This window comes from Chenopodium album, chromosome 8 (assembly GCF_948465745.1).
Source record: "Chenopodium album chromosome 8, dcCheAlbu1.1, whole genome shotgun sequence".
Classification (NCBI taxonomy): domain Eukaryota; kingdom Viridiplantae; phylum Streptophyta; class Magnoliopsida; order Caryophyllales; family Amaranthaceae; genus Chenopodium; species Chenopodium album.
Genome location: NC_137841.1, coordinates 5,247,765 through 5,319,853, shown reverse-complemented (window position 1 = coordinate 5,319,853; position 72,089 = coordinate 5,247,765). Strand labels below are relative to the sequence as shown.

At 35.1% G+C, this 72,089-nt stretch overlaps 3 protein-coding genes, 1 non-coding gene and 1 pseudogene across 7 annotated transcripts; 4 read left to right on the top strand and 1 right to left on the bottom strand.

The window, feature by feature from the left end:
- Positions 1–8,895: 8,895 nt before the first annotated feature.
- Positions 8,896–9,002, bottom strand: LOC145556937 (small nucleolar RNA R71). The gene has a single exon (XR_014092028.1). It is a non-coding gene; the product is annotated as a small nucleolar RNA R71 (small nucleolar RNA).
- Positions 9,003–31,069: 22,067 nt separating this feature from the next.
- Positions 31,070–35,797, top strand: LOC145555718 (uncharacterized). Its single transcript, XM_081617443.1, has 6 exons — positions 31,070–31,211; positions 31,361–31,436; positions 31,555–31,586; positions 33,788–34,029; positions 35,182–35,418; positions 35,517–35,797. Exons 2-6 carry the CDS (start codon positions 31,384–31,386, stop codon positions 35,523–35,525), a joined length of 573 nt encoding a protein of 190 aa, XP_081473569.1. The 5' UTR covers positions 31,070–31,211; positions 31,361–31,383; the 3' UTR covers positions 35,526–35,797.
- A 4,384-nt stretch (positions 35,798–40,181) lies between these two features.
- Positions 40,182–45,523, top strand: LOC145641644 (protein LNK4-like). 3 transcript variants are annotated; one of them, XM_081692506.1, is made up of 7 exons: positions 40,199–40,398; positions 42,548–42,704; positions 42,885–42,912; positions 43,431–43,680; positions 43,951–44,079; positions 44,193–44,323; positions 45,026–45,523. In XM_081692506.1, the coding sequence occupies exons 2-7, from the start codon at positions 42,554–42,556 to the stop codon at positions 45,258–45,260; spliced, it is 924 nt and encodes a 307-aa protein (XP_081548632.1). In that variant the 5' UTR covers positions 40,199–40,398; positions 42,548–42,553; the 3' UTR covers positions 45,261–45,523. The 3 variants fall into 3 exon arrangements, with proteins under 3 accessions (XP_081548633.1, XP_081548631.1, XP_081548632.1); XM_081692507.1 differs by having other exon boundaries at positions 40,182–40,398; positions 42,548–42,912; positions 44,998–45,196; XM_081692505.1 differs by having other exon boundaries at positions 40,197–40,398; positions 42,548–42,912.
- A 3,411-nt stretch (positions 45,524–48,934) lies between these two features.
- LOC145555716 (phenylcoumaran benzylic ether reductase Pyrc5-like) lies at positions 48,935–54,097 on the top strand. Its single transcript, XM_081617442.1, has 5 exons — positions 48,935–49,196; positions 50,258–50,410; positions 51,984–52,224; positions 52,719–52,922; positions 53,804–54,097. Exons 1-5 carry the CDS (start codon positions 49,023–49,025, stop codon positions 53,971–53,973), a joined length of 942 nt encoding a protein of 313 aa, XP_081473568.1. The 5' UTR covers positions 48,935–49,022; the 3' UTR covers positions 53,974–54,097.
- A 5,184-nt stretch (positions 54,098–59,281) lies between these two features.
- On the top strand, positions 59,282–64,960 carry LOC145555715 (isoflavone reductase-like protein; annotated as a pseudogene). Its single transcript, XR_014091541.1, has 5 exons — positions 59,282–59,612; positions 60,093–60,242; positions 60,689–60,926; positions 61,532–61,735; positions 64,425–64,960. The product of XR_014091541.1 is annotated as an isoflavone reductase-like protein (transcript).
- Positions 64,961–72,089: the final 7,129 nt, after the last annotated feature.

Here is a 72,089-nt window from a genome sequence, read left to right as displayed (position 1 = left end):
AAATGCTTTGTTAGTATTAATACGATTCTTTGTTGGTATTAAGATAATACGAGTATCATTTAAATATGAGTACAATTTTATACCAATATATATCATTAGACTGATTAATGACATAAGGTTATTGGAGGTTGAAAAATGCTCAAACTTCGAAGTATGGTCTTTTCTGTTAGGTGCATACTTTTAGTTGTATTATATATGAAAATTTGGTGTTGATATTCCGCTCAAAACAAATCGAACACTTTTAATTTTTTATTTGACTCAAAGGTCTCAAACTAAGACTTTCTTTGTAAAGACAAACTTTAATTAAATTTGCAAATATAAACTCAAAACAAATGAAACAACAATGTTAATTTTATTAATTTGATAATTTATGGGTGTAATCTCTAATTTGCTCCTCTAATTCGATTTCCACTTAAACTTTGATTTGTATCCACGAGTTGACTTGATTCTTTTGATTGTGATGTAGAACTTTGACTTGAGTTTCTAATTGAGGGACGCTTGATGAGGATGAGGCTTGATCTCGATCAAAGATTGTTGATGTAGATATTTGACGTGAATTTTTGATTGGGGACCAACGAGACTTGATCTCTATAGAGGCATGAACTTTATGGTGTGCTTGATGATTGTTGTTTTTCTTCTAGGTTTTGAGAGGTTTTCTTTGGAGATGTTTAGGATTATGAGAGGTTTTCTTTATTTTCTGATGTAGTTTCTTTGCTTCCTCTTCCTCCCAAATGAAATAAAGAGAACTCCTAGGGTTGGGGTTTAATAATGTGTATTGGGTTTTTGAGTTAGTAATCGCGAAGCATTTATTATAGTTTAATCCATATATTGAATTTAAATCCTCTAAATGAACCTATCAAATTAATAAAATAAAATAAAATAAATTAGGTTAATTTAATATTATTAACCCAAATTAATTAATTTAAATTATTAGTCAAATAACCCCTGAGTCCATAAATTGACTATTGACCCAAGTCCCATTTAAACTTTGACACACTTTATATGCACCACTTTGATTAATGTTTTTAGGGTTAATAGTTGATTGAAAATTAGTGAATGTGACTATGTGAGAGGAAGTATAAATATAAAATAAATAAAGTAGTAGTGGGTTTGGGTGGGATCCATGAGAGAAGAGAGATATAATATTGAGAAGAGAAATATAATATTTAAAGGTAGCTTTTTGTACAAAAAAAAAAAAAAAAAAAAAAAAAAAAAAAAAAAAAAAAAAAAAAAGAAGAAGAAGAAGAAGAAGAAAAAAAAGAAGAAGAAAAAAAAAAGTGTAACACTACGAAGTACATATTCACGTGAGAGAACTTGGTGGAAAATCCAAGGGTGGAAAGAGAAGCTCCTATCTAAACCCGGAAAGTAAATTTTGATTAAGGCGGTAGCCCAGGCGATACCAACTTATATGATGAGTATTTTCAGAATTTTGGAGACATTGAATGATGAGATTCATGCATTACTTGCTCGATTTTGGTGGGGGGTCTACAGAGACTATGAGGAAAATGCATTGGCACAGTTGGGACTCTTTGTGTAAAACCAAAATCGATGGGGGTTTGGGATTTAGACACCTCAAAGTGTTTAATTAAGCTCTCCTAGCTAAACAAATGTCGAGACTCTACAACAACCCAAATCCGTTACTCCATGCAATACTCAAGGCCCGATACTTCAAAAATAGCTCAATTTTGGAGGCTTACCGTGGTCATGACCCATCATACTCATGGAGGAGCTTATGGGGAAGCAAGGCTCTGCTTTTGGATGGTCTTAGTTGGAGGGTAGGGAATGGAAGGGATATTAGGGTGTGGCTTGACTCTTGGATCCCTGGAAATGTGACTCCTACTCATGACACCAATTTCGACCCAGAGCTACGAGTTGTTGATTTAATTGATCAACAATGTGGTGAATGGAAGATGGAGGTGTTGCAACAATTGTTCCCAGAAGAGGTATGTAACCACATTATGCAAATCCCTTTAGCTCTGAATCTGCCAAATGATTCTAAGTTCTGGTGGCCTACCAAACATGGTGCTTTTTCTATGAGAACAGCCTACTGGCTGGGAAAATTAGGGGCTTCCCAGATGAGGAATGATACATGAAGCTCAAATGATATTGTTTGGCGTCTTATATGGGTATTGACGGTCCTCCAAAGTTGTGCCACTTTACTTGGTCTGCTTGGCTATAAAACATGAACTCCACATAAGACACATTGCCTCAGATGCGATTTGTGGTGGGTGTGGGTTATGAAGGAGTTATGTTTTCGTCGTGTGCAATTACTAGATATATAATTGGATCAAATTATGGAGATAATTAAGTTCGTACTTTTGGGTCATCGTTTTGCCATAGCAAGAGGTACTAACGATCTTTGGACTAGTAAAATAGCCCAAAGCCCAATTAGACGGATCCTATAAGGTCACACAAAGGGGCTAGATCGAGCATTAGAGGACGAGGCTCGTGATGGGCCTCATCACTTTAGGTGGCCGGCCATGTAGAGGATTAGAAGGAGTTTTGGGCTTCGTGCCCTAGTCTAATTATAATGAAATTATAAATAGACTAGGTGCCTAGGTTTGCAAGTAGAAGATGCAATTAACTGATCAGTGTGATCAAACCCTAATTAGCAAACACGAATCCCAACCCGTCACATAGTCCTCTCTCACACATTTCTCTCCTCCTCCTCGGTGCACGGTGGTGGCTCGTGGTGGTGGTGGTTCGTGCGGTAGTGGGTTGTCCGTAAAGGTGGTGATCGCGGTTTTCCTCAATCACTCAACCAATCTAGTATTGGTGGACGGCTCGTTCGAATCTCGTGGACTAAGTAGAGGAGCAACGCTTGGGGGCTCTATTCTCTCCCTGATTTGTCTGTCGAATAGCTTCGTGGATTCATGCGTCAAAGGTATGATTATGTGTCTTGCGTGTTATGCATGTGAATCTTGGGATAGGTACTTGATTGAATATGATTCATGTTTTTCCGTTGCGTAGTACCTATAAACTCCTACAGTGGTATCAGTTAGCCTCTTGCATGAACGCACTAGATCATAATAATACGATTATTTGATGTCCATGTTAATTTTATAATCAATTAAGAGGGAGAAATTAATTTAATTATGGTTCAATTATTATATTTAATGTGATTAAACTTTTGGAATCTATTAAATGTGATTTAATTATGCTCAAAATAGCCATGAAGAGACCGAATTTTAGCCCTAAATTGTTCGAAATTTCGAACCCCCCTAACCCTAAATTCCGAATTTTTCGAAAATCCTAGCCCTAAAATATGATTTTTGTGCTTGATTTTGATTTAATTGGATGTCTCATAATTTTAATTGGATTGATTTATGCATAAAAGAGTTTTGTGTATGATCATCAATTTAATTTTAAAAGTTAGAATTAAATTGGGATTAATTTTATGATAAACCCTAATTTTAAGATTGAATGTTGATTTAATTTTAATCTTATGGACTGATTTAATTTAATTATGATAAGCGTTATTTTAATTAAATTAAAACACACAAAAAAAACTTATTTTGGTCGGCAACTGCGGTTGGGTGGCGCAGCCACGGCGGCTGCCGACCAGGTGGCAGTCCGAGAGGGAGGGAGGGAGGGCAGGCGGTCGGGGGTGGCTGTGGGCAGCAGCGTGCAAGTGTTGCACGGCTGCCAGAGCTGCTGCCCGCTGCTGCCTTGCGGAAGTGGCTGCTGTTGTGGCAGCCAGCCACCGTGGCTAGCTTCGGCTAGCCAACCACGGTGGCCGGCGGTGGTGGTTGGCAATTTTTCAAAAAAAAAATTAATTATCTTATTTTTAAAAAAAATTATTTCAAGATAATTATGAATTATTTTGGGATAAAATCAGTTTTATTTTGGATAAGTTAAAATATTTGAAAATATGATCTTTTATTTTAAAAGATAAAATTGGTTTTATTTGGATAAAATCTTTTATTTTAGGATAAAATCAAATATTCAAAAGTTGTTATATTTGATATTATCCATATTTAAAGTTGTTAAATTGGTAATTATCCTAATTAAAGTGGATAATTTTTGATAAGTTTGATTATGATATTCTGAGCATATTCCAAAAGGATAATAACTGATTTAAATAATGTGATTATCTCATAATTAGATTAGGATATAATTGATTTTAAAATTATTTGCTTGGCTAGTAATTATGACAGAATCTCCTAAATTTGTTAGGATAATCATGGAAGATTAAATATGATTTATCTTTCTAGATTAAAATATGATTTGATTCTATCTCATGACTAAATTAAATATATGATATTTTATAAACGGTCATGAATAATATATGATATTATCTAATTATGATAAAATATGAGATATTTTAGGAAATGCGTTGACTTTATTATGAACATTCGATGTTGTAGTTTAGACAAGCATGTTGAGTGATTTATTATATGACACTTTTATAATATATGATATGATGTTGCTATATATAGACTAGTATGGCCCATAGATTCTTAAATACGATATGCGCATCGTGAAGTATTTTTGTAATCTAAATACGGTATGCGTACCGTTAAGTATTTTTGTAACTTTTATTTAAAGCAAATAGAATAGTTATTCAAATAGTGTTAGTCCAAAGAAGCCCATGAAGTGAAGGCCCAAAGGAGCAAGGTGGATGGAGATCCATGATGATTCAAGTGGGAGCATTTTCATTTCTAGTTTTCTTAGGACTAAGGGGCCATACTATGTCATGCTTTATATTATTGCATTAGTAGATTATGCATGTTAGATATTATTTATGTTGATTGATGATGTGCTAGAGTTCACTAAATAATCACAACATAATGAATCTAGGTCCCGGTAATATTGAGATTACTTTTCCAATTAAAACCCGATGAAACCTTTGATATTTATGATGGGTCATGCCAAAGCTGGGTGTCATATTATATCTTAGGGGAGTGGGGGTAAAACAAATTTTACACTTATAATTGGTTATGCTCAACAAGGTTACCTAAAGAGTTTAGAACCTTGAAGCAAAGGGAAATAACTAAACATGTGATGATTAATTATTCAACCAAGAATTACAAGAGTTGTAATCAGTAAAGAGTTTACTCACCTTGAAAATGTAATGGTTGATGGTAGGGCCAAAGTCCGGTCAATTATTGCACAAATAAAGGATCTTGGAATCACTTAAAATTCAATTGGGATCAATTAATTATTGAATAAAGTGTTTTAAAGTTACCAAATGAATGCGTTTATGGTACTTTAATTTAAATTAAACATAATTATTAAACTTTGCCTTATTTTGACTTAGATGGGTAACCGTAATCACAATGACAACAACGTTTACAACCTTCGACCATTCCTTGAGAAGGATAGGTTGACAGGGGATAACTTTTCCAACTGGGAAAGGAGGCTAAGGCTTGTTCTGAAATCTGAAGGTAGAGAGGATGTCATTGTCACCCCATTGCCAGGACCTCTGTCAGAAAATCCAACTGTGGCAGAGATCAAGAAGCACAAGGAAGTTCATGACAGAGCTATACCTATCACTTGCTTAATGATTGCTACCATGGAGCCTAGTCTTCAAAAGCGTTTTGAGGACCAGGATGCCTACTCAATCATGCAAGAACTCAAAGCTTTGTTTAAGAAACAAGCTAGAGTTGAAAGGTATGAGCTCCATCGTGAGATTCTGGATTGTAGGATGGAGAAGGGTGCCACAGTTCATGATCAAGTTTTCAAAATGATCGACCTAATTCAAAGTATGGAGAAACTGGGGCACCCATATAGTGATGATTTGGCAACAGACATCATTCTCCATTCACTACCAGAAAGTTTCAACCAGTTTATCATGAATTTTAACATGACTGCCACTCCAAAGACTATGAATCAATTGCATGCAATGCTGGTTAGTGCTGAGAAACAAATCCATAAGGAACCTAAGAAGGAAGTTCTTATGATTCAAAAGGGAAAGGGGTTCAAGAAGAAGGGGAAAAAGGCTAGTGCTAAGAGCAAGGGAAAGCAAGTTGCCAAGGCTCCTGAAAAGCCTAAGGCGAATCCAAAACCCAAGGCTGCAAGTGAGAGTGAATGCTTTTACTGCAAGAAGAAGGGGCATTGGAAGCGCAGTTGCCAGAAATACCTTGACTTCCTCAAGAAGAATGGAGCATCAACCTCAGGTATAATGTTATAAACATTTTAACTTTCACTTAGGTATGAGATACCAAGTTGCAGTGCTTAACATAGAGATGTTGCGCAGGAACTGCAAACAAGTGAAGCTAGCAAGGAAATGGAGCTTGAAGGTGCACTAGAAGTGTTTGAGTGGCCAGGGATAGCTTTATAGTTTTAAATTTTGATTAGTTATCATGAGTTTAGAACAATTTCCAGTTTTGATGAGACAATATTTCGTTTTCTTGTTTTGAATACTGAATTTGGTTTACTTGGCTTGGACAAGTGTTGATCCATGACCAAGGTAATAAATTGTTTTCATTTATTTTGCTAGATATGAGTAAATTTTGTTTTATGGCATTGATATTGTAGGAGTTTATAGGTACTACGCAGCGGAAATAACATGAATCATATTCAAACAAGTACCAATCCCAAGATCACATGCATAACACACAAGACACATAATTGATATGTCCATTTTATATAGTGTTTTACCCCCGTCCCTTGGTCGTTATTAGTAGTGTTTTTGGCTCTTTCGGGCCACTTTTATTACTAATTTGTGTGTTATAGTGTTTTCGTAGTTTTAGTTGTATTTTATAGGAAATTGCACTCTTGGAGCCTTTTCCCGGGCTTTATGGATCAACTACGAAAGCTAGAAGGACGCGACCACTTTTGGAGCCCAGGATCGGTGAGAGCCGGTGATTAAGGGATCGGTAATTGGGATCCCGAGGCATTTGGACCAAGTATTCGAGACCCGAGAGGAAATCCGGATTGGGCCGAGAAATCTAGCCCAATCGAAGTCCAAGCCTCAAGGGGAGCAAAGACCCGATCGGGCAACCTCTAGCCCGATCGGGCGCGGCAAACCATAGTGCTGTGCATGCTAAGGCGCGCCCGATCGTGCGAACATCTAGCACGATTGGGTGATGCTGCTTGGGAAGAACGCGAAGAAAAAGGCGCGCCCGATCGGGCGGCGCGTTTTTAGAAGACCTGATTAAGTTAGTTTTAATTCTTGTTTTAGAAAACGTTTAAATACGATTTTGTACGGAATTTTTAGACCATCTTCTTTCTTAGACTTTCTCTCTCTACTTAGGATCTTTTCTCTCTCTTAACTCTTCTCTCAACTCTTGTTCTTGATTATTTTCCATTAATACAGATTAGTTTGGTAACGATTTCTCTTCTCTTAATCTTATTTCCTTTCATCATGACTTATTTTATTGCTTTGATTAGTTTAGATTTAATTATGTGTGAGTAGTTTTATTTCTAGGGTTTATGGGGATCCATAAATAATATGAAGGGGTAATTTATTGTTGTTGATTATCAATGCTAGATTAATTTCCTATTGATTGATTTAATGCTCTGTGACTAGATTTGCGCAGATCTTTTATGCATGAGTTTTACAATATTGATTCGAGATTCGACAGATGAGAATTGATGTTTAGGTCTAGTTTCAATAGGCAGGTTAATTTATAAATGGTTAAGTCGAGATTCGAGAGATGAGATTTAATACCGGTAGATTAATTCTGTGATTGTAATACGTAGCGAAAGCCCTTTACAATCTGGTTAATTGATGCATTGATGATTGACTATTATTGATTATTGGTATTGCATGATAATTACTTATTGAATTGTTTTAACGTTTTACAATTGCGGCTTGTAAAAGACTAGCAATATTAAATTGATGAATCGAGCAGATGTTAATTTGATATTAAAGGCTATTTTCAATAAGAACTTAGATCTAGTAAATTGCGAGAGCCTGTTAGATCTATGTTGATTAATAAATTGCAAGAGCCTGTTAATCGTGTTATTTATGCAATGTCAATGATTGATTACTATGTTTTACCCTGGAGTATTATTTATTGGTGAACCTCTATGCCCTAGATCCTTTTATTCATTGTTTTCTCCCTACTCTTAATCTTCGTAGTTTAGTTTCCTTTGATTACAATATATTGGTTACTTTATAATCTGGATTATATTAATTAATTAGGAATAGAAAGACTCGTTTCTCTGTGGATTCGACCCTACTTCCCTATCTACGTTAGTTAGAGGATTTAGGAATTACTTTTGATTAGGGGATACGACTTTAACCTGTCAAAATTTGGTGCCGTTTCCGAGGAAACAGTTTTATTTTTATTTCTGATTGTTTTTGTAGTCTAGATTATTTCCCTTTTGTCTCAGAGAGCGTTAGTTCTCCGAGACAAATCTCATATTTTCTTCTAGTTTTTGTTTATGCCCAGGTGTTCCAGATCAGGTTACATCCCATTCGATCCTGAGATCGAACGTTCCTTCCATAGACAGATTAATTTCTACAAGCAAATCCTGGCGGATTCTGGTGATAATAACAATAATCACCGAAATCCACCAACTGGTTCTAGCGATTCAGAGACATCATCAGACGCAGAATCAGAGATGACGGCTCCAAAGAAGCTTAGTGATTATTCACAACCAAAGCTTACAGATTTTCCACATCTCACCCCTACACCGACTCTTGATGGGGTTCAATCTGAAATCAAACCTCAATTTATAACGATGATAGAGAGGAAGCAATTTAGTGGAGCCAAGGGTGAGGACCTGAATCTTCACATTGCTGACTATTTTCAATATTGCAACACCATCAGGTAAGCCGGGGTCACTCAAGACCAAATCAGGGAGATTCTCTTTCCCTTCTCTTTAACTGGAAAAGCTAAATTGGGGTTTAATGGCTTAAATAGAACTACACTTGGTATAACTGACTGGGAAACTCTTGTTTTGAATTTCTATAACAAGTATTATCCTGCAGAGAGAACAGCAGTACTACGAAGTGCGATTCAGAACTTTGCCCAAGAAGCCGATGAGTCTTTATATGAGGCTTGGGAGAGGTTCAAGGACTTACAAAGAGAATGCCCCCACCATAATTTAGCGCAATGGCAGTTAATCCAAGCCTTTTATAATGACATTGGAAATTCCTCTAGAATAATTTTAGACTCTGCAGCTAGCGGGAGATTTATGAATCTTAATGTTGATGATGCAGGTCAGGTTATTGAAGATATGGCGATACACAATTCCCAATATGGGAATCCTAGAGGATTTGCTAACAAGGGGAAGCATAGTGTCGACTCTGTATCCTTTTTGCAAGCTCAACTAACCTCTATTTGCCAAAAATTAGATAATCTGGGCACTGCTAATGTAGTTAATGTTTCTGCAATTAATAATAATTCTAATGAGGCTTTCTGTGAAAATTGTGGTATTGTAGGTCATTGGGAGCAAGATTGCAGGAGTTCCGTGGAGCAAGTTAATGCCTTCCAAGCTTATAGGCAGAATAACCCATACTCCAACACCTACAATCCTGGGTATCAGAATCATCCATACCTTTCCTACCGGAGCACTAATATTCAAAATCCACCACCACAAGAACCACAGGCGCCACAGCAGCAGAAATATTATCATCCCAATGCTAGCCAGAAGAACCAACCACAACAAACCCCCTCATCTTCCGACCCTTCTCTGGCGGAAATTAGAGCAATGTTGGTTAATATGCAAAAGCACATGGAGAGTAGAGATGCGACAATTGATCAAATTCTAGCGCATAATAAAATTGTAGATAATCAAATTGCGCAACTCTCCGCTACTCTACAAGCCTGCCAACAGGGAGCTCTGCCGGCGCAGCCAACCCGACCTACGGATCAAGCATTTGCAATTACTCTAAGGAGTGGTTCAAACTATGAAGGGCCCTCTATGCCCAGAGTTGATGAACCTGTTTTATTAAATAATGCTAATCTTGATTCCGTTAAACCAAACAATGTAGTTGATAGCCCTGTAGGGCTAAAGGATAATACTAACATATCTAATTCTACATTGCAGGGTACAACTCCAGAGAAGGTGGCTACTCCAGACAAGAGTAATAATGCTCCAAAGCCAATTATCAAACTTCCATTCCCCAATCGTCAATTGAAGACAAACTTGGATAAGCAGTTTGGTAAGTTCCTGGAGGTAGTAAAAGATTTGAAGGTAACAGTTCCCTTTACTGAATTGATCACACAAATCCCCTCGTATGCAAAATTTATGAAAGAAATATTGACGAGAAAAAGGTCTATTAGTGAGGTAGAGACGGTAGCTTTCACTGCAGAATGCAGTGCCGTACTTCAAAATAAGTCTCCACCTAAGTTAAAAGATCCGGGTAGTTTTTCTATCCCTTGTCATATTGGCAATCTCTTGATTGATAATGCATTATGTGATTTGGGTGCTAGTGTTAGCGTCATGCCATTATCTGTGTGTTCTAAGTTGAATATGGGTAAATTAAAAGCTACCAAAATAACTCTACAAATGGCCGACCGTTCTTTCAAATACCCCTTAGGTGTTTTAGAGGATGTCCCCGTTAGAGTAGGTAAATTTTATATACCTGTAGATTTTGTTGTTCTTGATATGGCTGAGGATATGCAAACCCCAATTATTTTGGGTAGACCATTCCTTAACACCGCAGGAGCAGTCATAGATTGAAGAAGTGGTAAGTTAACACTATCAGTAGGGGATGATAAAGTTGTTTTTAATCTGAACGATGCCCCTAAAAGCTCCATGACTGAGGAGAAATGTTTCAGTGTTAATGTGGTTGAAAATTATTCTAACAAGCCTCAAGCTCATGAAAAAGATCCCTTGGAGGCGGTATCTTGTGTTGCATCCTTTTCAGATGAGATAGAAAAATGGCAGAAGGAAGTCGATGCAATAGAAAGAGCGCTTTACACTGTTGGTCTTGGTTTCGAGGATGAACAGGTGGAACCGATCGAGCAAGTTGTGCGAATCGAGCCCACGGTAAGTGTTCCGCCAGATCGAGTTGCAAGTGTTGAACGCAATGACAATTTGAAGCAACACTCGATCGAAGAAGGATTTTTAGTGCGTAGCATTGAAGATCCCCCAATCCAAGTCAAGGAGGATCCACCTGATAAGGTGATTTGGCGTCCCACAGGGTATGTCAGAAAGCCGCATCGCAGCCTGAACACCGCTAGACCGGGTGAGAAACCACCCGATCAAGCGTTAGGCCAAGGGTCCTAGATATTGTATTTGGTAAGAAGGTCGTGCGGGACCTAGATAAACCAGCGCTTTGCGGGAGGCAACCCGTATTTCTTGCTTTCTATACTATTTCTCCTTTTCATTTAATTTTATTTTGAGAGGCGAGGAGAGTGAAATTTTACCGTTTATAAGTGTTTTTGAACAGGTATAGGTTTAAGAGGTCGAAAGACTTAGAAAAATTTGAATACGAAGAAAATCTACTGAAATCTGACCGGGCACGGGCCCGATCGGGCGGAGCTCGCCCGATCGGGCGCGCAAGCAAGGCAAATTCCAGCCTTAATTCCGCCCGATTGGGCGTGGCTGCCCGATCGGGCGCGCAAGGAGAGCTGGATAGTCGAGCAAACTTCGCCCGATCGGGCGAGTTTGCCCGATCGGGCGCGTAAAGAGAGTCAGAAACTTGAGGAAATTTCGCCCGATCGGGCGCAAATAGAGTGGAGGAAAAGATATGTCGGGCGAGCCATAGGGCGAATTTTTCGTTCGTGTTCGCGCCCGATCGGGCGCGCAACTTCAATTCTGGAAATTCAAATGATCCGCCCGATCGGGCGAGCCTATTTTTGGTCGTCCCCTTATATTTTTCTTCTTCTTTCTTTCCTCACTTTCTTCTTATTTCGTCTTCTTCTCCATTACTTTCTCTCTCTAAAACCTCCATTTTTACACCTTCAAACTCACTTCTTTTTCAAGATCTCCTCAAATTCATCCATCAAAACCTCAAAATTTTTACATATTATTAATCCTCACATCTTCCTCCACATTTCCCACCTATTTTCTCCCACTTTCTCTCATACTTCCTTCAAACCCCTAGAGAGAGAAAGCTCCAAGCATCAAATTTTTCCTCATATAATGGCCTCAAAACGTTCAAGGACACAAAGGGGTGAGAGTTCGAGGGCACCACAACCAACGGTCAACCCGGATCTTCAAATTCCGGGATGGGAGGAGGTTGTCATTACCTCGGAGGAGCAACGGGCTAGGATGCTAAACCTCATCGATCGCCAGGTAATCTCTACCCGTTTTATTCATCATCCCACACTAGTTAGGTTAGGCTTAGATAAATATTTGGAAAAATTGTTCAAAGGTATAGGCATGAGTGGTTTCTTTCAAATGTGCCATGATACGTATGACTACTTAACATTAGAATTTATTTCAAGTTTTAATGTTATTAAAATGAATGCACTAATTACTCATGTACAATTCCGATTATTAAACAACGATGTGAGACTAACTCTTAAAGAATTCGGAAAGTTGTTTGATTTAAAATCGGATAAACCGATTGAACCCTCTCAAGACCACACCGTCGTGGTCTATAAGAGGCTAACTGGGGAGGATTTAGTTAACCTCCAGCATGCCAAAGGGAGGTGGATTCAACATCCTGTCCCAAAACTTTGGCAAAGATTTGCCGGCCTCACTAATTTTGGGAGGCATGAACCGGCAAATGTTAGGAAAGATGAATTGGAACTTTTGGCATCCTATGTAATTCCTACCGCCAAAAAATTGAACATACCCCATAGGATAGCCAATCACTTCCAAAGGGCGGCCAATGCGGCCGAGGCTAGTAGGTCTAGGGCACCTATTTATTTTGGGGGGTTAGTGACCCACATTGCTAGGAAACACCTAGGTTGGAACCTGGATGGGCATAGGAAAGTTGTAGGATCAAACCTCATGGACCTACCCTATTTAGGGAGTTTGAACTGGGTGCAACCCGTGGGGAGTGATACTTGGTGGATAGTCCACCGACAATCGGGTAGGAGGGACCAAGCCTTTACCTTACCCAACCCCGCCTTGACCAAATTTGAGAAGGGGAAGCCTTCTTATACTTTCGAGATTAATGGTCAAGGTGAGGTTCAACCACCTCACCCTTCACCACAACCCAACCAATCCCCCCTAGACCATTCACCACACTACCAACCACCTCCACCCTTCACCTATGGCATACCCACTTCCTCGGTCGACTATAACGTCGACCCCAATACCCCTTATGACTTTTCGGCTTTTAGGAGCCAATTAGACCGTATCGAGACGGGGCAAGGGAGAGTTGAGGGTATGATGCAAACCCTAGATTCTAGGTTAAGCACCTTAGATGGGCGGGTTGGTTACATAGAGAGGAACCTCGGGAGGGGTCTATACCCCATGTATGACGATTATGCCAGTCGGGGGGCTATTCCTCCCGATTCACTTACTCCCGATTGGTTCCAATACCCCCAAGGAGGGTATTCTCACCCCGGTGCGTATGGTACTTATGTGGACTACTCTTCCGTCCACGGATATGGGGGTGATGCTCCTTTTGGGGGTATGGGGGGGAATGTGGACCCTAACTACTTTGCAGGTGGTTCGGGTTACGGTGGTGCTGGACCGAGCCAGGGTGGTGCCGGCTCGAGTCATGGAGGAGGATATGAGAGGATGGATAACGATGAGGAGTAGCTCTTCCTAGCTACCCTCCCACGTCAATGAGGGCATTGCTTGATTTGGCTTGGGGGGAGATTTCTTGTATATATGGTAATCCTCTTTCTCTTTATTGCGTTCCTAGTGTAGTCTTTATTGCTTTCTTATATATGAAAAGTACAAAAAAATTGAAAAATAAAAAAATTCAAAAATACGTTCCAATGAATTATGAATCATACTTCCCTGTGCCCCATACTTGAGAAAAAATTTGTTTTGATTCTTGGTTATTGATAATGAGCATTGTGGATTTGTTGGTCATGATTTGAAGTTTAATTGCTTGGATTCCTAAACATGAGTCAATCTTGCCCAACTACTTGTGAATATAGTGCTTGACTAGTTGATTTGGTTAGGAAATGTGTGATAGTTGCATAATTCCTGGTATGTCAATGAATTTGAGTATTGATTTGCAACTATGAGTAGTGTTTCATGACTTATTATTATGCACATGAGGAGGACGAAGGCGTTCATTCTTTTAGGTAGCCTTCAGAGTATTAGATACATTTGTTCCCTTCTTGTTACCCATGTTGTTGCTTGTGCCCTTTTATTGTTTATTTAGCCACATTACAAGCCTATTTGAGCCCCGTTGGTTACTAGTCCCAAGCTTGGCTTGGGGGAGCTATTAGTTGGTGAGGTGAGGGAGTTGTGGTGTGCATATTATTTGCACAATGTGGGAATAAAAGAAGAGTTATTGTTCTTTGATTTTTGATTGGAAAATATTGATGTTGTGTTTCAAAGTTGAAATTTCCAATATGAGTTAAAAAGAAGAAAAAAAAAAAGCAAAAGAAATTTTTTTTATTAATGCTCAAATGTTCTATTTGAAGGTTGTTGAAAAAAAAGAATGAGTTAGTTCAAAGTTTGTTTTTCACTCAAAGTTCTACATTATCATATTTTTATGAGTGATTATAGTGAGTGTTGGGATTGTTTATGATGATTAGAGTTGTATTTGGTGGTTTTTGTTGGAGTTGGTTATGTTGATGGAGATGTATGATCATCATTTATTTTGATCATGGGTTTATTAGGTTTTGGCTCCCTTAACGCATAACTTTTCTCTCACATAATCCCAAATTTATCCTACCTTTACCCTACCCTTACATTACAAGCTTTAAAGACCTTTCGACCTTGTGCATAGAATTTATGTAAATGTGAAAGTGTTGTTTGTCAATGCAAGTTATGACTTGGCATATTTCGAGGCGACTAGTAGCTTAGGATGAGCGTACATTGTTTTTATACACACGAGAGTGTGAGTTGGGAGGGCATTGTTCACAATAAAGGGGTTGGTTGGAGAGCGATCAAGTACATCTTTTACTCGCCACATAAATGAGAGTTGAGTGTGTGAGCACTAGTCTTGAATTCTATATGCTCTTGTGGTTTGCTCTACTTGACAATTGTTGGGGAGGAAGGGTGATTAGATGAATAAGATTGATTGATGTTGAAGCATGTTCATTAGATTTGCCTTGAATCGTTGGTTTTTGATTTGATGATTGGGGTGAAGTATGTTTTATATGTTCATTGATGAGCTCTTTGCTTAGGGACAAGCAAAGGTTTGGCTTGGGGGAGTTTGTTATGTCCATTTTATATAGTGTTTTATCCCCGTCCCTTGGTCGTTATTAGTAGTGTTTTTGGCTCTTTCGGGCACTTTTATTACTAATTTGTGTGTTATAGTGTTTTCGTAGTTTTAGTTGTATTTTATAGGAAATTGCACTCTTGGAGCCTTTTCCCGGGCTTTATGGATCAACTACGGAAGCTAGAAGGACGCGACCACTTTTGGAGCCCAGGATCGGTGAGAGCCGGTGATTAAGGGATCGGTAATTGGGATCCCGAGGCATTTGGACCAAGTATTCGAGACCCGAGAGGAAATCCGGATTGGGCCGAGAAATCTAGCCCAATCGAAGTCCAAGCCTCAAGGGGAGCAAAGACCCGATCGGGCAACCTCTAGCCCGATCGGGCGCGGAAAACCATAGTGTTGTGCATGCTAAGGCGCGCCCGATCGTGCGAACATCTAGCACGATCGGGCGATGCTGCTTGGGAAGAACGCGAAGAAAAAGGCGCGCCCGATCGGGCGGCGCGTTTTTAGAAGACCTGATTAAGTTAGTTTTAATTCTTGTTTTAGAAAACGTTTAAATACGATTTTGTACGGAATTTTTAGACCATCTTCTTTCTTAGACTTTCTCTCTCTACTTAGGATCTTTTCTCTCTCTTAACTCTTCTCTCAACTCTTGTTCTTGATTATTTTCCATTAATACAGATTAGTTTGGTAACGATTTCTCTTCTCTTAATCTTATTTCCTTTCATCATGACTTATTTTATTGCTTTGATTAGTTTAGATTTAATTATGTGTGAGTAGTTTTATTTCTAGGGTTTATGGGGATCCATAAATAATATGAAGGGGTAATTTATTGTTGTTGATTATCAATGCTAGATTAATTTCCTATTGATTGATTTAATGCTCTGTGACTAGATTTGCGCAGATCTTTTATGCATGAGTTTTACAATATTGATTCGAGATTCGACAGATGAGAATTGATGTTTAGGTCTAGTTTCAATAGGCAGGTTAATTTATAAATGGTTAAGTCGAGATTCGAGAGATGAGATTTAATACCGGTAGATTAATTCTGTGATTGTAATACGTAGCGAAAGCCCTTTACAATCTGGTTAATTGATGCATTGATGATTGACTATTATTGATTATTGGTATTGCATGATAATTACTTATTGAATTGTTTTAACGTTTTACAATTGCGGCTTGTAAAAGACTAGCAATATTAAATTGATGAATCGAGCAGATGTTAATTTGATATTAAAGGCTATTTTCAATAAGAACTTAGATCTAGTAAATTGCGAGAGCCTGTTAGATCTATGTTGATTAATAAATTGCAAGAGCCTGTTAATCGTGTTATTTATGCAATGTCAATGATTGATTACTATGTTTTACCCTGGAGTATTATTTATTGGTGAACCTCTATGCCCTAGATCCTTTTATTCATTGTTTTCTCCCTACTCTTAATCTTCGTAGTTTAGTTTCCTTTGATTACAATATATTGGTTACTTTATAATCTGGATTATATTAATTAATTAGGAATAGAAAGACTCGTTTCTCTGTGGATTCGACCCTACTTCCCTATCTACGTTAGTTAGAGGATTTAGGAATTACTTTTGATTAGGGGATACGACTTTACCCTGTCAATAATCATACCTTTGACGCGTGAATTCCACGAAGCTATTCGACAGGTAAATCAGGGAGAGAATAGAGCCCCAAGCGTTGCTCCTCAACTTAGTCCACGAGATTCGAACGAGCCGTCCACCAATACTAGATTGGTCGAGTGATTGAGGAAAACCGTGATCACCACCTTTATGGACAACCGACCACCGCACGAACCACCACCACCACGAGACACCACCAACGCCAATGAGGAGGAGGAGGAGAGAGCCGTGTAAGAGAGGACTATGAGAGGGTTGGGTTTCGTGTTTGCTAATTTGGGTTTGATCACACTGATCAGTTAATTGCATCAACTCATTGCAAACCTAGGCACCTAGTCTATTTATAATCTCATTATAATTAGACTAGGGCACAAAGCCCAAAACCACTTCTAACCCTCCATATGGCCGGCCACCTAGAGTGATGAGGCCCATGATGGGCCTCGTCCTCTAATGCTCGATCTAGCCCCTTTGTGTGACCTTATAGGATCCGTCCAATTGGGCTTTGGGATATTTTACTAGTCCAAAGATCGTTAGTACCTCTAGCTATGGCAAAACGACGACCCAAAAGTACGAACTTAATTATCTCCATAATTTGATCCATTTATATATCTAGTAATTGCACACGACGAAGACATAACTCCTTCAGATATAAGTAGATCACAAAAGTAAAGTTTAGATGATTCAAAATACACTTTACTTATAACAAGTAAGGTTAGGTCACATTAACCATTTGCACATCCAAAGTAGTGGATGAACTCTTATGCTTATATGATTATGAATCACTTGAGAATTAGAAGTCATGCTTGATAAGTTAGGTTGACCAAGTTGCCTTTTAGTAGAAATAAAGGGTAAAAGAAATAAAATGACCTTTTGGAACTCATACATATGATGTATGTGAACCGATAAGTTCAAAACTAGCAAAGGGATTTAACTACTTTATTGCTTTTACTAACGATTTAAGTAAATATGTCGATAATTACTTAATGAAGTAAAGCTTGGAAACATTGAAATGTTCAAAATTCCAAAAATGAAATGTAAAACCAGTTTGAGATAAAAAATTTAACACCACAATATGATTGTTGTGATAAATGTTTAACTCAAAAAAAAAAAAAAAAAGAATGATCATTTAAAGGGAATTGTTGAATTAATTCACAATCCAGAAACATTACAATTAAAGTGTATGTTTATGAAGAAGGAATCAAACTTTGCTTGCCATTGTTCGATCCAAGATTTAATGATTTACAAATATCGTTTTGAGGACATGCATTACAACAACAATTGCAAATATACTAAACAGGAAACTTAACCAAAGTAGAAGAAAAGATGTCATAAGAGTTATGATTTGGAAATGTTCCAAAAGTTATCTTTTCTAAACAGGATTAAGGGTTATGAAATCAATGTAAAATGTTTACAAAGATGACATAATGCACCCTAAATCAGAAAATAGTTCTTCATGGGTTTTCTCATGGAAACTAAGAGGTATTATTCCTACAATCACGTAGAAACAAAAGTGTTTGTTGCTCGCGATAGTGTCTTTATAGAAAGAATGTCTTCCTACAAAACCAAGTGGGAGTAAAAGTTAGATCTCGATGAGATTCGAGACGAGCAACAAATGGATGTGGATAACACTACATCAGAGACGAATGCGCATGAAATCAGCTAATTCGATAAACCATGTGTCGAAGCAAGCTAATTCCACTAGCGAGGCTTCTATCGTCCCACTAGAATGAAAGGCTTCAAAGAGTTGAAGAGAATAATTCTATTGTCGCTCATACCTATCGTAGGCTACTTGGGAACAAAACAAACAGTTTGTTGAAATTCTGAGAAAAGGTGGATTCTAAAATTTTCTTATTAGAACGGTTAGAGTCCTTGGCCTACAAGCAAGCTTTGGATAAGTGCCAACTTAGAAAATGGCTTAAAGCCATGAAATCCGATATGGACTCCATGTTTGTAAAGATGTGTTAAGTCCATAATAGTCTTACAAATAGGGTCAAACCTATTAGTTGGGTAAGCCTATTCGGATTATTCTAGTTATGGATATCAAAATCACCTTTATGAAAAGCTCTTTATGGATGGTATGTATATGATACATCCTAAGAGTTTTGAAATCCAAAAATTCCTAGAAAGTTTTGCATACTTCAAAATTTCATTTATGGATTGAAGTAAGCATCAGGGAGTTGGAACATTCGTTTTGATTAGGCAATCAAACAGTTTGATTTCCTTAGTAGAACGAAAAAGGGAATCTTGTAGAGACAAGAAGTTTAGTGGGAGCAATTGGTCTTCTTAGTCCAGTATGTAGTTGACATACAGTTCATATGAAATGATATATCAATTCTTGAATAAGTCTAGCAGTGGTTAGAAAGATTGTTTCAATATGATAGACTTAGAAGATGTTGAGTACATATTGGGAATTAAGATCCATGAAGTGTATCTTGAAGAATGATTGGAATGAATCGAGAGACTTATGTTGATAAGGATCTTGACAAGTTCATGAAGCAAGACTTTAAGAGAGGATGTCTTTGTAGGAATTTATAGGTACTACGCAGCGGAAATAATATATATGAATCATATTCAATAGAGTACCTAATCCAAGGATCGCATGCATAACACACAAGACACATAATCATACCTTTGAAGCGTGAATTCCACGAAGCTATTCGACAGGCAAATCAGGGAGAGAATAGAGCCCCAAGTGTTGCTCCTCTACTTAGTCCACGAGATTCGAACGAGCCGTCCACCAATACTAGATTGGTCGAGTGATTGAGGAAAACCGCGATCACCACCTTTTCGGACAACCGACCACCGCACGAACCACCACCACCACGAGACACCACCGCGCCTAGGAGGAGGAGAGAGCCGTGAGAGAGGGAGTGTGAGAGGGGTTTGGTTTCGTGTTTGCTAATTAGGGTTTGATCTAAATGATCAGTTAATTCCATTCTTTGCAAACCCAGGCACCTAGTCTATTTATAATCTCATCATAATTAGACTAGGGCACGAAGCCCAATAGCCTCTCAAGGCCCCTATATGGCCGGCCACCTAGAGTGATGAGGCCCATGATGGGCCTCGTCCTCTAATGCTCGATCTAGCCCCTTTGTGTGACCTTATAGGATCCGTCCAATTGGGCTTTGGCCTATTTTACTAGTCCAAAGATCGTAAGTACCTCTAGCTATGGCAAAACGACGACCCAAATGTCCGGACTTAATTATCTCCATAATTTGATCCAATTATATATCTAGTAATTGCACACGACGAAGACATAACTCCTTCAATCTCCCACTTGTCTGAGACAAGGGTGCAATGTTCAAATTCCTTAAGTCAATGTATATGTCGATTTGATAATATGATTGCATCACATGTCGAGATCATATTAATCTACAAATCGTTTCTTGAAATCTGAGTTAGAATTACAAAACCAAATGATTACTGAGTAATGCATTTGAACGCGGCCACGTATTTTCTGAATTCTCCCTCTTCAAGCGGCCATGACACATTTCCTAATTTAATAGGTAGACTCTATCCAATCTTGTGGCAACAAGCCTCCCACTCAATTTCTGAAATAACCGGGAAACATCCTTTATAATCTCCAGTTACGGGTAGACGTTTGAATGTACCACAGTTATAACATCCATTGAATGAAATCAATGTTCCACTCAGGTCAAAGGAATCCACTAATATATACGGAAGCTCTATACTTGAACTTCTAAGTAGGTCAATAGTTCAATCATGCATCATTCATGCATATTCAAGTGATTGATCGAGCATCACTATGCCCCTATAGCCCATGAAACCGAGCTATCCAATCAATCTTACATGCTAGTCCATTTATTGAAATCATTTATGTCCACTTTAATGATTTCGAACTAGGAACTTAAATAATATACGGATTTTGTTCACCTGTGGGGTTTCATACACCAGGTCTCTAAAATAGATAACCTGATGAGCCCATCAATCCATAATTATTTTGGACATTTTATTTAATTTCAAAACCATAATTAAATAAGAGAAATAATAATTTCTATTTTAAACATAATTCTGCAAATTGATGTATTTTCTTATGTAGTATGTTTCCACAAACATACACAACTTAAATTTACATAATTTGCTTCAATCCAAGACTTTGATATGACTTTCATACCTTTGTCTATGGAAGGGGTTTAGTGATTTTTCACTCATAATAAAACTTTGCAGAACGTGACCTTCCGCCGGTCAATGATCTCATAACTGAGGCGATATCTTGTATCCATTTGTTTGGATTTGTGATGTGACCCTGGCTCCTTTGTTCTTGGGCAAAGGTAACCCTTTAGTCATATTACATTTCAATCCAAACTTCCTCTAAAACTATCTGACTATAGTTTAATACACATATTCTAACATTGAGCATGCAACAGTGCTCTGCTTTGAACTCTTCAAGCTCACTGTACTTCTCCATACTAACAAAACATACATCTAGATCGAAATCTAGAATCATCTTGCCTGTTTGGAAAAAAAAAAACTTGCATTCGTAAAACTTTTTGACAAACTTGTTTACCTTTAACACCATAAACTAGAAAAATTCCTTTAGCGCTTCTCAAGTACTCAAGGATTTGTTCTTGGTAACTTTCCGTATGCTTATTCTGTATTTGCTTGAAACTTGCTACACATGCACAAGTCGTATGTAACAATTTTCATTGTACATTTCATGGTACATGTAATGGTCCCTTTTGCAAAAGCATTAGGTACATTACCTTTACAACTCAACTCAACTAGCTTTTAAGGCACTGAGTTTTACTGAGTGTAAAACCATGAGACATGGGAGGAGATCCTCTCTTAGAATCTTGCATCTTGAACTTGTCAAGAATCTTATCAACATAAGTCTCTTGATTAGGTCCAGTCATCCTTCAAGATTCACTTTGTGGATTTTGATTCCCAATATGTACTCAACATCTCCTAGGTCTCCCATATAGAAACAATCTTTCTAACCATTGCTTGACTTATTCAAGTATTGATACATCATTTCATATGAAATGTATGTCAACTACATACTAGACTAAGAAGACCAATTGCTCCCACTAAACTTCTTGTCTCCACAAGATTCCTTTTCATTCTTCCAAGGTAATCAAACTGTTTGATTTCCTAATGAATATTCCAACTCCTTAATGCTTACTTCAATCCATAAATGAATTTCTGAAGTTTGCAAAACTTTCTAGGAATTTCTGGAATTCAAAACTTAAGTTGTATCATATACATCCCATCCATCAAGAACATTTCATGAAGATGATTTTGATTTCCATAACTAGAAATAATCCGAATAGGCTTACATGACTAATAGGTTTGACCCTATTTGTAAGACTATCATGGACTAGCACATCTTTACAGACATGGAGTCCATTCTGGATTTCTTGGCTTTAAGCCATTTCCTGAGTCGGCACTTGTCCAAAGCTTGCTTGTAGGTATGGATTCCAACCATTCCAATAGGAAAATTTTTAGAATCCACCTTTTACTAAAATTCCAACAAACTGTTTGTTTTAATCCTAAGTAACCTACGATAGGTGTGAGCGACAATAGAATTATTCTCTTCAACTCTTTGAAGCCTTTATTCTAGTAGGACGATAGAAGTCTCGCTAGTTGAATTAGCTTGCTTCGACACACGTTTTATCAAATTAGCTGATTTCATGCACATTCGTCTCTAATGTAGCGTTATCTACATCCCTTTGTTGCTCGTCTCGATTCTCATCGAGATCTAACTTTACTCCCACTTGGCTTTGTAGGAAGACATTTCTTTCTATAAAGACACTATCGCGAGCAACAAACATTTTGTTTCTACGCGATTGTAGGAATAATACCTCTGATTTATGGTTTATTGTGTCATCTTTGTAAACATTTTACATAGATTTCATACTCCCTCAATCCTGTTTAGAAAAGATTACTTTGGAACATTTCCATCCTTTCTACTGCTTTGGTTAAGTTTCTGTTTAGTATATTTGCAATTGTTGTTGTTCTAATGCATATCCTCAAAACGATATTTGTAAATCATTAAATCTTGGATCGAACTATGGCAAGCAAAGTTTGATTCCTACTTTATACATATTAATTGTAATGTTCCTGGATCGTGAATTAATTCAACAATTCCTTTAGACGATCATCTAGTTTGAGTTAATTATTTATTACAACAATCATATTGTGGTGCTAAATTGTTTATCTCAAACTTGATTTTACATTTCATTTTGGAATTTTGAACATTTCAATGATTCCAACTTTTATTTCATTAAGTAATCATCGACATATTCACTTAAATCGTTAATAAAAGCAATGAAATAGTTAAATCTCTTGCTAATTTTGAATTTATGGTACACTCACATCATATGTTTGTGTTCCAAAAGGTCATTTTAGCTCTTTTACCCTTTCAACTAAAAGGTAACTTGGTCATTTTATCAAGCATGACTTCTAATTCTCAAGTGATTCATAATCATATAAGAGTAAGAGTCTACCCATTACTTTGGATGTGCAAATGGTTTATGTGACCTAACTTCACTTTGTTATAAGTATGTTTGCTTTGAATCATCTAAATTTACTTTTGTGATCTACTTATATCAATGTTATAAAATTAACTCATATCTAGCAAAAACGAAAACAATTTATTACCTTGGTCATGGATCAACATTTGTCCAAGCCAAGTAAAACCAAATCAGTATTCAAAACAAGAAAACCGAAATATTGTCTCATCAAAATTGGAAATAGTTCTAAATGTCATGATAAACTAATCAGAAATTAAAACTATGAAGCTATCTCTGGCCACTCAAATATTTCTAGTGCACCTTCAAGCTCCATCTCCATGCTAGCTTCACTTGCTTGCAGTTCCTGCGCAACATCATAATGTTAAGCACTGCAACTTGGTATCACATACCTTAGTGAAAGTCAAAATGTTTATAACATAATACCTGAGGTTGATGCTCCATTCTTCTTCTTGAGGAAATCAAGGTATTTCTGGCAATTGCGTTTCCAATGCCCCTTCTTCTTGCAGTAAAAGCATTCACTCTCACTTGCAACTTTGGGTTTTGGATTCGCCTTAGGCTTTGCAGGAGCCTTAGCAACTTGCTTGCCCTTGCTCTTGGCATTAGCCTTTTGCCCCTTCTTCTTGAACTCCTTTCCCTTTTGGATCATAAGAACTTCCTTCTTAGGTTCCTTAGGGATCTGTTTCTCAGCACTAACCAGCATTGCATGCAATTGACTCATAGTCTTTGCACTCGCAGTCATGTTAAAGTTCATGATAAACTGGTTGAAACTTTCTGGAAGTGAATGGAGAATGATGTCTGTTGCCAAATCATCACTAATTGGGTACCCCAGTTTCTCCATACTTTGAATTAGGCCGATCATTTTGAAAACATGATCATGAACTGTGGTACCCTTTTCCATTCTACAATCCATAATCTCACGATGAAGCTCATACCTTTCAACTCTAGCTTGTTTCTTAAACAAAACTTTGAGCTCTTCCATGATTGAATAGGCATCCAGGTCCTCAAAACGCTTTTGAAGACTAGGTTCCATGGTAGCAATCATTAAGCAAGTGATAGGCATAGCTCTATCATGAGCTTCCTTGTGCTTCTTTATATCTGCCGCAGTTGGATTTTCTGGCAGAGGTCCTGGTAATGAGGTATCAATGACATCCTCCTTACCTTCAGATTTCAGAACAAGCCTTAGCATTCTTTCCCAGTTGGAAAAGTTTTCCCCTGTCAACCTATCCTTTTCAAGGAATGGTCGCAAATTGTAAACGTTGCTGTCATTGTTATTACGGCTACCCATCTTTGTCAAAATAAGGCAAAGTTTAATAATTATGTTTAATAAATTAAAGTACCACAAAACATATTCATTTGGTAACTTTAAGACACTTTATTCAATAATTAAATGACCCCAATTGAATTTTAAGTGATTCCAAGACCCTTTATTCATGCAATGATTAACCGGACTTTGGCCCTGCCATCAACCATTACATTTTCAAGGTGAGTAAACTCTTTACTGATTACAACTCTTGTAACTCTTGGTTGAATAATTAACCATCACATGTTTAATTATTACCCTTAGCTTCAAGGTTCTAAACTTTATCTTTAGGTAACCTTGTTGAGTATAACCAATTAAAAGTGTAGAATTTGTCCTACCCCCACTCCCCAATGAAAATTATGATGCCCAGCTTTGGCATGACCCATCACAAATGTCAAAGGTTTCATCGGGTTTTTAATTGGAAAAGCTGCCTCAATATTACTGGGATCTAGATTTATTATGTTGTGATTATTTAGTGAACCCTAGCGCATCATCAAACAACATAAATAAACCTAAACATGCATAATCTACTAATGCAATAAAATAAATGTGACGTAGTATGGCCCCTTAGTCCTAAGAAAACTGGAAATGAAAAAGCTCCCACTTAAATCATCATGGACCTTCATCCACCTTGCTCCTTTGGGCCTTCACTTCATGGACTTCTTTTGGGCTAACCACATTTAAATAACTATTCTATTTATATTAAATGAAAGTTATGAAAATACTCAACGGTACGCAGACCGTATTTAGATTACAAAAATACATCACGATACGCAGATCGTATTTAAGAATCTATGGGCCATACTAGTCTATATATAGCAACATAATATCATATATTAGAAAAGTGCCATATAATAAATCACTCAACATGCTTGTCTAAACTATAACATCGAATGATCATAATAAAGACAACGCATTTCCTAAAATATCTTATATTTTTAATCATAATTAGATAATATCACATACTATTCATGACGGTTCATAAAATATCATATATTTAATTTAGTCATGAGATAGAATCAAATCATATTTTAATCTAGAAAGATAAAATCATATTTAATCTTCCATGATTATCCTAACTAATTTAGGAGATTCTATCCTAATTACTAGCCAATCAAATAATTTTAAAATCAATTACATCCTAATAATCTAATTATGGGATAATCACATTATTTAAATCAATTATTATCCTTTTGGAATATGCTCAGAATATCCTCATCAATCTTATCCTTAATTAACCACTTTAATTTAGGATAATTATCAAAATAACAAACTAAATATGGATAATATCAAACATAACAACTTTTGAATATTTGATTTTATCCTAAAACAAAAAGATTTTATCCAAATAAAACCAACTTTATCTTTTAAACTAAAAGATCATATTTTGAAAATATTTGAACTTATCCAAAATAAAACCAATTTTATCCCAAAATAATTCGTAATTATCTGAAATAAATTTTTTTTTTTTTTTGAAAAAACGCAACCACCAACGCCGGCCACCGTGGTTGGCTAGCCGAAGCTAGCCACGGTGGCTGGCTGCCATGACAGCGGCCACTGCCGCAAGGGCAGCAGCGTGGAGCTGCTTCTGCTGGGCTGCAGGCCACCGTGCGTGGCCAGCCGAGGCTAGCCACGGTGGCTGGCTGCCTTGCAGCAGCCACTGCCGCTCAAGGCAGCAGCAGCACCGAGCTGCAGCCGTGGCAGCAGCCGTGCAACGGTTGCACGCTGCTGCCCACAGCCACCCTAGACCGCCGCCCTCCCTTCCCCTCCCTCTTGGACGCCACCTGGTCGGCAGCCGCCGTGGCTGCGCCACCCAGCCGCGGTTGCCGGCCAAAATAATTTTTTTTTTTTTTTTTTTGTGTTTTTAATTTAATTAAAATAACATTTATCCTAATTAAATTAAATTAGTCCATAAGATTTAAAATTAAATCATATTCAATTTTAAAATTTGGGTTCAACATAAAATTAATCCCAATTTAGTTTTAACATTTAAAATTAAATCTATGATCATACATAAAACATTTTTATGCATAAATCAATTCAATTAAAATTATGAAACATAAAACAAAACGAATAAAGCCAAAATCAAGCACAAAAATCATATTTTAGGGCTTGGAATTTTCGAAATTTAGGGTTAGGGTTTTCGAAATTTTCGAAATACTAGGGCATAATTCGATCTCTTTATGGCTATTTGAGCATAATTAAATCGCATTTAACTGATTCCAAAAGTTTAATCACATTAAAATAATAATCGAACCATAATTAAATTAATTTCTCCCTCTTAATTGATTATAAAATTATCGTGGACATCAAATAATCGTATTATTATGATCTAGCGCGTTGATGCAAGAGGCTAACTGATACCACTGTAGGAATTTATAGGTACTACGCAGCGGAAATAATATATATGAATCATATTCAATAGAGTACCTAATCCAAGGATCGCATGCATAACACACAAGACACATAATCATACCTTTGAAGCGTGAATTCCACGAAGCTATTCGACAGGCAAATCAGGGAGAGAATAGAGCCCCAAGTGTTGCTCCTCTACTTAGTCCACGAGATTCGAACGAGCCGTCCACCAATACTAGATTGGTCGAGTGATTGAGGAAAACCGCGATCACCACCTTTTCGGACAACCGACCACCGCACGAACCACCACCACCACGAGACACCACCGCGCCTAGGAGGAGGAGAGAGCCGTGAGAGAGGGAGTGTGAGAGGGGTTTGGTTTCGTGTTTGCTAATTAGGGTTTGATCTAAATGATCAGTTAATTCCATTCTTTGCAAACCTAGGCACCTAGTCTATTTATAATCTCATCATAATTAGACTAGGGCACGAAGCCCAATAGCCTCTCAAGGCCCCTATATGGCCGGCCACCTAGAGTGATGAGGCCCATGATGGGCCTCGTCCTCTAATGCTCGATCTAGCCCCTTTGTGTGACCTTATAGGATCCGTCCAATTGGGCTTTGGCCTATTTTACTAGTCCAAAGATCGTAAGTACCTCTAGCTATGGCAAAACGACGACCCAAATGTCCGGACTTAATTATCTCCATAATTTGATCCAATTATATATCTAGTAATTGCACACGACGAAGACATAACTCCTTCAGTCTTCCCATGTCTCATGGTATTACACTCAGTAAAACTAAGTGCTTCAAAAGCTAATAGAGTTGAATTGTATGGATAATGTACCTTATGCTTCTGCAAAAGGCTCATTATACGTGCCATGAAATGTACAAAGCAAGATGTTGCATATGACTTGTGCATGTGTAGCAGGTTTCAAGCAAAATCAGAATAAGCATATGGAGAATTACCAAGAACAGATCCTTGAGTACTTAAGAAGCACTAAAAGGAATTTTCTAGCTATTATGTTAAATGGTAGTTTAAGCAAATTGTCAAAAGGTTACACGAATGCAAGTTTACCAAACAGGCAAGATGATTCTAGATGGTGATCTAAATGCATATTTGTGTCTGGATGGAAAAGGACAGTGAGCTTGAAGAGTTCAAAGGAGAGCATTGTTGCATAATCAATGTCAGAATATGTGTATTAAACTATAGTTAGATAGTTACAGAGGAAGTTCGGATTAAAATGTCATATGACTAACAGGTCACCTTTGCCCAAGAACAAAGGAGCCAGAGTCACATCACAAATCCAAACAAAAGGATATGAGATATCACCTCAATTATGAGATAATTGACCAGCGGAAGGTCATGTTCTGCAAAGTTTTATTATGAGTGAGAAATCACTAAACCCCTTTCATGGACTAAGATATGAGAGTCATATTAAAGTCTTAGGATTGAAGCAAGTTATGTAATTTAAGTTGTATATGTTTTGAGAAAACATATTACATGAGAAATGCATCAATTTGCAGAATTATGTTTAAAATAGAAATTATTATTTCTCTTATTTAATTATGGTTTTTGGAAATTAAATAAAATGTCCAAAATAATTATGAATTGATGGGCTCATCAGGTTAATGACCTGGTGAATTGAAACCCCACAGGTGAACAAAATTCATATATTATTAAAGTTCCTAGTTCGAGATCATTAAAGTGGACATAAATTATTTCAATAAATGAACTAGCATGTAAGATTGATTAGATAGCGCAGTTTCATGGGCTATAGGGGCATAGTGATGCTCGGTCAATCACTTGGATATGCATGAATGATGCATGATCGAACTATTGACCTACTTTGAAGTTCAAGTATAGAGCTTCCGTATATATTAGTGGATTCCTTTGACATGAGTGGAACACTGATTTCATTCAATGGATGTTGTGACAATGGTACACTCAAACGTCTAGCCGTAACTGGAGATTATAAAGGGTGTTTCCCGGTCATTTCAGAAGTTGAGTGGGAGGCATGTTGCCACAAGACTGGATAGAGTCTACCTATTAAATTAGGAAATGTGTCATGGCCGCTTGAAGAGGGAGAATTCAGAAAATACGTGGCCGCGTTCAAATGCATTACACAGTAATCATTTGGTTTTGTAATTCTAACTCAGATTTCAAGAAACGATTTGTAGATTAATATGATCTCGACATGTGATGCAATCATATTATCAAATCGACACATATATTGACTTAAGGAATTTGAATATTGCACCCTTATCTCAGACAAGTGGGAGATTGAAGGAGTTATGTCTTCGTCGTGTGCAATTACTAGATATATAATTGGATCAAATTATGGAGATAATTAAGTTCGTACTTTTGGGTCGTCGTTTTTCCATAGCGAGAGGTACTAACGATCTTTGGACTAGTAAAATAGCCCAAAGCCCAATTGAACGGATCCTATAAGGTCACACAAAGGGGTTAGATCGAGCATTAGAGGCCGAGGCCCGTCATGGGCCTCATCACTTTAGGTGGTCGGCCATGTAGAGGATTAGAAGGAGTTTTGGGCTTCGTGCCCTAGTCTAATTATAATGAAATTATAAATAGACTAGGTGCCTAGGTTTGCAATTAGAAGATGCAATTAACTGATCAGTGTGATCAAACCTTAATTAGCAAACACGAATCCCAACCCCTCTCATAGTCCTCTCTCACACGGTTTTCTCCTCCTCCTCGGTGCACGGTGGTGGCTCGTGGTGGTGGTGGTTTGTGCGGTGGTCGGTTGTCCGTAAAGGTGGTGATCGCGGTTTTCCTCAATCACTCGACCAATCTAGTATTGGTGGACGGCTCGTTCGAATCTCGTGGACTAAGTAGAAGAGCAACGCTTGGGGCTCTATTCTCTCCCTGATTTGCCTGTCGAATAGCTTCGTGGAATTCACGCGTCAAAGGTATGATTATGTGTCTTGCGTGTTATGCATGTGATTCTTGGGATTGGTACTTGATTGAATATGATTCATGTTTTTCCGCTGCGTAGTACCTATAAACTTCTACAGGTTAGAGGTGGAATCAATTGCTCATGCTCTTTTTTGAATGTGTAGAAATACAACAGTCAGCAGGTATGGGTGGTTAATGACCTTGGCACAATTATTGCAGAATCCCCTCGTCAAGTTCCTTTCACATAATGGTTACTTTGGATGTCTGAAAAGGTCGACAAAGGGAAGCTCAGTAATGTATTGACTATTGCGTGAGCCATTTGGTTTTGCAGAAACAAACGTGTACATGATAATGCCTCACTTGATGTTAATTTTGTGTCTGCTGGATTTATTAGAATGGTGCATGATTACAGGTTGTATGCAACCAAAGTCTTTAAACCTTTAGGTTGTCCTGCTGCTGTTAGCATGTGGGTTTGGCCTCCTAAGGGTGTTGTAAAAATAAATGCTGATGCACACATAGGTGATGGAACTGCTGGGGGGTTTGGGGGTGGTGGCGAGGGACTGGAATGACCCTATGCTGTGGGTTGCTGTCAAGAGGACTGCTGTGAACCTGAACATTGAAGTAGCTGAAGCAGCAGCGGTTCGTTATGGCTGCCAATTGGCTTTACGTTTGGGTATTGACAAGGTATGGATCGAAGTGATGCGGTGAATGTGGTCAACAAGGTGCGACAACCCGTGGATGGATGCTCCCCACTTTGCTTGATTTATGATGATATTGTTTGGCTTAGTAAATCTTTTCATGTGTTTAGCTTGTCTCATGTACGTAGAGCAGGTAATACGGTGGCCCATCTTGTAGCTAGGTGGGACTCTCGTAATTGTGCTGAATTAGTTTGTATGAGCAACTTTCCGCAAGGCATTATAACCTTAGCGGACCTTGATTTAATATAATCCTGCTAACGTTTTCCCACGTGATTGGGACTACACTTGGTAGGGAGGAGTCGTGTTCGATCCCCCGCAACAACAATCGAGAGGGGATTGGAACCTAACCACCCAGAACTGATCACCGAATCCGGATTAGCCCAAAGGGTGAACCAGGTAGAACACCAAAAATATATATATATATATAATTTATTTTCAAATATCAACTTTTTATAATTTATTAAACTTGTCGATAACTAATGATATCATTACTTAAAAGTTATGTTTCGGCAAATGTATGTATCGATTAAACCGGGCAATCAAATAAAAAAGAGGGAGCACTGGTCTCTAACAACTACCCAAATAAACCCAGAATCCCCCTTCATTGTGAGAGTTTTCTCACTCCGGTTGCTTATTCTCTCTCCTCTGTTCTCCAACCGCTACGATAAGGTACGACGATCAAATTAGGGTTTCTTACTTCTCACTATCGTTTGATTATCGTTCCAGTAATTTTAATTTAATTAGCTAAAAACTATTTCCTTTTTCATATGCATTTAATTTTAATATTGTCTTGAATTGTATTTTTGTCGTAATTTCAGCTTCAATTTGGTGGGACTCAGCAATGTTTAAGAATACATTCCAATCGGGATTTCTATCCATTTTATACAGCCTTGGGTATGCTATATTTTCTTTATTTTCAATTGAATTTTTTTTTTTCTTTTATTTGTGTATAAGTTTATACAAGTATATTTTTGGGTTTTCTTATACATTATTTAATTTGTATATTGTTCAGGAGCAAGCCTTTACAAATATGGGATAAAGAAGGTAAATTTTTTTATTTTTCTTTAATTTATTTTTAAAAGTATTGAGATTTAGTTTAGAAGTATAAGAGGGAGATTTGGTATGTTTATATTGTTCTTGATTATGCTATAAGCAGTATGTTTGTGTTATTTTTAATTGTTGGGAAATGATAACTATTAAGTGAAACCAATATGTAGCTTTAGTTTTTTTGTATGATGATGCATTGATGCCTACTTTGCTGTTACCTAATTGCCCAATTTGAGAATCTCGAATCTTGAATCTCGATTAGGTTTTACCGATGTTGTAATGTGGTATCTGGCTTTTTATGTCAAAGGTGTTGGTATTCTTGTCTTCTTGATATACCATGGAAAACAGGATTGTGTTTGTATCGAAACGATATTTTTACTGTGTATTAAAATTATATAACCAAAGGTAAAAGCTAAAAAGTTGCTTCAGATTGTTGTTTCATCTTCATTGATGGTGATTATAGCTCCTTTAGTTTTTGCCAATGTACATAGATTATCTTACTTAGCCTTATTCATTAGTGTATATATTATGGGACTGGCAAGTGTGGCTACTCGAAAGGCCATTATCTATGTTGGAGCTCTGCTTCTTATGCAGTTTTATTGGTTGTCTTTGAGCTCTTTAATGGGCGCAACTAGCTGTGTTAGGCAAACAATTCACTAATCTTCCCCTCTTTACTGTTCATCCTTATGTTGTTATTTGATGGTGTGAAGTGTCAGAAGATGTTTGGTAGAGGGGCTGAGATGAGGGTACCATCTTTTTCCCTATTAATCAAGACTCTTTCTTGTGTGCTATATGACGCATGGTTATCAGGAGCTTATAGAGCAAATGTTATACCTTGGCACCTTATTAAGGACTCGTAGGCTCATACACTATGCATAACATACATAAATACATCAAGGGCATACACTTAGCTGTCCTAGGCTTGAGTTATTACAGGATAGATTAATTTATCTTCCTTTCCTCGCTGCAATCTCAGATTTTCGTCGGCGGTTTATAATTCTGTCCTTAGATGATGTTAATTACTGTATTGAATCATGTCAGAGGTTAAATACTTATTTTGTCCTCTTTGTATGTTCAATGTTTCCTGTGAAAATTATACTCCTTATCCAAAATAATGTTTCTGATGACCCAAGTCTTATAGCTTATATGCTACGAGCCTCAACATTAATGACATGGTTTGTTTAGTTTTGTTTCACTATGTAGGTGTATCATGGTTCTTTAAAATAAATGGTAAAAAAATGTAGGTATTATGCGTCTGAAATAATATATGTATATTCATGCTTTCTGGTTAATGGAATCTGCTTTATGTTCCCTGTTTCTATTGCTTTGATTGGGCCTTTGCTTGAAATCCGATTAAGCATCAGCGTTCTATATGGTTTACTTTCTGCTCTTATGTGCTTCATGAATTTTCAATGTAATTTTATAGACCATGAATGGGTGAGCTATCTGTCTCAAAAAAAGGGTGAAAACTTTTAAATGGAGTATATTATTGAAAAATTCATCTGGAGTAAAATCAATAAGGCTGTCCATTGTTTGCAGCTACATGGTACTCAATCTTATATCTATGCTGCATTGCATTTTGTTGTTTCTGAAAGTTTTTCTGCTTTTATAGTACTTCTGTTAATATTTACACTATCCTTTTACATCAGTTCCAATTTAATTGTCATATTTCCTTTTATGGCATGAACTACTAATATTTTATTACCTCTCTCTTTCCGCTACCACAATTTAGGGTCCCACACCCTTTCACATTTTATCAAAAAATTCTTCTGCCAGCCTTTTATAACTTATCAGTTATCACATAAACCCTGTCCGTGTGATGATTAAATTGAGGATGGAGGGAGTAAAGATTCGTTTTTTATCACTTCATTCCTTCCCAGTAACAAGTGAACATGTATTCTCTCCCCCCCAAATTACTAGTCACATTTTCTTATTTGGGGTAACCCAATTTACTTCCCCCATTTCTTGGGTCCCATACACACCTATTATTTCTCTTTATCTTTGTATATGCATAAAATCCCTGCATATGACTATGAGGGAAGTAAATTGGGATGGGAGGAGTAGTTAATCTAAGCACAGATTTGAACAACTTTACACAATAGAGATAGTGATGCCCTATTGCTCTATAATGACACCCTTCTACCATTGAAGGTGGCTGAAGAAAGTTTCTCACAGGTTTTGAATGTGACTAATTGCAGTTTCTAATGGCCATATCAAGCGTCCGAAGGATGATGATATTCAGTCAAATGTCCTTGAGATCGTGGGATCAAACATACAGTCGACATATATTACATGTCCTGCAGATCCAGCTGCAACACTTGGTATAAAATTGCCATTCTTAGTTATCATTGTGAAGAATTTAAAGAAATACTTCACCTTCGAGATTCAAATCCTTGATGATAAGAACGTGAGGCGTCGGTTTCGTGCTTCAAATTATCAAGTCTGTAAGTCTATCAAATTATTTTATTGTCTTGTATTCATTTGTTGACTATGTTCAAATTATGTTTTTCTTATGATTGTTCATCTTACTGGAAATAATAGCTCCTTGTTGGATTCTACTTAATGAGTGATATAGTTTGACACTTCAATTTGTATGTGGGGAAGATGCAACTTTTTCCTGTTGTGAAGCCATCAGAGACATGGATTCATTATGAATTTATGATACTAATAGGATGCCAATTTGATTTTCTGATATGCATGCAACTCCAGACCAAATGATTTCAATGTATCTCTATGTAAGAATGTAAAAATTCTTCCCACTTTACCATGTCAAGGCTAAAAGTTATTTAAAAGAAGTGTGCCTTTTGAAAACAAGACATGACAGTTTTATTGGTATGACAAATTATTTCCTCGAAAAAAAAAAAAAAAACGGTGTACTGTAATAAAATAAAAAATAAAATAGAATTGTTCTCTATGCTTGGTTGGTCCACCCTTTTTGTTAAATTAGGAGTAAGGCTTCCAGCATTCCAGCCCTCTATTATTACCTCATTGGGAATCTTTTTAGGGGCGTGAGGATAAGGTTGACGACGTTGATAGAGCACACTGTGAGCATTCGATATTTTTGCAATTATTTACTTTGTTACTTCCTCTGTTTCTGAAAGTTTGCTTCAGTTACCATATACTCTTGGTTTTAGAGAAGTTTAGAAAATGTGAGTGGGTGTAAGAATCGGTTAATAAGGTAAGAGAGATGGAATAAAAGGGTGGGCGGGCGGGCGGGGTGAATAATGTAAGAGAGTGTGGAAAGGAGTAATATTATGGGGTAATTGGACAAGATGGTATATGGAGCTGCCAAATAAAAATAAGCTAAAAGTGAGCACAACACCTAAATTAGAAATTGAGTCTATTAAAGGGAGTGTATCAAACTTTATTTGCCGGCAGTTCAGAGAAAATTGTCCACTGCATCTTTTCAATATTTGAAATTAATTTTTTAGTGACCTGAAGACAGTGTTGCTATAACTTGTTCCGTACCTCTGATCACGTTGTTGGCTTTTGCAATACATTTATTGTGTTTTCTTCCGACTGACGTCTCACTTCCTTTGTCCTTGATCTCTAGGTAGTACTAATCATTGACTGTTTTTTTGTAATAATGCAGTCACTGACTCGAGTGAAGCCTTACATATGCACCATGCCTCTGAAGTTGGATGAAGGATGGAATCAAATCCAGTTAAATCTTGCTGATTTTACCAAACGAGCATATGGAACCAACTATGTAGAGACACTGCGGGTTCAAGTCCATGCAAACTGTCGCCTGAGGCGGATTTATTTCTCGGACCGCCTTTATTCAGAAGAAGAACTTCCTCCAGAGTTCAAGCTGTATCTCCCCATGCAGGCAAGTTGAATTAATATTACATACAAGTATGCAGAGCTGTTCTTAAATTTACCTATCACCCTTCGCTCTGAAAAACTAAATACTCCTGTAATTTGCAGAAATCATAAATGGGTGAGGAGCTGAAGCGCTATGCCTTTGACCGGCCTGGATGTTGATAGATTTACAAAATTTAGTCTCCTACCCCATGTAAAAGCCCTAATAGTTGTTTAATCCTTGTTTAGCTGGGTAGACTTTGCAGAAAATTACCATCATAAGTAGACTTTGTTCTTACTATGTTTGATTATATGATATACTTCTGTCCTCCAAATTTTTACTGTATCATCTCATATTCTGTATGATTAAAACGCCTTACTTTTAATTACATTTACCTGTTTGTCAACTAATTCAGATCCGGCCTGAACCGGGTCTTGAGTAGGATAAAGCTCTCTCAACAAATAAAGCTCTCTCAACAAATGTTGCTCTATATGTACAGATTCTATTATAAGACCTCTTTTACTTCATCCAGACATGCGGTGGCCTTAATAATGAGTTTTTTTTCAGAAAGTGCTCGTTATCCGTGTCCTGACACATTCCCCTGCCCCTCGAGGCAGGGCAGGAGGTGGCGCTGCAGAAAAAGTACTGAATGATATCAGGGTCTGATGCTGCAACTGCTATCATTCATTCATTCAGTACTTTTCTGCAGCACTTATTTTAATCTCCCAAGGCAGATGGTTCAGATTCAGATTGCCACGTTTCCTGAAGCCACTGTCTAAGCGCCAATTGCTAACACACTCGTGTCTACAAAGTACTGACTATGCTGCTGTTTCATTTTATTCTGCGTGTTGCAGTGTTGATGTGCGACACTACGACGTGTGTTCTTAAGACATTGCTCACTTTCTACGTTTATTCGAAGAGGTGCCGTCATGGTTCTTATTATTCTAATCAGCTGCCTTAACTTCCCTCTTTTTAATATTCATAGGAAGTGTACACTTTAATACACTATGAATAGTTTCTAGATCCGTAGTGTTTGTTCCTTATCTCAACTTTCGCCTTTTTAATAGTTGAGAAATCGAGGCAATACTCGAGGTCTAAGGGAGTAATGCATGTGTTGTACTAAAAATGTTTTTTTTTTTTTTTTTTTTTTTTTTTTTTGCAATATCTAGTTTTTACAAAGAAATAAATGAAAAACGAATAAAGCTGCACAAATAAGTTAAATTTATGTATAAAGTTGGGCAAATAGGACAATAATCTACTAGTGCTTGAATTAGATGGCAAGGAAGTGTTGCAACTTAACCAAAGTTTTGGGTTTGAGACTTGGGAATACAACACTATTAGGAGAGTTTTCCCTCAATTAGGGATTGACTCGGCTTGAGTTCGAATTAGTTAAAGTTTACTAGATTCCAGATTACTAGATGCACCTTGTAACCAAAAACACTTTTTTTTTTTTTCCTTCAAAGTTTTTGCTTCCAAAGTGATAGAAAACCAAGGAGGAAATTCAAGTTACTCAATTTGAGTAACATGAATTGTTACTCAAAGGGCAAGCTGGTAATTTCAGGTGGGATTAGTAAGGGCAAAATAGAGAAATTCTTTTTTTTGTACATGTTAATTTTGGGTGGGGTTAGTAAACAAAGGCTTCGCTCATGGTGTTTAGAAGATGCGATTTTTAATAGAGCTCACAACCAAGGTTCATTAATGGGGAAATTTAGTGGAAGAAGACAACACCCCTACCATTTGGGGTTAACATTTTCATTCTATTCTCCAATTGTGCTAAAGATTCGTCTCCGACGTTGTTTTCGGCTGACCATGATGGCGACTCCGTTGCTTTGTTGGGCTTCTTGGTGAACCTTTCACGCAGAATCGTAGATCGTTGCTTTTGCCGGCCGTGGTTCTCCTCTTTCTTTCGATTAATCAGCGATCGTGGTTGCTTAGTTGGGCTTCTCGGTGAACTTTTGCTTTTTCTCTCCTGGACGACTAGTAAACCCAGTGCTAAACTCCGTCAACAAACCGTTAGCATAAGAATATTATTAATCGCGTTTTTTCAAGGCAAATATTTACCACATTACCATTTGAGTAACAGCCTTTGTTAGTCATTATGAGTAACCCAGGCCAACTCAAAACCAAGTGAATTGCGAGTAATATATTTACGCTTAAACTTCTGTAAATTCCCATAATAATAAACTAATAAGTAGACATTAAATTTTTTAATTTTTTTTTAAGGTAAGACACAAGATGTAGATTATGAATTTCTTCTCGTAAGATTGTGCCCTAATATGTCAAGAAGTAAAAAAAAAAGAAGAGAAATTGTTATCTATAAAATGGTCAATATCTTAGTGCGTTGGGGTAGAGTATTAAAGAGAGCGAGGTGGCATAATTTACTGTCCGATTTCCTTTATGATAGATATTTTGGGATGACGGCTAAAAAAGATTTCAAATTAGTTTTGGTATCCTAGCTCCATTAGTAGAGTTAGCTTCCAAGGGCAATTATAGTAATTTTGCAAAATATCAATAACCGTTATATTATCACCTTCAATAAAAATATGATAAATATTATAATTCCTAGCTAGAAGGAGGCCATTATGAAGGGCAATGATTTCAGCAATGAAGGTTGGTTAAAACCTAAGTTAGGCCATGTTCTTTTGAGTTGCTCTGCTTTGTTTAGTCTTGCTTTAAAATATGATATGCTTTACTAAGGCACTAAACCCTGCTCTACTCTGCTATGATGAAATCCAATCTGCTTGTCTAGAAGTTCAAAAGAACAAAGTCTTATTCAGTTGTTTGTCAAAATGGTGGTGTAACACCTTTAAAAAAAGTTTTTTTTTTCAACTATTTAATCCAGAGTTTAGTTTAGATAATTTATTTATCTATTTATTTATTGTGTTTTTAAAATACATTATATAATACCATTGGTGCTTTACAAAAATTACACTATCTTTAATGACTACAAGCTGAATAAGTTTGGTTAATTATGCTCTGAAATCACCCACGCGTAGGGGTGTTCATAAATCGGTTCGGACCAAAAAAATGGACCGGACCGAGTTTTAGAAATTTATTTTTCGATCCGATCCAAAACCCTATAAAAATCGGTGTTGGACCGGACCGGTTTTTTTTATTAAAAATTGTGTGAGACCTTAAATAATTGTTAAGATTATCTTTTATAAGGTTAGAAAACTTTAAATTTATAAGTTTTTTGTACTAAATATACCAAAAAAGCGTTAAAGTGTGGATTTTCTTTACTTTTTTCGAGTTTTCCATAAAATTATTAAAAAATTCTTAAATCGGTCCAAAGCGGTCCGGTCCAGATTTTGGACCGACTCTTTCGATCCGGTTCGAGTTTGGTCTTAGCTTAATCGGTCCGGTCTTCGCTTCTTAAAATTCTAATTTTCGGTCTTCGGTTTGATCCGGATTCGATCTGGTCCAGTCTGTTCTTAGACCGATGAATGACCCTACCCAGGCGTCTTACATTTTTTTTATAAGGATTTAAAATATATATACATCCACGTGTCATCTAATTATAAAAATGAACTTTATTTGTACATGTCACACTTGTACTCGTAATATCCTCTAATATCCTTAGACAATAGTCTATTATTTAAAAGTTCAGCATCTACTTTTTCTTTGAATAGCATTGCTTGAAATTTAAAAAAAGAAAAAGAAAACAAAGTATATCTAGAATGACTGTTGAGAGCATCAATTATCAACCTCAAGTACTCGCTTAGTGGGTCCCTATCCACACAACGTCCACCACAAATTTGATTTGGTTGTCCCAGCTGTTGCCTGTTTGTAGGAGCCTTTTTTTTTTTTTAATTAATTTTTTTTTTAAAATTTTAGATTATTTATTTCGTAATTTAAATTAAGTAATTGGGCCATGCTTGCCTTTAAGTTTGAGCTCCTCTTTTGACTTTCAAGTCAAGTACCATTATTTTTGTTTATAGCTTATTTAATTAATTATAAGATCAATTTTTTAATCAAAGGGCATGTCTCCTTAAAACAAAAGGACTATAACTATTAATTTGTGTACTAAATATCTAAGCTTAAGAAAAGTGAGCTATTTGTGATGTCTACAATCAACCATAATATGCAACTAATGCAAGACTACAATCATACTACGAATTACGATTAGGTAGTATATGGATCAAGGAGTCATTAATTCACTACAATATGTATGAAACCGAGAGTTTTTTCCATTTACAACAAATTTTCTCAAAGATTTGACCTATTACTAGAAAACGATAAGAGAAGTACATAATTTGACAGTTCCTTCATATTTATTTTCATAATTGCAATATTTCGATTTAAAAACTTACAACGAGCTACTCAGTAAACATATATTGATAAAAAATCATATTTACTTTTTAACCCTTTGAATATTTTCTAACTATTTTTAAATTTCATATACCTCAAACAAATCAAACTTTGATTATAAATTCAACCCACATTTTTTTATCTTTGACTTTTTTTTAGTCTTTCCAATCCTCTTTCACACACACACTAACCATTTTGGGATTAAACTAAAAGCAAGCATATTCCTTAATCCTTATGACTGTATTAAGGAGAGATACAAATAACAACCTAGTACTTGTTGATTGGGTCCCACAAACCAAGGTGAACCACAAATTTGATTATGTAGGACCCATTTATGACACGTGTACCAATAGATTTTCAATATTTGATGAGAAGCTTTCTCAACCACAAATATGATTTGGTTTGTTTATTGTATTTTTCTTGTCATTTTATTGGCTTCTCTCACCCACAAATTTTTTCTGACCAACAAATACAACTTGCCTTCTTTCTGCCCTTTTTCTTCTTCCTTCTTATATCTTCCCTCGTTTTCTTTAGTTTTTTTTTGCTTACTTATACAAATTTCAAAGGGTTTAATATTTTATCTCAAAAATTCTAACTTGGGTTTTTCATATTTTATTAATAAATTTAAGTTTTTGGTTCTTCAATCTCTACTTGAATCTTCTTCATTTGGGTGAATTTCTTTGATTACTCTACTAAAAGGTAAGATTTCTTTCACTTTTTTTTTTTGTTTGTTTGTTGATTTGGTTTTATTGTTTATTTGTTGTTGATTGTTTGTAAAGATGATTTGGATGGAAGGAGTTAAAATAATTCGATTAAATTCTGGTTCATGTAGTCAATCTCTGTTCATTTGGGATTGATGTTCTTCATTGATTTGATTTTAATTAAATGTTATTTGTTGCTAATTGTTTGTTAAGATGATTTAGGAGATAAATTTTTGGTTCATGTAGTCGACCCCGCCCTCTGTTGGGATTGAGTGTTCAATTTTAATTGTTGTGAATTGTCAGTTAAAAAATGATTTTGATAGGATGATTTGATGTTCTAAAAATTTTCTGGTTAGATTATATGTTAAATGGGTTTAAGAAATTATTTCAGCTGATGTTCTAGTTTAGAGAAGAGTGAAGAAAGATTATATTAACCCATCAATTGATTTCTGTGATGAATCTGGATTTTGAAGGTTAATTCAATGAATTTAACATAATCTAATCACAGTCAAGTTCAAATCACCAAGTTTAATTCAATTTTCTTGTTCACCTCAAATTTCAGTATTTAGCTTAACTTAATGACAAGTGTTAAGTCTAATTTCTACAAATGGCAAATTTGAATGAACATGATAAATTTAATTTTCTGGGTTTTTAATTTCTGAATCTGTTGAAAAAAAATTGATTTGTTCCTCTGTTTTGAATAGCAATATAAACATACATACATACAGTCAATCAGCCATACACCCAGACCATTAATAAAATACGCGTTGAAACAAATCTAACAAAATTCGACATGATAATGTTTTTCCTCATTTAAATATATTTTTAAAGCATTTATCTGACTGTCTTAGATTGCAAGAACTAGTAATTATTGTTTCTGTATCATAAATTTCTCCAATGAGTCAATGAGAAGTCAGCTCAATTTTATCAGCGCAGTAATCTGCTTAAAACCTTTTTTTTTTTTTTTTTTTTTTTTTGATTTTTTACAATATACTCTCTATGTTAAACTCAGATTATGATTGGTTAAAAAAAATAACTTCCTGCTAATTCAGAGCTAAATCTGGAAAAAAAAAAAAAAAAAAAAAAACTCCTCTGTTTACTACTATAAGTTGTTCAACCACTGTTTTCGAATTCAAAACTTTTAAGTTAGAAGGGGCAAATAAAATGAGACGGATGGAGTACTAGAACACCTCAATTTTGCCCGACATTTCACGTGTTGGGTTTTTATAATAGAAGAGGGAGAGGGGACCAAATCCATCTTCACTTTAATATACTTAGAGTAAAAGCTTGAATGAATTAGGGAGGAGGAAAAAAAAATGTGTGCAGTAGGAAATCCTAGACAGTTGAATCGGTGGCGGTGGCGGTGGCGGTGACGGTGAAGATAAGGTATGAGGGCTGAAAGAATAGCGGCACATGATATTCTAATTGTATTTTACCAAAAATGGCTTGAAGCTTGGGCTATATGCAATGATGCAGACTGCAGACTCACTGCTTCTCTCTTTTTTCTAAACAATTTAATAACTTTCTTCTCTCTTTATAAGTGGGCAGTATGTTAGGAATACTTAGAACAATCTAATTGTACTTGGGTGAAGTAAGGAATTTTTTCGGGCACCTTAAAATAATATACGTGATTGTGTTACTTTTAATTCTAGATCGAGATATTACGTTCTTTGATTCTAACATAAATCATTTCCCGTTCTAAATTACCTGCAACACTTTCTTTCACGGAAGTTTGATAGTATTTGCAACATTTGCATTTTTCGGCTAGAGGTTTCTCTCTATTTCACTTTTTATTACATGGGCACTTTCTGATATTGCATGTATTTTAGAACGGAGGGAGTATAAAACTAATATATCTTAAATATCTTCTCGACTTTAGTACTTAAATGAATCATACCTTGTGTATAGTAGTTGTATTTTCTCCTAACATCTGTATGTTTTTTTCATCGCACTACAAATCTATAAAGTCGTAACACAAATTTAAGAGATTGACAATCTAACAAGTTTGATCTCCAAGTCAAATATGATCTATGGAGTATTCCAATCATATTACAACAAAGATATTTATAGAGTTATTATGATGCTAATATATTGCTACTTGAAAATATATACTTAACAATTTCTGTGTTGCTTTAAATTTTCTTCAGGTAACTATGACAGAATGGTATTATGCAAATGATGGTGATCTCGTTGTTCAAAGAGATCAAGAGTACCTTGACAGGCTTCCATCGCCTGATAGTTGGTCACAATGGGAAACTCGTGGAATAGGAGGGAACTCTGGATGGCCAAACACCTTTGATTCAGGTAACTTTGCGAATGCAAAACCTCAGCAACAAACGTTGTTTGGTAGAACTGGCAACAAAGAGATTAATGGAGTTCAGTCTCATGACTCGAGCAATTTTAGATCATCCGAAGATCCTCATTTTCTTCGTAGAGCTTCTGCTGCTTGTGCTCGTTCTGATTACTACTTCAATGACCTCGCAGAGACTGATTCAGCGGATGACATATTCTTGTACAGGCTTCTGGAGTTTTAACATACTTGCTTTAATGCATGTAGGAAATCATGTAGCAATAGTAGAAATTTGTCAATACTTTACATTTTCCTATGAGCTAAGTATGGAGACCAAGCTTGCTTGGTGTAGTTGGCAGGATTTCAACCTTCAGCATTGACAGGTTCGAGCCTTGCTAACTACGGTTCTTGGAGAGTTGAGGGTGGTGTTTCCTCTTACCCTTCCCCCCCAGCTCCCAAGTGCTTGACCTGCAAAGGCTAGGTATAGACTGAGTCGACCTTTGAGGGGTTAGATCCACTCGGGTTCTTCATCTAACCTACTCAAAACTAAGAAAGGAAATTTGGATATCCCATTGAAGTTGGAAAAACTTTGCTGTTTTATGGAAGAAAGTTTCAATTTGTATGGGATGTCCAAGTGCAGTAGGCAATCAATTTTTATTCATCTACATTAGATTTTGACCATACTAGCTTTGTATTCTCTTGATTTTCTCACCCTTTTGTTTATGTTTTGATTTGTATAGGAGCTCCTTGCTTGAAGATGATGTCCTCCCACTGCAATCTCTTTACATTGGAATGCCATCTGAAAGCGGTTCAACGAACAAAATGATGGAATTTCAGAGTATGTCTTGTGATACAGATGGAGAGGGAAATTTGAAGTGCTTCACTGATCCCAACCTCTCTTGTTCACAAAGCTCAGATAATGAATATTCACAGGCATCTAAACTTAGTTCTCGAAACAACTCAGGCCGCAGTAGCTGTCCATCAGTAGAGGTGAGATGCTGTCTAAACTAATGCTTTAAGATGTTTTTCATGTACATGATGATAAGTTGATAACCTACCATGTTGCCTTTCCTGGTTACTGTTAGATTGGCTTAATCAATTTTTAATAAGGAATCTGTTGATTTGGCATGAGGAGGAAAAGTTATAATAAAAAAAATAGTTAAGGCAAACAGAAAGTTTGAATCAGTTCATATTACAGGTTATGAACCATTTGTTTCGGTTTGGTGTTTTGCTGGTATTAATTCATATTTATTTTTTGAGGTACCGGAGACTAGGGACCGGGTTCCGTCTAACCATGAGGAACAAATGAAGACAAGGAAATTAGAGGCTAATGATTTGTCGTCAATTGAAGAATCGGTGCTGATGGGGCTTGAGAATGTCCTAAACCAGGTGGGTTAACTCATACAAAACCAACACCATCACAGCATTAGTGTTCTGTTTTTTAATTCATGTATTTATTTATGTTCTGTGGCTGCTAATACGTGGACTACTTTTTCTTCTAGTTGAGTGATGAGACTCGAATTTGCCTTCGAGATTCCATGTACCGACTTGCTGAACACTCAGAGCAGCAGACATCAAATAATGCTATGGAAGATGAACCTTCAATGCCTGAAACTAGTGATGAGTGCTCAAGGTACTTTTACAATCCTGCAAGTTTGAATATTGAAGGATAGTTTTAGTGACCCTTAAATCAATTGACCCTAAAATCAATTGTGGCCTATTATTTAGTAACAAAAGGAGTATTGAATTGAGTCTTAAGTTAGTTTGGTGTCATTGTTATTGCTAAGAAGGTTTTGCTTCACTTATGCTCTAATTTATAGTTTTTTGCTAAAATGATAACAAATATGAAGAAAATATTGGAAGAAATGGTCGTGTAGGATCATATTTCATTCATGTGTTATATCTCATTTGAGAAAATTGGTAGGCTGAATATCGTTTTTAAATGTAATGACCTGCAAAATGTACAGCTATCCTTGGGGGTGAGGTTGAGGAAAACTCCCTTCGATGCCTAAGTTGGCAAGGATTTGCTTGGAAGAAAGTCGAGTATAATTTATCTTATAAATGAACCTTTAGTCCCTCACTGCTATGTATGTGCACACAAAAGGCCAACAGAACGCATAGAGTTGTGGTATTGGTCCTTTGTTGAGACCACAAGTCGATTTTCCAATCCACTTGGACATGTAAGAGTGTAAGACCAGGTCATCTTGTTGGCTAACCAAACTTAAATTTAAAATACCAAATGCCTATTAAGTAGTAAAATATTTAAATAAGTAGATATCATGTCTTTTCTGAGTATTTTTCTGACAGTTCATTTCTTACAAATGGCGGCTTCCAGATCAAGAACAATGGAGATACCTGAATCAGAAACCAATGTAATCGACAGAGCTGTAGCATACATGATGTTTAACAAGGTGAATGAAAATGAACAAGAATATGTTCCTGCATTATCGCCTGAATATGTTCATAATGGCATGAACTTTGCTGCAACAAGAGACTCTGAATCTTCTGATTTATTAGCGCAATGTGAATCCTACCAGTCAGATTTCGGTGTTGTTGAAAACACATTCTAAAGTTTCGACAAAAGATAATGTATATATACTTATCTACTTAATTTACTTAGGTCATCATGCAGGTGCACTGAAATAGTTGCATTTTTGCTGAAGTTTTGATCAATTGCTCACAGTATATGAGCTAGTTAGTCAAATAACTTGAGAGTGTTAGTTTTGCACAATGTACTCTAGTTTTGTATACATTGGCTTTACACACGTCTTGATATGAATATGTGATCTGGGATCTCTATTATTGAACTTCTGATTAATTTCTTGCGAGTTTACGTTCACTGTCTTGATTACATTTTTGCCTCTTCTAAAGATTCATGCAGGAAACCCCTCTTTTTTTGGCTGCTACTGAGGGGGTACAGGCCCAACAAACTAAACAAAAGATACTTCGTATTAAGTAACAACTACATGTGGCTAAGCCACCCTTGTAATGTCATCTTCTATGATCTTGCTCAGCTTTAGTAAACATTAGACAAAACCCGTAGTTGCTTACCAATCCACTGCTCTATCTCCTTTATGATAGCAATGGACTAAAGTCACCTCCCAATCTGTTTTTGCAATTTAATTCCGGTACTCAGCCCCGGCCCTGAGGGTAGGCGGGGAGTGCCGTGGCCTAGGGCCCATGGCCAGTGGGGGGCCCAAAAAAATATATTACTCCAGTTTTCTTAAAATAAAAAAAAAAAAAAAAAAAAAGGAAAACTCTAATGCATGACAACACTCTTTAATTCTTTGCCATTAATTCTTTATACGCTTCGCTTCACTATAAAATTGTTGCAATTCCCGTTTTCCAATTCCCTGAGCATTAAATACAAGTTAAAAACTTCATTTCCCACCAAGTAAATTAATGGGTTCTTGCCTTTCACTCTTATCAATTCCCCAAATATTTTGATACTGTAAATGAAATTATGAAAATGTTTTAAGCACGTAAAATATCCTTACAACTATTACTCATTAGTTTCAATTATATTCGTAAGTCTCGTATGTAGTACAGTACGGAGTACATTTTAATTATCCTACTATGAATGAAAATAACAAAATCATTGGTTTAATCATCTCATCGAGTTTTTTTGCGTGTATTTGTGTCCACTAATTGTGTTTATTCTCTTTCACATTCAGGTAAAGTTTCTCTCTCCTTTCTCTGTTTTTATCCATGGATAAATATTGGGATTACTGTTTAATTTACATACTCTATCTTTAACTTTTAAATTAACAAACTTTATGATCAAGTATTCAACTTTATTTTTTGGGTTGTTGATACTCTTAAAATATAGTACGTAGTATAGCAGTAGATCATATTATAAAGTTACAATGAAACATTGTTCTTATTTACTCTGTAATACACGTACATGGAGTATGCTGCATATTGTATATTTTGTACTCCGTACTAGATACAAAGTATATATTATATTATTTTAGAATGATTTTTTTTTCTAAGGGCCCTTGATTATGATTTTGCCTAGGGCCCATAAAATGTCAGGAACGGTCCTGCCGGTACTTGCCTGTTGCCTCCCTGTTAAATATCCTTCAGCAAGATTTGCTCATCTGCTGCTCCTATCAGCCTAGAGACTGCTATGAATTCAGCCTTATAAGAGGTACAAATGCCAAACACAGTGGAAAATGATGGTCTGATGTACCCATATGATCACAAATGATGCTGTTTTCTCCTGCCAAACCCGGAGATCCCCTCACTGCTCCATTTGTATTTAGCTCAAATCAACCAAAGTCCAAAGGCCAGTGGGTGGAACATTTCCTCTTTTCTACCAAAAGGCCTTGCAATAACACCAACTCCACAACCACCAAGTCCTTACTGATAGTGTAAAACATATTCTTCGGCCTCAACCATCAGCTTAAGTTTTTGGTTGAGATTGTCCACCAACACTTATAGTGTAGCATGTGGGCCAAATTCCTTTCCAACCATTGCTGCAGGTTCCCACTCCTACACTCAGTCATGTATGCACTCTGCAGCAGTGCAGCATACCCCCCACTAGTAACCAAGCTCGGCGAGCTGCAGGGCAACCACTTACCAGAAGTAGTGATGTTTCATCACAAATTTGGCAACGGGAGATCTTCTGTAACTTGGTATTTTAGTCTTTTGGCATTAGCCAGAATTCTGCCATGCATTATAAGCCATAAAACCACTCTCATTCACTGTTGAGCAGGAATATCCCTAGTCCTAGTTCAAGTCCCATCTCATATCAGAGACCAAATCTTCATCCTTACAAATTATGCCTAACGTTTACGGAGTATTTAGAATCTATTTGGTTCATCTGATTGTTTGTTAGAATGTCCTAGTATATTCCTAGTATATATAGTGGTTTGTTTCAAATTATATTGAAGGCTTTAAACTAAATGAGCTTATATTATTTTGTCTGAACTAAAGGAACTTGTATATAATGAAAGAAAAAAAAAGGGGACTAGTATATAACTTGTATCTTTCAATTTAAGATCTTTTTTATTTGATTTGGTCTGAAATAATAAATAAGATCCTGAATTAAATAGATAAATCAAACAATGTCTAAATTGTTTGTCTTACACATGGTGAGTTTTTGACAATGAAAAATAACCACAAGAAAATTAATACTACATATGTAAAAACTCTTACATATATATGGTAAATTACATCCCACCAAACTCGTATTCCTCAAGAAACTTTTTATTATTATTTTTTTTTTTTTTGAATTGGATTTATAGGACAGTTGTTTGACAATTATCCAAAAGACAACAAATTATATTGTTACCAACAAGAGTTGGCTCAAGTGGTAAACAAGTTGATGTCGCTTTAAGGGAGGTTCAAGTTCGAACTTCACCGAATCCAAACTTTTATTGGGATACTTACCCACCATAAGCCAAGGTGTGTAACCCGGGTCGGATCCGGATGTAGTCGAAGCTAAGCTCCGGTAAATCAAATGGGGCAAACTCAATATATAGATTATATATTGTTAAGCAATTTTCATTACTCTCATAAATCAGTCTTATGTATAAGACATACTTTTCATTAAATTTATTGAAAGACAATTGATTCAAGGGTAACAGTAACAATTTTTGTGTTAACTTTAACTCATTTAAGGATAATTTCTAATTTGTAATGAGTTTGATCGCGTAAAATGTGTATGTTTCTCAAAGGCTAATACAATTAATCTAATACATGTATAAAGGCTAATACGATTGATGTAATAATACTCACCTTTAAAAAGTTAATGAAAGTCATCTTATTGAAGAATTTGCGTACTCTCATTAGTAATCCAAAGAACACTGAATTATTGTTAAGCAATTGTCCTAACCAAAGGACACTAGATTATTGTCATTTTGTATGTACAATACGACGTAATACTTAATTTATCACATGGAGTACGTAAAATAACGCGCCTGTTCTCATACGATTATTTTCAATTCAGTTCAGCTCTAATAAGTTCAGTTCTTTCCTTCTCTTATAAAATATTCAGTTCAGCTCTAATAAGTTCAGTTCAGTTCAGCTTATTTCATTCAGTGAGAACATGCCTTACATGACAATTATCAATTATCAAAGGACATAATAAGAATACTGTCAAGCAATGTCATGAATACAAATAGTACTAAATTGAGCACATGTAAGATAATTGCATGGGCCCTAAAGCATGGAAAACCACGCATATCTTACCCTTCAAAGAGTACATATACAAATATCATAAATTAGTAACGTTACTATTATGTATATTCAGTTATTCACTACGTACACCAAAGCTTAAGACCAATTTTTTGATTTCTAGTTGTTTCATATCTTCCTTCTCTTAATCAATGGCATCCAAGAGCAAAGTACTGATCATCGGAGCAACGGGATACATCGGAAAATTCATCGCCGAAGCAAGTGTCAAGAACGGACACCAAACTTTTGCTCTTGTCCGGGAAGAAACCTTCTCTAAAGTGGATACGCAAGAGTATTTTCATAGCCTTGGTGTCAATGTTCTCATTGTACGTCAAATTTCTTAACTTCATTTCTGCTACTTCCATCTCATTTTAGTTGTATTTTTACTACTTCTATACTTATATATTTGCAACTAATTGCATATGGAGGAACCAAGCAAGCTTGAAGTTCGAGGTTGCCCAGGCTTATAACCTTGCATTGTTAAACAAAAAAAAAAAGTGTATATAGTATCTTAATAATGTGGTCATTTCAAGTCACGAGGCAGGGGTATTTATATTACTACCTCCGTTTCTTATTATGTGTAACAAAGGAACACTTTATCTCTTTGTTGTACATAATAAGAAACGGAGGTAGTATAACTATAACCTTTGTCCAGCAAACATCCGCCTACAAAGGCTACAATAGCAAATGTCCACATAGCAAACAATACCCAAACAATAGTACATACTTCCTCTGTTTTTTTTTTTTACTTGACCTGTTTCTTTTATCACGCTTGCCAATGAAAAACTTTAACGATCAATAAGTTTAATTTTCTATAAGTAAAAATTTTAAAATTTACATATTATGATAGTACTTATTGAGTCGAATTCAAAAAGATCTTACATGAATATATTTTTCATTGCATATTATTTACAAAAGACGGTCAAAGGAAGGGTGATGAATAGTGTAAAAGTCAAAGCGGATCAAGTAAAAAAGAACGGAGAAAGTAGTACCCAAATAGTAGTAAAACAGTACAAATTATGTGAAGTATTATTTAATCTGCTAGTGCGGATTCCAAGCATGAGATAAGCAGCCCATGTTTATCAAAGCTATAAACTTGGATTTTCTCAGCAATGTTTGGTATATTTGATTGGGAATTCACATTGTAACAATTTGATCACAAGCTAAGGTCGAATCATCCAACTACGATATATTTGAAAGTGAGGACCCCTTACCCTCCCCCCTTACTTTCAAGTGCATAACTCACAACTTTAAAGTCGTGAAAGTTGAGGTCTAACCGACATCCTCTTGCTCACCTTTAAATAAAAATTGCATATGGAGGAAGAAAATCTTAACATTATTTTTCTATGAAGAAAAGTACATTTTTAATCTTTGAGTCACAATGTAGGGAGACATTTATGATCATAAAAGCCTTTTGAGAGCAATGGAGAAAGTGGATGTAGTGATATCAACGGTTGGTCATCGTTATGATCACTCTAACATACTTATCCATGATCAAAGGAAGATTATAGCAGCCATCAAAAAGTCTAATAACATCAAGGTATGTCATTTATTAGATTGCTTTTATTTCTTGACACACTCTTTTTGTCTTTGTTTATCCTATTTGACTTTTCACGTACCATCTTTAACACATGTAAAACATAACTATTTTTAAATCTGTAAAACATAACTATTTTTAAATCCGTTGTACATTTTTGCAAATTTTTTCTATAAAAATGTATACATACAAATTTAAAAAGTAGACATTAATATGAAGTCAATAACTGAATAAGATTGATTATGTTATTTCTTATAAAAATACAAAGGGATAAACTGATATGAACGATGGAAGTATCTTTAACTAAAAAGATGATATAGCTCGCTACTAATTAAAACTTGGTCAATTAGTATTTTTTGTTTGGTTGATGATTTAGACTTTTCCAACCTAGCTAAGTATGTATAATACGGAGTAGATTAAAAGTCACATATATACATATGGCCTATACATACACACATACTTGTTCTGGGATTTAGGAGATGGAGAAATGGTTACCCTCCAAGTGATGGGGGTTCGATTCCCCATTCTAACTATTCATGTGATAGGATAGGGACCCTCCCTTCTTATGGATAAAAAAAAAAGTAATATTAATTAAACATCTACCTCTGGTTCAATTTAGTTGCAACAATTTCTATTTTGGGGTGGTTCAAATTACTTGCAACAAAATATTTTTTTTCCTTATTTGGTAACTTTTGGCCTGTAAAATGACATATATGCCCTTACTTTTTTTCTTAAACACCCTTATTAATTTACGAATCTGATTTCATTAAATTAAACCCCAATCTTAATTAATTAAACTCTCATCCAATTTAATATTATCTCTCCTCCTCCAACCCCATTTTCATGGTGGCTTCATGGTGTTACAAGCGGCGGGGGTTGTAGATCGGCGGCGTCGTGGGTTGCAGATCGGCGGTTTGGTTTGCGGGTTTGATTCTTGGGTTTCAGATCAGCAACGGTAGTGGGTTTGATTCGTGGGTTTGCTGGGTTGGTGGTGCTAGGTTCGTGGGTTTCTGGGTACGACGTTGTTGTGGTGGGTTTCGTGGTTGTAGATCAGATCGGCGGCCGTGGTGCTGGGTTGGTTTCGTGGGTTTGCTGGGTTGGTGGTGCTAGGTTCGTGGGTTTCTGGGTGCGGCGTTGTAGTGGGTTTCGTGGTTGCAGATCGGCGGCCGTGGTGCTGGGTTCGTGGGTTTCTAGGTGCGTGGGGTGGTGGTGGATGGTTACAGTGATGCAGGGTGGTGGTGGTGGGTGGTTTAGGTGATGCTTGGTGGTGTCAGTAGTGGTGGTGGGTTACTGTTTAAGGTTGATTTTTTTTTTTTATTGTTTGGGGTTGGATTAATAGTTAAGCATGTACCCTTATTTTTCCATAATCATGCTTTCAATCTTTTGCCTTGGTTTACGTAAACTTGTCCTTTGTTGCGACTAAAATGAACCAGAGGTAGTATATAAATATACTTGTACCTACAAAGTCCAAAAAATTGGCTTTAAAAAAAAAAGTCTAAAAAATTAAATTAAAGTGTATATATATGTACTTCATAGATTTTTTTTATACACTTAATTTTCTTGCTTATGTTTTCAGCGATTCTTGCCATCAGAATTTGGTATGGATGTTGATAGAGTTCACGCTGTCGATGCAGCTAAGAGTTTGTTCGAGGCTAAGTCTAAACTACGACGAGTAATTGAAGAAGAAAAAATCCCTTACACTATCGTCTGTGCAAACTACTTTGCTCGTACTTGCATCCAAAATTTATTCCAACATCCTGATCTTGAAGCTCCTCCAAGAGATCTTGTTCATATATTAGGCGATGGAACTCCAAGAGGTAAAGAGCATTCGTAACTTCACGTACAAACTATTTGCGTGCTCAATAGATCACATGATGTTAAGTTCATTACATCTTAAAGCTTGGTGTAGTTGGTTGAGGATTCATCTTGTAACCTTAAGAAAAAAAAAAAAAAAAAAAAAAAAAAAGAGGTTAGATCACATCTTATTGTGAATAGATTAATCAAATTATTTTCGCTTTACAAGTACTTATACATTGTATACATACTATTTTTATGACACTGAAGGATAATTTAACTGGTCAGAGCTTCCCTCACCTCTAGGGGATCCTAGGATGGATCGATTCTCATCACCTGTCATTTAGCTCTCTACACATACTAATTTCATTCTGTAATACTACTGTTACACATAAATAAGATGTTGGTTCATTATTTTGTTATGTTTTTTTTTAGTCTTATTACATTGATTAGTAATTTAATTACATATAATAGTAACTTGATGATTATATCATTATTTACTTTGACAATAATACAGGAATTTTCAACATGGAAGAAGATATTGCCATGTATACTATCAAAGCAATGGATGATCCAAGGACCTTAAACAAGACCCTTTACATTAGACCCTCAGCAAACATCTACTCTTTCAACGAGCTTGTGTCTTTATGGGAGAATAAAATTGGCAACTACCTTGAAAGGATATATGTCACAGAGGAACAACTTCTTAAGAATATTCGAGGTCAGTTCATGATATACCTTTTTCCTAAAATATTTCAATTTTGTTACAGAGTAGAACTTATTTAATTGGACCCCAACGCAATTTTAGCACTTTTTATATACACTCGTCTGTAAATAGAGGTAGGTGCACCCAAGAATTGTTTTATGCTTATTTAGTTTTATTTTTTTTTAAATTAGGGTCTGTTCTCATTGACTGAATTCAGCTGAGCTGAGCTGAGCTGAGCTGAGCTGAATTGAGCTGAGCTGAACTGAACTGAAATGAATATTTTATAAGAGAAGAAAATTAGGAGCTGAACTGAACTGAACTGAGCTGAACTGAACTGAATTTCAACGTAAGAGAATAGGCCCTTATATTGACAAAAAATATACTAACTACCTATTTGGTTTGATGTAAAATGTTTTCATGTAAAATAATTTTCCTATTTTCCTTCAATTGGTTTGTGAAGGTGTGGAAAACAGTTTTCTCATTGTGGAAAATTGCATTTTTAATGATGGAAAACATTTTCTTTTACAAAACAAGGAAGCCACATTTTACTCCATCCTCTTTACCTCCTTATTACTTCCCTCACATACCCACTCATATTTTTTATATTTCTTGAACTTCTCTTGTATACAACCAAACAAAAGAAATAATTTGCAATTGTGTTTTTCCTTGATTGAAAATGTTAAAAATCAAATCAAACGGGACCTAAGTAGAAGTTAGAAAATACTATTTGGTTGGTGGGTGCAACTCAGACTTGAACGTATATAAATTTCTTTTAACCCAATCCCCCCCCCCCCCCTCTTTAAAATTGTGCTAATGTTGTTAATGATTACGATTTAACATTTGGTTATCCATAAAAAAAAGTTTATAGCTAACTTGAATTTTTTCCTTATTCACAGATGAAACAAATGCATTGATGAAAATGATACTATCAGTTGCTTACTCAGTTTTTGTGAAAGGAGACCAATGCAATTTTGAAATCAAACCATCTTTCGGTTTGGAAGCCACAACACTATATCCTGAGTTGAAATACACAACCGTGGATGAGTTTCTCAATCAATTTGTATAAAACTAAGGTTATTGACCAAAAAGTGTGGTCACTAAAACCATGTCTTCCTTATATTAATTGTAGTTCGAAGATGATTTCTTATGACTTTTTTTTTTAAAGGTTTTGTAGCTTGTTTTGCCTTTGTTTTTAGACGTTCTAGTATTGAAGTTTTAAAGTTTCAATTACTATGTTTCAATGCAATGCAATGCAAATTTATACTTCCTCCGTTACGCATTATATGCAACAAATAGGTTGACACGGACTCCAAGACAAAAGATGTAAAGGCTTGATTAGTAAGATTAAAGGGTAAGTGATTATGTGAAGGAGAGTGACTGGTATGACTAATAATCTACCACCTCACCACAAACTAACACCCCTTCACCACCATTATTATATCCGTACACCACCACCAGCACCACAACCAGAAACTCCACCACGACCACCACCACAAACTCCACCGGAGTAATCCCAAAACCTAGGCCACCACCAAAAAAACTCCACAAATCTGCCACCACCAGAAACGACAACCCCGACAACCACCAGTGAAATTCTGTAACCCCGACAATCGGAAACGACCTCCACCACCAGAAACTCCGAAATCCACCAGTGAAATCCCGAAGCCCTGACCACTAGCACCACAACACAAAACCACAAGCAAATTCAGAAACCCCCACCACCTACAAAACCCCCATCGTAATAGCGAAATCCATAGCACCACAATGCGAAATCATACCAGCGAAATCCACCATCCAAATCCCTAGATCTGAAATCCGTTGGCCAAATCGCACACCCAATTCTCTTTCTCTATCGTTTCAAATTTCGATCTGAGATCCTTGGTTGTGGTGGTGTTCGTGGTGTTGGTGGTTTGGTACAGTGGTTCTCATGGGTGGTCGGTGATAATGGTGGTGGTCGGTGATAGATGATGGTGGTAGGGGAGAGAAAGGGGTTTTTTATTATTAATGTTAAGTAATCTAATCAATTTAAATCAGTAACTAAGGGTTCGTTTGGCATTGTTGTGGTTTTCTGTTTTTTATTTTTTAAAAGTATATGATATATGCCCGATAATGAATAAAAAATTATTTAAACTTATTAAAATTATGATAATTTTGAAAACTGACAACAGAAAAGTAGAAACACCATTTTCTTGTTTTCTGTTTTTAGTTTTTGGTTTTCAAAAAAACAGGAAACTGAAAACCAAAAATGATGTCAAACAAGCCCTAAAATAGTACTATTAGTTTTTAAACAGGGGTATTATAGTAATTTTATTTTTAAAAAGTTACCAAAAAAGGAAAGAAAAAGTTTGTTGCACATAATGAGTAATTTCCCTTTTTGATAATTGTTGCACATAATGCGTAACGGAGGAAATATATCCTTTTGTAGTTTTGTTAAAAAGCAAGCAAGCATGTTACGGGCCCTTCTATAACCTTCCAACACGGCGAGGCACTCGTGTGTATTAGCTCTTCCTAATAATTGAGTCCACAATCCACTAATCACCATATTCTCAATAGTCACAACACTAAGAACCACATATCTATGCCAATTGTAAGAACCTTCCATGAGTGTACCTACAAGAAATCTCTTGCTCCTGGTAGTTTATTATATCATTTGAAAAATGACTATATTATCTGACTAAATTATTTAAAATACGACTATATCATGTAAAGTATTAGAAAGAGAATGTTAGAAAATTTGATTATATTGAAAAGTATACAAGAGTATTTATAGTACGTAAGTAAGCATTAGAATATGACTAGATACATTAGAGTATATGTTTAAGTACATTAGACTATAGTTAGGAAAATCTTTGACAATCAACCTAATTTTGTACATCAAGGACTAAATAAAAAAATAAGGTTTTTTTTAGATTTTAACACCTGCTAAAAACACGAAAATGGTTTTTAACACCTCAAAAAAAAAAAAAAAAAAAAAAAGGGTATTAACACCATACAAATTTCCAAAAAATTGGTATTACCACCACTTAACGGTTTTCGTTAAAAAATTCCGTTTAATGTGGTCCACAGTAACACATGTCACTATTTTATTTGTTTAAAATAAATAAAATAAATAAAAATTTAAAAATTAAAAACCTAAAACTACCCCAGCCACCCCAGCCCCACCCACCGCGCCACCACCGCCGTCCCCAAACCCACCCCCTTCCGGCGTCCGACGTCCCAGAGAATTGCCCGGCGCCGGCGACCCCACCCCCATCACCCTTTCCTCCACCTACGCACCCCACCCCCACCACCCTTTCCTCCACCTACGCACCCCACCCCTTCCCTTTCCCCATTTTCGTTTCCTGACCCATAACTCCGAAACCACCCTAAACGGGTTTTAGGGTTTCGTTTGGGGGTGGTAGGGAATCGATTAAGGGAGGGGGAAAGGAAAGGGAGGGCGTTTCCGGGGGAGAAGGGGAGTTTTCCGGGGTAGGGGCGTTTAAGGTGGTTTCGGGGTGGTGGGTCGGGAAACGAAAATGGGAAAAGGGAAGGGGTGGGGTGCGTAGGTGGAGGAAAGGGTGGTGGGGTGGGGTCGTCGGCGCCGGACGATTCTCTGGGACGCCGGACGACGGAAGGGGGTGGGTTTGGGAACGGCGGTGGTGGCGCGGGGGTAGTTTTAGGTTTTTTTAATTTTTTTTTTGTTTTTTAATTTTTTATTATTTTTTTATTTTTTGGCCAATAACAAAGAGACACGTGTCTATATGGCCCTACTTAACGGATTTGTAAACGGAATCAGTTACGTGGTGGTAATACCCAATTTTTTGAAATTTGGGTGGTGTTAAAATCAATTTTTTTTTTGGAGGTGTTAAAAACCATTTTCAGGTTTTTAGCAGGTGTTAAAATCTAAAATAACCAAAAAATAATGATATTGCTAATATCATTATCCATTACACCACACCAAGATAATTCAGGAGGTTTGTGTGTAGCCGTGTGGCCAGCTAACACACTAGTGTAGGGAATAATTTCAAGCCTTTAAATCTCATTAGCTTGAACCCCACTGTGATCATACACTAAAGTACGGTGGCGTCCAAAAGGGAATAAGATAGAGCAAAAGAGTCGCCAACAAGTTTTTTAGGAACTTGTAAACCGTTCACGAGGTGAAGGTTACACCCCTTAACGATCCAAGAGATCGTTAACTCCATAAGGTCTTGAACCAAATAAGGGTTCGGGGATGAAGGTACAAATCCAACCTAAAAGAGATTGAACCTGCCTTAATAATAGGCCTTTACTTTATTCTGCTCGTATTCATGTGCGCTTTTTGACTAACATGCAATCATTAGATTTACCCTAATTAAACTTGTTTATCTATGTTGGTTGAATATTAATGCACAAATAAATCTATTATTGGCGATCACTTGAAATTATAATCATATTAACCCTAAACAAGATTATTAAATATCTTATTAAGCGTGATTACAAGTACCAATTCCCCTTAACATGCATAAAAGGTGATCAAGCAATAAAGAATAAATATATATCAAGCAACATAATAAATAATAATCATGAATAATAATAATAATAATAATCATATCATAATAATAATCATAATCATAAATTATAACAATTATAATCATAATCATGTTCATGTTAATATTAAAGCATAATAAAAATAGCAAGATCCTAGGCATGATACTAACAAGATTAATAACAAACCCTAGCATGTCACTAAGCAATAAAAATCAAATCTTTAGCCCTAACATGATACTAGCAATCATAAATATTAGGAAGAACATAGGAAGCATCGCAACAATCATAATAAGCATATTTAATATTAAAGTTACCCTAGACATGATACTAGGAATATCATAATAACAATATAAACATGATGTCTACATCATAAATCAATAAAACACTTACTTTGATGCTTCGTACCTCTTTCTAATAACAAAATACACACGTTAGTAACTTCAAGGAAAATAATAAACAAACAAATTAAATTAAATAATTGAAAGAGAGATTTGGGACCAAACCCTCAGAAATTAAACCTTTCACGTCTAGGGCGAAGGCAACTTCGAATATGGCTAGGTGTTTCTAGATTTTGAATGCGGAATTTTGTATTTAAAAGCAAAGTTTAGAGAAAAGAAAGAGAGAGAATAATCAAGAAAATCTTGATGAGAGTTGGTGAATGTAGATTATTGATAATTGGTGAAAATTCGTGAATGAAAACGGAGTTTTTAATACGATATTTATAGAGAAAATCAGCCAAAAAAGATAATTTAAACAAAACAGAGCCTGACGCTCAGAAAACAGAGCTGGCGCCAACCCTGGCTAGCTGGCGCCAAGGCCTGGGGTCAGACGCCAAGCTTGATTCCAACGCGTTTTCGAAAATCCGATAAGTTTACCGTACTGGAGGATAAAATAATATAATTTCCTCGAAAATGCTATTTGATTTTGATTAAAACTCTGAAAAGTTAACAAAAGTCAATTTATCAATGCTAATTGAATTAGGAATGAAAAGAACCTTCTAGAAGAATCTAGAAGATTAAAATTAAACCATTCCTAATTGCATTAGGAATGATAAATCATATTAGGCCCTCCCCTAGATCATTGGGCCGTACATAAAGCTCAAACCGGGCCCAGTTTAGTAAATTGGCCATAACTTCCTCAATATTCATCGGAATTGGGCTTATAATATATCGTTGGAAAGGTCTTTGCAAGCCCCATCCAAATACACTAATATTGGACCCATATCATGGACCAACCAAACTGAATTGACTGTTTTCTTAAAATAAGTTTTCAAAAACAGGGAGAAGAGAAAAGAAATTAAAACTTTCCGCAACACTAGACTTTCCACACTTTCGTTTCATTCGATTATGATTCGACGTGAAAGGTACTCATCACTGGGTTTGGTTTTGGGGAGACACAGATGGGTGTCTACAACTAGTAACCCCTAACTAGGTAAATCCTAACCTACTAAATAATCCCAGACCGATCGAGTAACCCCTGACCAACCGAGTAATTCCTGAATGACCGAGTAACCCTTGATTGACCGAGTGAATAACCCTTGACTAAACGAGTAATCTATTACCAAGCTTAAATCACCCTCACCATTCTTTCAAAAAAAAAAAATTAAAAAATTTTGGCTGGCCACATGAAAGTTTGTGAACATAATCCAGGCAAAGGACATTAGATCATTGACAAACATTTGTCATTAGTACAATAGCACTAACTTTGCATATGAAAAATGTTTTATGGGTCCTAAAGCTTACAAGTCCACGCATATCTTACCTTCAAAGCAGAAAAGACAGAGACTACATATACAAATTATACAACTGATACAAAGGTTACATTAGTAATTTTCATTTTTTTTAAAAGGGTACGGTCACAGTTAGTAGCGTTACTACTAAGTATTCTTTTTTTTTAATTGGTTATCATTTCGAATTCACTACGTAACTACTATATGTGTACACCAAAGCTCAAAGATAAAGCCCATTTAACTAGTTACTTTGATTTCTAGCTAGTTGCTTCTGTCCTTCATTCTCTAAAACAATGGCATCAAAGAGCAAAGTATTGATCATCGGAGCAACGGGATGCATTGGAAAATTCATCGTCGAAGCAAGTGTTAAGAGTGGACACCAAACTTTTGCTCTTGTTCGGGAAGAAACCTTCTCTAAAGTGGATACGCAAGAGTATTTTAAGAGCCATAATGATGTCGAAGTTCTCATTGTAAGTCAAAATTCTTAGCTAATTAATATCTTGTACTTCCATCTCGTTTTAGTTACTCCTACACAGGGTTGTTTCTGACATTTTATAGTCCACAGGCAGAATTAGAAATAAGGGCCCTTGCTCAAAAGAAAATTATACACTACTAAAATAATCTAGTTCAAAAAACATATAGTATCTTCAAATTTTAAGGCAAGATGAAGGACCTTAGTGAGTTCCGATACCTCTCACAAGAGAGTCAATATACCTCCGTAGGTCAACACTTGAAAGTAAAGGGGGGAGCAAGGGATTCCCCCTACTTCAAATCAAATGTAGTTGTTGGGATTAAAAATCGTGACCTCAAAGTAATAAAGTGAGTTTCCTATCAACTCACCAAGCAAGTTTATTTAAATACGTAGTATTTCATTGTAATTGTATAGTACTGTACAATCTACTGATGTACTGCGTAGTATATTCTAAGAGTAACAATATGCATGCATGTAGGGAGACATTTATGATCATGAAAGCCTTTTAAGAGCAATGAAAAAAGTGGATGTGGTAATATCAACCGTTGGACATCGTTCTCATTCTAACATACTTATACAAGATCAAAGGAAGATTATTGCAGCTATCAAAGAGTCCGGCAATATTAAGGTATATATTATGTCGTTTCATCTTATTTTGTTGAACTAGAATTATTATTATTTTTTTAATTTAAATTATTTTTACTAAACAATTTTTAATTTTTGAGCCTTGGTGTATTGTAAACACTAACAATCACATTTTTAAGTCCAATCCTACGTACACACACATACAAATTAATGGCCGAAAATATAGAAGACTTAGGGCCTCCTTCGATTTACTGAAAACAATTGAACTGAACTCAACTGATTGGGGCTGAACTGCATGAAGTGGACTGAACTGAATTGAACTGAACTGAATCGAGCTGAAATCAATTGTTTATGAGAGAAGGGAATTAAGAACTGAACTGAACTGATTGGAGTTGAACTGAACTGGAATTATGCTGAACAGAAAAGGCCCTAACAATCACATTTGATGATACAATATTACACTATTTTACTATTAGCTTGTGCTTTCAGAGATTCTTGCCATCAGAATTTGGTATGGATGTTGATAGAGTTAGCGGTGTTGAACCTGCTCAGAGTTTGATTGAGGCTAAGTCTCAAATACGTCGAGTAATTGAAGAAGAAAATATCCCTTACACTTTCGTTTGTTCATACTACTTTGCTCGTACTAGCATCCAAACCTTCTTTCAGCCCGAGCTTAAAGCTCCTCCAAGGGATCGTGTTTATATATTAGGTGATTGAACAACAAAAGGTAAAAAGCATGCACTTATGCTACTTTCATGTACAAATTATGCGCGTGCTCAAAAGATGATGTTAAGTTCATTTATATTATTACTTTCACGTACAAATTATCAGCACGTCTTATAACACACATAAAATGAAATAGACTCTATATTATGGGATATTAGAGAGAATATATGTCAATTATATGTAACACATTTTCCCTACTTTTTTTTTCTTTGAATTTGCTCGTATTCCTTTTTTAAATGATTTTTTTTTTGTTTTTTACTCATCCACAACTTACGAAGTATAATTTATAGAAATGAGGCTCACCACTAGTTATGTTTAGTTTAACTTATTTTAGAATTAATCAGATTTAGATCATATTAGATCATGCCAGATTTGATATGATCATTTTTTTTAATGTGTTTAATTATCATTGAATATCTTTATTTTCGTTTGTTCTTTATAATTTTTTAAAGTTTTCATATTTAGAAAGTACATATTAATGCTAATCAAATAAATGACATTGACATCTTTATTTAATTTTAATCGGATTTTGGTTCATTTTACTTCGGTTTTTATTACATTGAATCATTGATTAGCATATAATCATTTTTCAATTTGTCAATGTAGGAATTTATAACATGGAAGAAGATATTGCCATGTATACTATTAAAGCAATCGACGATCCAAGGACCTTAAACAAGATCCTTCACATTAGTCCCCCAGCAAACATCTACTCTTTCAACGAGCTTGTGTCTTTATGGGAGAATAAACTTGGCAAGAAGCTTGAAAAGATATATGTCAAAGAGGAACAACTTCTTAAGAACATTCAAGGTTAGTTTAATTAGGATTCTTATACCTCTAAAGTTTTTTTAACTATGTTGGAACTTGATTTATAATAATCCAAACCCCTACCCAATTAGGCCCTGTTTACTTAAAAAAAAAAAAAAAATTCAATAAAATAATTTCATTTCAGTAAAATTAATTTCAGTTCAGTAAAAATAATTTCAGTTTAGTAAAAATAATTTCAGTTCATTAAAATCAGTAAACTCAAAGAAGAAGTATAATAGAACATCTGTAAAAATAATTTCAGTTGAGTAAAATTAATTTCGGTTCGGCAAAAATAATTTCAGCTTAGCAAAAATAAGGCGAAGTGAACGGGGCCTTACTCTTTCAATATTTCATCCGTTTTATAATTTTTTTTTTGAAACACGTTCTGTAACAATTGATACACTTTGATTTTGTTTATTTATTTATTTATTTTAATTTATTATTCATGTATATATCAAGCCTGACTACAAAGTTTAGAGAGATACTTTCTCTGTTTTTTTTTTATATAAAAATAATTATTATTAATTGACCATTTTCTTTGAAGTTACATATTAATTGCACAATTTCTTAATTAAGGTATATTTTCATACACTTTTTGACATACAAACTGAATACCCATCCTACCTTTGCTTACATTTGACATTTACTCTTTTTATTTTAATTTGTTTGTAGTCACATGGACATTTTTATTATTTGATTTCTTTTTAAATCTTTATTAAACCCATATTGCCCAACCCAAATGGTGAATTTTTTTTAAAGGAAGAAGTATATATTATCATAAAAAAAATTGCTAGATAGATATTTATATAAAGTTTCATAACATCAACTTTAAACTTTTTTACTACTAATAATATTCAAGTATATTTTTTATAGGGTCAAATAGGTGCACATGTTAAATTTATATATGTCAATTATTATAGAATGGATGAATCTTATACATAAATAACTACGAAGTATAATTTTTTTTTTTTGATAGGCGTGTCAGGTTTATTTTTGTTAGGTACGCGACACGCCTATCAAATTTTCCATACACCAATCTATATGGAGTGGTACCAATAGATTAATAACTACGAAGTATATAGCAAACTACGGAGTAATACATAAATATAAGATTTGATATATCCTTACAAAATACATACATTGACAACATATAAAATTGAATAAAAAAAAAGTAGATCCGATTTTTTAACATAAATTGTGCCAGAATATTATGTACATACTACACATATAATAATTACGACAAGGATTTTATTTTTATTTTATTTAATTATATATTAAAAGCTCCAAAGAAAATAATTTGAATATCAAATATTAAAAAAATACTTAAAATAAAAGATTTGACGTGTCCTTATACAAAAAAATATTAACAACTACTTTCTCCGTTTTTTTTACTTGACCCGCTTTGACTTTTACACTATTCACTACTCCTCCTTTGACCGTCTTTTGTGAATAATATGTAAGGAAAAACATATTCATGAAAGACCTTTTTGAATTCGTCTCAATAAATACTATCATAATATACTACTCCCTCCGTCCCTAAATTACATTCATCTTTCTCTCTATTATGTGAGGAATAAATGCTAGAAAGAGGAATGTAATTTAGGGACGGAGGGAGTAATATTTATGATTTTTACTTATGGAGAATTGAAGTTATTGATCGTTAAAGTTTTGCATTGACAAACGTGATAAAAGAAACAGGTCAAGTAAAAAAGACCAGAGGAAGTATATATTTAAGGAAAAAAATCAGGTTCTTAACATAATTTGTGACATACATACAGATTATGGAGTGTAATGTACAAAGTTTTAAGAAATTCATTTGGTTAACAACAAGAAAATGGTTCTAAATTTGTTGGTGAAATTTAATATTGAAGAAAAAATACATATAAATATGCTCTTTTATAATAAATGCATTATAGGCTCTTTAGAATAAACTAGCTTTTTGGCCCGTTTAATGCACGGGTTGTTACTTGGGTGAATTATTTTCATATGTAGGTATGCTTTATTTTTTTTTATTTTTTTTTTTTAAAAACCAGGTATGTTTTATTTCTATAAATTAATAGGAAAACAAAAAAAGAGTGAGGATAGAAGTGTGAAAGAAGATAAAGGAATTTAGTTAGATATATATACATAAATATTGTGGGATATGAAATGACATATTAATTAAGATTATATTTAAAGTCTATGAGATGAAAAGACAATTTTTATTATAATTCATATATTTATGTAATGCGTAGTTTCTTTCTTTTTTGTTCTTTTTCTTTCTTTCTTTTTTTTTTTTTTTAATAGATTTAATGTATAGTTGTGTACTAATTAATTGAACTTTATTTTATTATGGTGGAAATGAAACCCTTCACTTTCTTAATTGAATTTGCAAGTTGTAGAATACATAAAGACTTAAATATAAATATTAAGGGAGGTGACATGTGGCATATGGGGGTAATGAGTGACTTATGATGCCACGTGTCATTTGAAAAAGTTGTGGTTTTTGTTTTTAAATACTAAGTATAGAAGTATAGATTAATTATAATATTTGAGACAAATACATTGTTTATTTGCAAATACGGAGTAGTTATTAAAAATTACCGTGCAAGACACGGGACCTAACCTACCAAAAACATTAAAGTGAGTTATACATTTTTGTAAAATTGTGCTGTTGTTAATTTATGAATTATGGTTCATCCATTGTTCACAGATGCAACAGATGCATTATTGAAGATAATACTATCAATTGCTCACTCAGTTTTTGTGAAAGGACAACAATCCAACTTTGCTATCAATTCATCATTCGGTTTGGAAGCAACAATACTATATCCTGAGCTAAAATACACAACCGTGGATGAGTTTCTCAACCAATTTGTATAAATTAAAATTACTACCTCCATTAATATTTATCTTATTTACCTATACTATATGTAAGGGAAAAAAATTCCAAAGTTCCAAAGTTACGGATAAATTAACAGAGATGGTATATATTATCAATTGCCTACACCACCTTTTTCTCTCTTCATTGTTCTGGTATGTTATTATTTTAATATTTTTGAGGCATGATACGGGCGAATCATCAATTATTTAGGCGAACATGCTAGTCAATAACATTATACTCCGTATCAAAATGGGCATATCCAGTCGTTGGAAAGCCATTGAAACAAAGTAATTCTTCCGTTCTATTAATATTGCAATAAGGAGAAAATTACGCATCCCAAAGCACATTTTATATGCTAGATATCTATAATTGTGTAAGAGTAAAAATTATAAAAAGTTAATATTGTGAAAGTATTTTATGAGACGAATCCAACAAGATCCCACATGCCTATATTTTGCTTAACGTATAAGTTATACCATATGATCAAACAAGAGTGATGAATTGTGCAAAAAGTCCATCTATATATCTATCTATCTATATATATTATACTAAAAGACAAGCGCCTCAATGTGAGGATGACAAATGTCACTCTCTCATTGGCTTATCTTATGTATAAAATATATCTATATAATTATTGTTTACATATTCAAGCATAGTTATTTTTGTTAAACTTCAAACAATAAAAGTATGTTTCTATACATGCATAAGATTTTCATGATTTCCTAAGATAAATATTGATTTAATTTTTTATAATAAATATATACTTTCCAATACTACAAATAATCCATAAAATCTTTCCAATCTTTATTTATAGTTAAGTTAAAGAATAATAACTAATTTGAAACAATATGATTAAAGTGGCATAATTCAGGAAACAAATATTTCGTATTTTGAAAGGCTAATATAGTTTTTTTTTTTTTTTATGAAAATTAAATAAAATCGATAGTATTTAGTTTGACGTCAATTATGAAATCAATACAAACATTAAAAAAAAAACAGATGTACAATAAAATATTGTGCACCTATTATAAAAGCTACCCTTTAATGAATGAAAGTTATTTATGCTTTATTGATAAAAGTTACCCAAAATAGTCTACAAATTATCCTAAATTCAATTCAAGTAATCGGATGAATACAAAAGTTTTTGATAAAGATACAAAATAGTGTAAAAATTACTTTTATCGTTTGTTGTCCTCCTTGACAAATACTGAATGTCGAGCCGAAATGTTCTCTTGGAAAAAAATACATACTCTTGAACATAAATTTAATTTTAATCGGCCTTTCAATTTCTTTACAATGTCTTTTACAATGACTTTTTGTTTTTCTTGCATAAAAATAAAAAATAAAAAAAAACTGAACCAATAACCAATCTAAACAAGAAGAATAAAAGTTAAATTGAATTAACCTTTGACGGAAAAGGGATAGATATAAAATGTATTATAACTATTACTCATGTTTTAAATTGTAATATTCGTATTAACAATGCTATTACTTATGAATTTTTTTAGAAAAACTAACATTTTGATTTAAAAATCGTGCATTGCTCATGTACTATACTAGATGTACAACAATCATGTGCAATAATTTATGTTGTTTTATACATAATAATAATTTTAACTATAATAGTATGTGTACGTATATGATATAATATTTTTTATAATATAAAAAAGTATATGTATATAACATAATATTTTATAACACGTGTCCTCCATGTTGGTATAGTGGTGATTGAGATTACACTTGGTAGGGAGGACCTGTGTGCTCCCCTGCAACAACAATCGGAAGGGGAGTGGAACCTAATAACCTAGAACTGATCCTCAAATCTGGATTAGCCCAAAGAGTGAACCGGATAGAACACCCAAAACTCAATGCATATATGACGGGAATTAACTTATCCTTTATCTATCTTATACAAAACTCCAAAGTGTAATTTTTTTTTTTTTCAAAATATGATAATAACATTTATAAATTTTGTGAATATGAAAGATATAAACCTATCAAAATGTATATATAGTTTAATTGTTTAATAACTTATATCGAATGCGTAGTTTTATTAAAATTATTTGCATGTAATCATTAAATGTGTTGGATGTTGTGTAGCTATGCAATGTCCTCAAATCTGGATTAGCCCAAAGGGTGAACCAGATAGAACACCCAAAACTCAATGCATATATGACTGGAATTAACTTATCCTTTATCTATCTTATACAAAACTCCAAAGTGTAATTTTTTTTTTTTCAAAATATGATAATAACATTTGTAAATTTATGTTAATATGAAAGATATAAACCTATCAAAATGTATATATAGTTAAATTGTTTAATAACTTATATCGAATGCGTAGTTTTATTAAAATTATTTGCATGTAATCATTAAATATGTTGGATGTTGTGTAGCTATGCAATGTCCAAAACTTTAGTTGAGCGACTTTGATTTAGTGATTGTACGGTAAAAAGATGTTGACTTCGATCTTGAAACCTAATAGTCTAATAAATTCTAAATAGAAAAATTAAAACAAAAGGAAATGAAAATAGTAAATGGGTTTAAATATTGAAATAAACATAACCTTTTAAATCAATTTAGCGAATTCAAGAGACAATTTTAAGGCATTTAAAATTAAATGGGGGAAAATATATGTAAAAAGAACAATTTTAGATATATAAATGTCCATGCACTATTTTAAGAGTTTTGTTAACCTTTTTATAATTAATGTAGGGATAAATCTTAGTAATATATAATCCGTATATTTTATTTATATAAAATTATCAGTATCCATACCTATATACGAACTATTTGTGTTGTATACTATATTTAATCAGCTGTTGGTTATATATATGACTATTATATAATATATAGTTTTTGGCACAATTCTTAACTTAGGAAAATATATGTTCTGGTAGGTCAAATATAGGGTTATTATTGTGTCTATAGATTTAATGAGTGCGACGGGTAAATAAAACATGTATATATTAGATTGATTGTAGCTACTGATGCAGATGGTATGATAAGAAAATTTTAGTTTTTTTTCTCAATGAAAGATATAAATAAATTAGTCCACTTCTTATATAGCTATGTGGAGTATTATTCAATTATTTTTCAATTAATAAAATAACATTATAAAAAATTAAAAGAAATTCAAATAACATAAAATACTATTCAAATAACGTTGCTTTAATTTTATTTTTTTATTGACCATTAGTACAAGTCCTTTAATAGTAAATGAATTACCTTTGTTTTTATTTTTATTTTTCCTACGGGTTTAATAATTTGATTTATAAACCGTGCATCGCACGGGCACTATACTAGTTGTTGTAATATTAATAGAACAGAGGAAGTATTACTTTTCAGGTAAATCATTGTTGTATTGCACCTTAATCATTTGTAGATTGAGATATATGTGGATTTAAAGTCAGTTCATTACAATTTGACATTGATTAAAAGGCATAGTTACAAATCTTACAATATGTTTACATTCTTTGAAAATTATGTATTGGTACCCGAGAATTAAGGGTGGGATTGGGAGATCGATTTAATCTCAATTGATGAAAAAAAACAAAAAAAAAAAAAAACCTCTTGCTTGTTTGATATACAAAGTTTCATATGTGGCTGGCCACAATTTTTTTTTATTTTTTATTTTTAATTCTTTTTCTCTCTTCTCTTTTCTTTTTCTTTAAGTTCATTTTCTCAGAGAACGTAACACAAATTTCGCAATCGTCGTCTTCATGGTTCGTTCGTCGGTGGTTCATTCGTCGGAAGTAGTGGTATCGCTGGGAGGGTAGTGGTGGTTTGGTGACTCCGTCGCCGGAAAACAAGTTCAAGGTTTTTAAGGCCAAATTCAGCCATGAAAACTCTAGATGTAGAATTTTCATGGTTGAATTTGGCATTTTTAGCCATATTTGAAGTGATATTCGAAACCATTGTTAACATTTTAAGGTATTTGTTTGATTTGATTTTTTTTAATGGTTTGGTTGGATCGGGGTTTTGTTTGTGGGTTAGGGCCGGGGCTAGTGGCAAGGCGTTTAGGTTGGTAGTGGTTCGTTGGTGGTGGTTGTTGGTGGTAGTTTTTTGTTGGTGGTGGGTAAGGGGTTACTAGATCCAATCAGGGGTTACTTGGTGGTTCAGATAGGGGTTACTAGGTCGGCGGTCAGGGGTTACTAGGTTGGGGTTTACTAGGTCGGTTAGGGGTTACTTCAGATTACTAGGTCGGCAGTCAGGGGTTACTTGGGGTTACTAGGGGTTACTAGGTCGGTTAGGGGTTACTTGGGGTTGCTAGGGGTTACTAGGTCGGGGGTTACTAGGCCGGTTAGGGGTTACTTGGGGTTACTAGGTCGGTTAGGGGTTACTTGGGGTTACTAGGTTGGGGGTTACTAGGTCGGTTAGGGGTTACTTGGGGTTACTAGGTCGGTTAGGGGTTACTTGGGGTTACTAGGTCAGGGGTTACTAGGTCAGTCAGGGGTTACTTGATCAAGGGCTACTAAGTCAGTAAGGGGTTACTTTGTCTGGGGTTACTTTGTCATTTGCTGATTTGGCAACTTGTCGTATGGTGCGTCCAGCCGCACCAGAACCCACTGTTTTTGATAAGGTTGGGAACAAGAACAACATAATGAGATTGGAAATAGATGATGAGGTGAATTCCCACCATTTTAATACAAAGTACTACTTTGTTCCAGGATGAAGGTTATATTCCCACAATTGGTAGTTTTATACTTTTATTGCATGGTTTTTAAGGAATACGGAGTATAAGATAGTGGAAAAAAAAAATGATTTGATGTCACATACTCACATATAGAGTACTTCGTATATTTTGTGCACTATAAATAAGAATAGTTACATTGGGGGGAAAGGGAGGAATCTGTTTTTAATTATTATCAAAATTTTAAAAATAAAATAAATAATATATTTAAATTATCAGAATTTTTTTATAAAAAATTAACCAATAAGGAGATGACAGTACTTGGATTGCAACTTGGTATAACATGTCAACTTACCTGCTTGGTTTAATATGGGAGAAAATTTAGAAACTTAGGTTTATTTTGGACAGATTTAAATGTTGGTGCATTTTGAGAGAATTGAACGGAGCAAAAGTTGGTTTGTTGTTAAATTTTCCATAAGTTAATAAAAGTTCGTCTAAATAAAAAATGTGTGTTTACTAATATTTTGGATATTGAATCTTGCCTAATTATAAAGTGTTGTAATTGTTACAACGAATAGTATGAGGAAGTTAATGAGTACAGAGTAGTTAATGAGTAAGGACTACGGAGTAGTTAAATTCAAAACACAAATTTTTTAAAAAAACCGGTGTTCATTAATTTAATGAATGGCGGAATTTTTGGACAAGCATCAACTGCCAATTTAGTGGGTTTGGCACGTGCTTCCTAATGATTGCCAAAATAAAGAAAGAAATAGAACTTTTCTCTCTTCATTCATTCACTATAGCTTTCTCTCTCTTCGTTTTTCTCTCTCTAAAAAGCAAGTAACTGGCGATTTCGAGCGTTTTCTCTCTCCTCCATTGTTGATTTTCGAGCTTTTTCTTTCTTCTTTTTCACTGGTGAAGTTGTTATTTGCTTAATTCAGGTTCGTTTACTTATTTTTTTGAGATTTTTGTTAGTTTAAATTGTTTTGATTCTTCGATTTTTAGGTTTTTTGATTTTGATTTTGTTTTCGATTTTCGTGGTGTTGATTCTGCAATGGTGAAGAAGAAGATTACAAAGAAGGCTGTAGATGCTGAAGAAGGTGTGTTTACTTAAATTTTTCATCATTTTTTCAAATTTTTCAATTGAAATTTCGCTTATATATGTCGAATTAGTAGTGCATGTTATTTTTTATAGTTTTCAGTTGATTTTTTATGCATATTATGATAATTGAATTTGAATTATGAAGTTATTATGTTTAATTTTGCTTTATTTTATTGTTCATTGTATATAATTGATTCAAAATTTTGCTTATTATTCTTCAAATTTTGTATGTTAGGTTTTAGTCAGAGAATGCTAATTAAACTGATTATTTGTTTAGGTTTTATGTTTTAGTTAGATTATGTGTATAATAGGCATATTCGCATTGTGCATGTTTGTGCATCTGTGTTTGATTAACATGCATATATGCATTGCTCATTGTGTTTGAGTAATAGACATGTATGTCATTTATATGTTTTGACAATGTTCACTTTATGATGTTAAAAGGGTGACTTTATGCTGTTAAAAGAGTCACTATATGTTGTTAAATGATTAACTTTTTCAGTTAAAAGGGTCACTTTTTGCATATAAAAGGGTCACTTTATGCATACAAAAGGGTCACTTTATGCTGTTAAAAGGGTCACTTTGTGATGTTAAAAGGGTCACTTTGTGATGTTAAAAGGGTGACTTTATGCTGTGAAAAGAGTCAGTGTATGTTGTTAAATGAATAACTTTTTCAGTTAAAAGGGTCACTTTTTGCATATAAAAGGGTCACTTTATGCTGTTAAAAGGGTCACTTTATGCTGTTAAAAGGGTCACTTTGTGATGTTAAAAGGGTCACTTTGTGCTGTTAAAAGGGTTACTTTGTGCTGTTAAAAGGGTCACTTTATGCATTTAAAAGTGTCATTTGTGCACATTATTCTATATTTTTCCATGAGTAATTTCTGAATTTGTATTTATATTACTTTAATAATTAAATACAGGTGGTTCAATAGGTGGTTATCGTTATAAAAAGCCTACAAAAGGAAAAGGAAAGCCTAAAGAGCCTGCTAAGCCTAAACCAGTACCAAAAAAGACCCAGATAGCTCCTGAGAAGAGCAAAGCAGTATCTAAAAAGGCTGGGAAAATTCCTGAGAGTGACAAACCAGAGTCTGAGAAGGCCAAAATAGTTCCTAAGAAGGCCAAAATTGTACCTAAGAAAGCTAATACAGTGGAAGATTCTGATTATGAAATGCTTTCTGAATCTGATTCTGAATCTTTTGTGTAAGTATACATATTTTTTTATTACATTTTTAATTATATTTTGTTTTTATTTTATATTGTTTTAGTTACATTTTCTTTCTTTTTTTTTCTATTTAGGGAGCAAAGAAGAATCATTGCAAGATGTAGACCCTATTCATTGGAAATATTGCTGCAGAACTTTAGTCCTGAGCAAAAACAGGCTGTTGAAGAAATTGGTTTTGGAGGTTTATTACATCTTAAATTGAAAACTCTTAATCGTCAAATGCTACCTTGGCTTGTTGAAAACTTCAATGCTGGTAGCTGCATGTTTACCATCGCTACTGGTAAAGAATTTGTTGTTACTAGAAATGATATATGCGATGTGTTTTGCTTGCCTTTGAGTGATATTTGTGTTCCTGAACTTAATAAAAATTCTGAAGATGAAAGTGTAGATAAACATATCATTCAAGCATGGAGATCTGATTATGGTCTTTCTGGTAAGCAACCTCTTCATTTGTCAAAATTGGAGTCTAGGATGGTTGATTTGGTTGATGGAAGGGAAGAATTTAAGAGGTGTTTTGTTCTTCAAGCTATGTCTAGC

What these genes read in the sequence shown, in the direction of transcription:
- LOC145555716 (XM_081617442.1), top strand. Translation starts at nt 49,023, where the DNA reads ATGGCATCCAAGAGCAAAGTACTGATCATCGGAGCAACGGGATACATC. An exon ending in AGGCGATGGAACTCCAAGAG is followed by an intron (nt 52,225 to 52,718) that starts GTAAAGAGCATT and finishes ACAATAATACAG; the next exon opens with GAATTTTCAACATGGAAGAA. An exon ending in ACTTCTTAAGAATATTCGAG is followed by an intron (nt 52,923 to 53,803) that starts GTCAGTTCATGA and finishes CCTTATTCACAG; the next exon opens with ATGAAACAAATGCATTGATG.
- LOC145641644 (XM_081692505.1), top strand. Translation starts at nt 42,554, where the DNA reads ATGACAGAATGGTATTATGCAAATGATGGTGATCTCGTTGTTCAAAGA. An exon ending in TCAGCGGATGACATATTCTT is followed by an intron (nt 42,913 to 43,430) that starts GTACAGGCTTCT and finishes TGATTTGTATAG; the next exon opens with GAGCTCCTTGCTTGAAGATG. An exon ending in TTGAGAATGTCCTAAACCAG is followed by an intron (nt 44,080 to 44,192) that starts GTGGGTTAACTC and finishes TTTTTCTTCTAG; the next exon opens with TTGAGTGATGAGACTCGAAT.
- LOC145555718 (XM_081617443.1), top strand. Translation starts at nt 31,384, where the DNA reads ATGTTTAAGAATACATTCCAATCGGGATTTCTATCCATTTTATACAGC. An exon ending in TCCATTTTATACAGCCTTGG is followed by an intron (nt 31,437 to 31,554) that starts GTATGCTATATT and finishes TATATTGTTCAG; the next exon opens with GAGCAAGCCTTTACAAATAT. An exon ending in ACAAATATGGGATAAAGAAG is followed by an intron (nt 31,587 to 33,787) that starts GTAAATTTTTTT and finishes GACTAATTGCAG; the next exon opens with TTTCTAATGGCCATATCAAG.